This window comes from Phyllobates terribilis, unplaced genomic scaffold, assembly GCF_046119375.1.
Source record: "Phyllobates terribilis strain yellow unplaced genomic scaffold, ASM4611937v1 Scaffold_99__1_contigs__length_5935540, whole genome shotgun sequence".
In the NCBI taxonomy this organism is placed as follows: domain Eukaryota; kingdom Metazoa; phylum Chordata; class Amphibia; order Anura; family Dendrobatidae; genus Phyllobates; species Phyllobates terribilis.
The window spans coordinates 1,374,615-1,446,703 of record NW_027362859.1 but is presented as its reverse complement, the minus strand read 5'-3'; the positions used below and the strand labels follow the sequence as shown (position 1 = coordinate 1,446,703).

Genomic DNA, 72,089 nt, shown 5'->3' with positions numbered 1-72,089 from the left:
CAGGGTTGTCCACAGAAACGGAGACAGGAAGTGGAATCCGGGGATGTTGGCCACCAACTATAAAGAACGGGGATTTGGAAGAGGACTCGCTCTCATGGTTGTTATAAGAGAACTCGGCCCACGGTAGAAGATCCACCCAGTCCGAGTGGTGAGCATCCACGAAGTGCCGGAGGTAGCTGGACAAGATCTGATTGATCCGCTCCACTTGACCATTGGACTGAGGGTGGTAAGCGGAGGAGAAATCCAGGGTAATGTCCAGCAGCTTACAAGTGGCTCTCCAGAAACGAGAGGTGAACTGAACCCCACGATCCGACACGATGTGGAGGGGCAGACCATGGAGACGGAAGATGTGGCGGATAAAGTCTTTAGCCAACTCGGGTGCAGACGGAAGACCAGGCAGGGGAATGAAGTGGGCCATCTTAGAAAAACGGTCAGCGACAACCCAAATGACGGTACAACCGGCAGAAACTGGAAGGTCGGTGATAAAGTCCATAGCGATGTGTTGCCAAGGAGCAGCAGGTACGGGAAGGGGCAGGAGATGGCCGGCAGGTAGATGTCGGGGAACTTTGTTACGAGCACAGGATGAACAGGCCGCGACGAAGTCTACCACGTCCTTACGTAGGGTAGGCCACCAGTAATGCCGGGCAATAAGTTGAAAGTTCTTTTTTTGGCCAGCATGGCCAGCTAGTTTAGAAGAATGTCCCCAGCGAAGAACCCTCTCCCGATCTGGCACAGCTATGAACGTCTTACCGGGTGGAAGACGAGTTAGATCCAAGGGAGCCACATTCATCACCTTGGAGGAGTCGATGATGTGCGTAGGTTTCTCCTCTTGATCGGAGGACAGGAAAGACCGAGACAAGGCATCAGCTTTGACGTTCTTGTCCGCCGGACGGAAATGAAGAGTGAAGTCGAAGCGGGCAAAAAACAACGACCACCGGGCCTGGCGAAGATTGAGCCTCTGGGCATTTTGGAGATATGCCAGGTTTTTGTGATCCGTGTAGATAATTACCGGGTAGAGAGCCCCTTCAAGCAGATAGCGCCACTCTCCTAGTGCCAATTTGATGGCTAGCAATTCCCGGTCTCCAATGGAGTAGTTGCGCTCCGACGAGGAGAAGATTTTGGAGAAGAAGCCGCACGTTACCATTCTCCCGGTAGAAGACTTCTGGGTGAGCACCGCTCCGGCTCCGGAGGAGGAAGCATCAACCTCCAGGTAGAATTGTTTATTACAGTCCGGACGGTGCAGGATGGGAGCAGAGGCGAAGGCTTTCTTTAGGGAAAGGAAGGCCTCCTCGGCTTCAGGCGACCATATCCTGGGGTTAGCCCCCTTACGGGTAAGTGCAGATATGGGAGCAGTCCGAGACGAGAAGTGTGGGATGAAAAGACGATAATAATTAGCGAAGCCCAGGAATCGCTGTATCGCCTTCAAACCTTCAGGACGAGGCCATTTTAGAACGGAAGAGAGCTTCTCGGGATCGCTTTGCAGACCTGTTTGGGAGATGACATAGCCCAAGAACGGAAGGGAGGTCTGATCGAAGAGGCACTTCTCGTATTTGGCGTAAAGGTGGTTCTGCCGAAGCCTAAGCAGGACCTGACGAACATCCCTCCGGTGTGTGGGGAGATCCGGAGAGAAGACCAAGATATCGTCCAGGTATACCACTACGCAGGAGTACAGGAGGTCACGGAAGATGTCATTGACTAGTTCCTGAAAGACCGCGGGAGCATTACAGAGACCGAAGGGCATCACAAGGTACTCGTAGTGACCGTCCCGGGTATTGAATGCCGTCTTCCACTCGTCTCCTTGACGGATACGGACCAGATTATACGCTCCTCGAAGATCCAGCTTGGAGAAGATCCTGGCGCCTTTGAGCCGGTCAAACAATTCGGAGATGAGTGGCAGGGGATATTTGTTTTTTACCGTAATGAGATTGAGTCCTCTGTAGTCAATACAGGGACGTAGCGAGCCGTCTTTCTTTTTGACAAAGAAGAATCCGGCTCCAGCCGGGGAGGTAGATTTTCGGATAAATCCCCTAGCCAGATTCTCTTCAATGTACTCAGACATGGCTCGGGTCTCGGCTGCAGATAACGGGTAGATACGCCCACGGGGAGGAGTGGTGCCAGGTACCAGGTCGATCGGGCAATCGTATGGCCTATGGGGCGGCAACGTCTCAGCTTCCTTCTTACCGAAGACGTCCGCATAGGGCCAGTAGGGAGCCAGGAGACCAGGTAAGTTAGCTGGAGTAGGATGAGGGCGAAGTGGACGGACCGGAACCAGGCAGGTCCTATGGCAGTCAGGACCCCATCGGAATACTTCACCGGACCGCCAGTTCAATACGGGTTCATGTGTCTGGAGCCAAGGTAGACCTAGCAACAAGGAGTGAGAAAGTCCGGACAGCACATGGAATGAGATCTCCTCAGAGTGCAGCATTCCCACCTGTAGGGTTATAGGTTCGGTGACGAGCAGGACGGTCTCCGAGAGAAGTCTTCCATCCACGGAAGCAACTGACAATGGCTCCGCCAGGGACTTGGTGGGAATATGGTATCTCTCTACCAGAGACTGGGCGATGAGGTTTCCAGCAGCTCCAGAATCCAGATGGGCGAGTTCGAAGAGACGGTTTTCTCCCCAAGCAATAGAGACCGGTAAGGTCAGAGACGGAGAGGACTTACTTTTGTCTAGGACGACCTCTCCGAGTGGTCCTAGACACTGGCGTTTCCCGGCTTTTCCGGGCAGGAACGGATGAAGTGCTTCTTACTGCCACAATAGAAACAGCTTCCCTCGGCTCGGCGAGATTCTTGGCGAGAACCGACCATCTTGGTCTGGTCGACCTGCATAGGCTCAGGAGAGACGGAGGGAGTGACGGGTTGCTGAAAAGTAGGAGCTAGGCGTGGAAACCTCCTCTCACGGGTGACCTCTTTGGCACGCTCCTGGAACCGCAGGTCAATCCGGGTGGCAAGAGCTATCAGGTCATCGAGGGTGGTAGGAATGTCCCGACCGGCAAGTTCATCTTTAATACGGCCGGACAGACCCTCCCAGAAGACTGAAACCAGAGCGTCATTATCCCAGGCCAGCTCCGAGGCAAGGGTACGGAACCGTATGGCATATTGGCCCACGGTGAGGCTTCCCTGACGGAGGCGTAGCAGTGACGATGCGGATGAGGTCTTCCGTCCGGGTTCGTCGAAGACTTTCCGGAAGGCCGTGAGAAAGGCAGGCAAGTTGGACACCAGGGGGTCTCCTCTCTCCCATAGAGGATTTAGCCAGGCCAGAGCCTCTCCGGTGAGATGGGACATGATGAAGGCAATTTTGGCCCGGTCGGAGTTAAACTGGTGGGACAGGAGTTCAAAGTGCAGGGTGCACTGATTTATGAAGCCCCGAGCCTGAGCGGAGTCGCCTCCGAAGCGAGGAGGTGCAGAAAGCCGGGGTCCGGGGTAGGATACCATAGTGTTGGTGGACAGCGGAGCTGTCGGATTGCGAATCATGGCGCTGGCGGAGGTTGCTGGCGGAGCAGTCAGAGTGTCCAGGCGAGAATTGACATTCCGCAGGTGACCCAGGATGGACTCCTGTTGGGACCTCTGGCGGGACAGTTCATGACACAGGTCCGAGAGCGAGGGAGCTTGGGTGCCACCGGGTTCCATGGCCCGAGCAAACTGTAACGGGTCTGGGAGGCGGAACCTCTGAGCTACTATACAAGGGGGCGGTCCTTGTAAGGGAGCGGGTGGCAATCAGGGATGACGGGCAGGCAGTCACAGCAGGTGACCGGGACAGTCTCTGAGTGGACGGGCTGGAGGTCACGGCAAGTGACCGGGGCAGTCTCTGGAAGAACGGGCAGGAGGTCACGGCAAGTGACCGGGGCAGTCTCTGGATGAACGGGCAGGGAGGTACGGCAAGTGACCGGGGCAGTCTCTGGATGAACGGGCAGGGAGTTACGGCAAGTGACCGGGGCAGTCTCTGGGTAAAGGGTAGGTACGACCTGTGATGGCAGAGCCTCCGGGTAGGCTAGCAGGCAGATGGTGGATGTGTGCTCCCAGGTGAGCAAACGAGAGTCTCTGGAATGGTAGGTGGTCACAGCACGTGACGGCGAAGCCTCCAGGTAGACTAGCAGGCAGGTAACAGGTGGGCGCTCCCAGGTGAGCGGGCAGGAGTCTCTGGAAAGGCAGATGGTCACAGCACGTGACGGCGGAGCCTCCAGGTAGGCTAGCAGGCAGGTAACAGGTGTGCGCTCCCAGGTGAGCGGGCAAGCTGGTCCATAGACAGACTGACAGGAGTTGGAAGGCAGACCGTCGGACCTCAGGCTAGCAGGCAGGTGACTGGATATCAGGCAGGACAAAGGCAGCAAGCAGGCAGGAATCTGGCAGGTAACTGGCAACGGGACCTGAGGGCTGAAGCACAGGTGAGACACAGGTGCAAACAACATTGCTTGGGCACCTCCATTTTGGAGGAGGTGCCCTTTATATGGGAGGTCCTCCGGCAATTGGCCGGGGACTCCTTAGGACGGCGCGCGCGGTCCCTTTAAGAGAGGGGGAGCGCGCGCGCGCCCTAAGCACACTGCCGGGGAAGGAGCGGGGAGAGCAGCGCTGGAGGACGCCGCGCCAGGAGCGGGGAGGTGAGAGGGACGGCGTCTCTGCCTAGAACGGGGCAGAGACGCCGATGCTACATTGGCCCATTCTTGACATTTTATCTTATGTTTCTTGTTCAAAGGTGGTAGTTTTTTCAGCCTTCCTTACCTTGGCCATGTCCCTGAGTATCGCACACCTTGAGCTTTTTGATACTCCAGTAACATTGCAGCTCTGAAATATGGCAAAACTGGTGGTGAATGGCATCTTGGCAGCTTCACGCTTGATTTTCCTCAATTCATGGGCAGTTATTTGAGCCTTTTTTGGCCAACACGCTTCTTGCGACCCTGTTGGCTATTTGCCATGAAACGCTTGTTTGTTCGGCGATCACGCTTCAAAAGTTTGGAAATTTCAAGACTGCTGCATCCCTCTGCAAGACATCTCACAATTTTGAACTTTTCAGAGCCCGTCAAATCTCTCTTCTGACCCATTTTGCCAAAGGAAAGGAAGTAGCCTAATAATTAAGCACACCTTATATAGGGTGTTGATGTCATTAGTCAACACCCCTCCTCATTACAGAGATGCACATCACCAGATTTACTTAATTGGTAGTTGGCTCTCAAGCCTATGCAGCTTGGAGTAGGACAACATGTATAAAAAGTATCATGTGATCAAAATACTCATTTGCCTAATAATTCTGCACACAGTGTAATGTCACTAGTGATCACTGCATTACCTGTACACTGACACTATATACAGAGCTCCTGTGTATATAGTATACATGCATGCACGGGAGCCGCTTGTCACTGTGCATGCGAGGGAGCCGATCGTCGCGGCGACACGTGGCTTTACAATACACATTGCACAAGCGTGGATGACAGCATACAGTGCGCAAGCGTGGGACCACAACAAGCCAAATCATGTGACGTTGCCGCAAACCGGGGACAATTCAAATTGAGTGGGCGGCGACAAGTCGGACTGAATAAAGAAAGGAACACCCATATGACTAAACGAGCAAGTAAGATATAAGCATATAAAGTGATTTTTTTTTTTACTAAAGATTATAGCACCAATATTAATTCAAAAAGCGTGTTAGTGATGCATATTGCAGTGGGCGGTTTACATGCTCCAACTGACATGACAGGTTCCCTTTAATAGTGCCCCTTTATTTAATAATGTCCCAGATCCTGGGCCCCTACACATAGTAGTGTCCCCATCCTGGGCCCCTCCAACTAGTAGGGTCCCCATCCTGGGTTGCTTTGTTGCCCTCATCTTGAGCCCCTCTGTCAGAACCCACATCCTCTACCCTGTCCAATCAGAGGGTGGGGGGGATAAAAAAAATACTTCTTACCTTCCTACGCTCCCCCGGTGTCCTCTTGCTGCTTCATATTTGCTGCGGTCATTAAACTGGCCGCCGCCTGCAGCTGTGACAGGGTGCTCTGCTTTGACAGCCCGCGTTCTTACATCACATAGGAGGAACACTGAAAGGCCGCCGGCCTATCTGAGACCGCAAGCTGACAAGTGCGGCCTCTGATGGGCCGGCGGCCATGTAATGTCGCTGCTATGTGACGTCGGCGTGCGGCCTGTCAGAGCAGAGCGCCCTCTCACCGCCACATCCCGCGTTCATCTTGATGTGCGTCACCACGGCGGGTCAGGTAAGAACCCTGCGTGCACGCGCCCTGCCTTCGGCTTTAAAGGGCCGGTGTCCTGACAAACTGTTTTTTTTCCATTTTATTTTCTTTCCTCCCACTTCTCTGGGGCCCACCGGGCATTTCACCAATACCCCGCCAGGCCAGTCCAACCCTGTTAGTGATGCTTAACATTATTTGTTCCTTATGCTATATACTGAGACAAAACTGTGCATCATAAAGAATATTTATTACACATAAGTCTACAGTCTATTACATACATATAGAATTATACCCAAGCTGGCGACTATATATAAATATATACTGTATACACTGTGTGCAGAATTATTAGGCAAGTTGTATTTTAGAGGATTATTTTTATTATTGATCAACAACTATGTTCTCAATCAACCCAAAAGACTCATAAATATCCAAGCTTAATATTTTTGGAAGTTGGAGTGGGTTTTTTTAGATTTGGCTATCTTAGGAGGATATCTGTTTGTGCAGGTAACTATTACTGTGCCGAATTATTACCCAACTTAATAAAAACAAAATATAATCCCATCTCACTTGCTTATTTTCACCAGGTAAACCAATATCAGTGCACACAATGTAGAAATAAACATTTCTGACATGCAAAAACAAAAACCCCAAAAATTAGTGATCAATATAGCCACCTTTCTTTATGATGACACTCAGCAGTCTTCCATCCATAGATTCTGTCAGTTGCTTGATCTGTTTTCCATCAACATTGCGTGCAGCAGTCACCACAGCCTCCCAGACACTGTTCCGAGAGGTGTACTGTTTTACATCCCTGTAGATCTGACATTTTATGATGGACCACAGGTTCTCTATGGGGTTCAGATCAGGTGAACAAGGGGGCCATGTCATTATTTTTTCTTCTTTTAGACCTTTACTGGCCAGCCACGCTGTGGAGTAGTTGGGTGCATGCAATGGAGCATTGTCCTGCATGAAAATCATGTTTTTCTTGAACGATACTGACTTCTTCCTGTACCACTGCTTGAAGAAGTTGTCTTCCAGAAACTATCAGTAGGTCTGGGAGTTGAGCTTCACTCCATCCTCAACCCGAAAAGGTCCCACAAGTTCATCTTTGATACCAGCCCATACCAGTACCCCACCTCCAGCTTGCTGGCGTCTGAGTCGGAGTGGAGCTCTCTGCCCTTTACTGATCCAGCCTCTGGCCCATCAAGAGTCACTCTCATTTCATCAGTCCATAAAACCTTTGAAAAATCAGTCTTAAGATATTTCGTGGCCCATTCTTGACGTTTTATCTTATCTTTCTTGTTCAAAGGTGGTGGTTTTTCAGCCTTCCTTACCTTGGCCATGTCCCTGAGTATCGCACACCTTGAGCTTTTTGATACTCCAGTAACGTTGCAGCTCTGATATATGGCAAAACTGGTGGCAAATGGCATCTTGGCAGCTTCACGCTTGATTTTCCTCAATTCATGGGCAGTTATTTGAGCCTTTTTTGGCCAACACGCTTCCTGCGACCCTGTTGGCTATTTGCCATGAAACGCTTGATTGTTCGGTGATCACGTTTCAAAAGTTTGGAAATTTCAAGACTGCTGCATCCCTCTGCAAGACATCTCACAATTTTGGACTTTTCAGAGCCCATCAAATCTCTCTTCTGACCCATTTTGCCAAAGGAAAGGAAGTTGCCTAATAATTAAGCACACCTTATATAGGGTGTTGATGTCATTAGTCAACACCCCTCCTCATTACAGAGATGCACATCACCAGATTTACTTAATTGGTAGTTGGCTCTCATACCTATGCAGCTTGGAGAAGGACAACATGTATAAAAAATATCGAAGTGATCAAAATACTCATTTGCCTAATAATTCGGCACACAGTGTATATCTATACTATAACCAGGATGTGTTCATCTGTCCGAAGCCTCTATAGACTGAGCATGCTCAGTGTGGAGCAATAATGACATTATGTCCAGGATGAGACAGAGACAGTGAGAGAGTGAGTACACCCCCCTGAATTCTCAGCACGTTATATATACAGCGCTCAGCGTGAATACACCCACAGTATTCTCAGCACGTTATACATACAGCGCTCAACGTAAGTGAGTACACCCCCTGTATTCTCAGTACGTTATATATACAGCGCTCAGCGTGAGTACACCCCCCTGCATTCTCAGTATGCTGGATGCGTCCTTCTGTCCAAAGCCGAGATGGGTGATGCCTGCGCAATGAGGCGCCGGAGTCAGCACATGTGCATATCGCACTACGGTGCCATTTTATTGAAGACACTGTATATGCGAATTTGCAATCAGTGTCTTTAAAAAAAATGGCGCAGAATAGCGCGGTGCTGACTCCAGCGCCATTAATAAAATTAATAATCAATAAAAATGCTCGCCACTCAGCCGTAGAACGGGCTCAATAGCTAGTAATTATACACTGCTCAAAAAAAATAAAGGGAACACTCAAATAACACATCCTAGATCTGAATGAATGAAATATTCTCATTGAATACTTTGTTCTGTACAAAGTTGAATTTGCTGAAAGTCACACAAAAATCATCAATGGAAATCAAATTTATTAACCAATGGAGGCCTGGATTTGGAATCACCCCCAAAATTAAAGTGGAAAAACACACTACAGGCTGATCCAACTTTGATGTAATGTCCTTAAAACAAGTCAAAATGAGGCTCAGTATTGTGTGTGGCCTCCACGTGCCTGTATGACCTCCCTACAACGCCTGAGCATACTACTGATGAGATTGCGGATGGTCTCCTGTGGGATCTCCTCCCAGACCTGGACTAAAGCATCCGCCAACTGATGTTGGTGGATGGAGAAAGACATGATGTCCCAGATGTGTTCAAACAAATTCAGGTCTGGGGAAAGGGCGGGCCAGTCCATAGCTTCAATGCCTTCATCTTTGCAGGAACTGCTGACACATTCCAGCCACATGAGGTCTGGCATTGTCCAGCATTAGGAGGAAACCAGGGCCAACCGCACCAGCATATGGTCTCACAAGGGGTCTGAGGATCTCATCTCGGTACCTAATGGCAGTCAGGCTACCTCTGGTGAGCACATGGAGGGCCGTGCGGCCCTCCAAAGAAATGCCACCCCACACCATTACTGACCCACTGCCAAACTGGTCATGCTGAAGGATGTTGCAGGCAGCAGATCGCTCTCCACGGCGTCTCCAGACTATGTCACGTCTGTCACATGTGCTCAGTGTGAACCTCCTTTCATCTGTGAAGAGCACAGGACGCCAGTGGCGACTTTGCCAATCCTGGTGTTCTGTGGCAAACGCTAAGCGTCCCGCACGGTGTTGGGCTGTGAGCACAACCCCCATCTGTGGACGTCAGGCCCTCATACCACCCTCATGGAGTCGGTTTCTAACCATTTGTGCAGACACATGCACATTTGTGGCCTTCTGGAGGTCATTTTGCAGGGCTCTGGCAGTGCTCCTCCTGTTCCTCCTTGCACAAAGGCGGAGGTAGCAGTCCTGCTGCTGGGTTGTTGCCCTCCTACGGCCCCCTCCACGTCTCCTGGTGTACTGGCCAGTCTCCTGGTAGCGCTTCCAGCCTCTGGACACTACACTGACAGACACAGCAAACCTTCTTGCCACAGCTCGCATTGATGTGCCATCCTGGATGAGCTGCACTACCTGAGAAACTTCTGTGGGTTGTAGAGTCTGTCTCATGCTACCACGAGTGTGAAAGCACACCCAACATTCAAAAGTGACCAAAACATCAGCCAGAAAGCACTGGTATTGAGATGTGGTCTGTGGTCCCCAGCTGCAGAACCACTCCTTTATTGAGTGTGTCTTGATAATTGCCAATAATTTCCATCTATTGTCTATTCCATTTGCACAACAGCATGTGAAACTGATTGTCAAACAGTGTTGCTTCATAAGTGGACAGTTTGATTTCACAGAAGTTTGAGTTACTTGTATTCTGTTGTTTAAGTGTTCCCTTTATTTTTTGAGAAGTGTAGAATGGAGTCTGTCTACAATAATGTACTGCGTCTGCACTACTTATCATGCGCAATAGGTCCAATAATATTCATCCCCTAGTGTGCATGGCCGAAAGTGACGTGCTTTGAACTTAAACGCCAGATAAACTAATTAAAGCTGCACCACTCGTACCCGTGACTGTACATGACCGTAGATATGCGTTCCATGTCACAGCGCATCTAGGATCATTGTCTGAGACTGTGCATGTCCGGAAGCATACGTTCCACGCCGGAGCGCATACTGAATCTGGATTACATTCCACCTATATAGAAAAGTCCTGTCTCTGAGATCAGAGTCATGCGAGACTAAAGCAAGTATTGCACATCCTCCCATCATCCAATAGGCTTTTAGATCTACTTTATCACTACACAAAATATGGGATGATGGCCCACAGTATATTCCTAAATGGTCAAATGTGACCCCTATTGCATAGAGATACACAAAGATCACCACAATTGTTAATTATGAAGTAGTAGATGTGGGATATAACTGATAAGAACTAATTCTGATATAGAAGCTCAGATCTCTCGATGAAGTACAACAATATGTGAACCCCATTCACAGGGAACTGAGTAGCAATGGGTAGAGTATAAAATCCAAAAATGTAATCCAGAATGGGGCTGTATTCATACAAAACAGGCATAGGAAATTTGCTCATTGAGTCCCTTAGGGGCTCGTGAATCCAGTCTAAAAATTTACTCACTTTCCTTTTTGAGGATACATCTATTGAGATCACATCTTCTCACATTGGGATTAACCACGTCAATAATACAAAAGGAGATGTCTCCGGTATCACCTCGATGTACACTGTTCATGTGTCTCAATAATGAGGTGTCCCGACCATGGTGTCTATTGCCTCCCACCCTCCTCCTAGACTGCCTCTTGGTCTTGCATACATAATCTAGGAGGCAGGTGCATGTGGCCATATATAAAAGTCCTGAGGTTTTACAGTTGGAATAACCCCTCTGGAAAAAGATTTTCCCAGTAGAGGAACTCGAGAAAGATTTACATGGTCTCATCCAATTACATGTACAGGATTCTCCACATCTAAAGAAACCACAGATTCTTCTATCTAGCCAAGTCCCCTTTGGTGCAGGTTTTATTAGAAACTATGCACTAAAAGGTCCCTAACTGACCAACCCTTTCTGAAACTTATTGTGGGAGTAGATCCCACAGCACCCTCAGGTCCAGGTCGGTCAGGGTTTTCTGAGGATATTAAAGATATGGTCACTCTCATTGTTGTAAGTTTCTATTACTTGTGTTATCCCATCTTTTTCTTGGTCTCTTGGTTTGATATGGAGGAATGTCTTTCTCTCCTGTGTTTCTGCAAACAATCATGCGGAATCCAAAATGTACTGTGGGTACCTTTTTCCTTGAATCTGGTGTTCATGTCTATTGCCTGTATATTAATATCTGTGACATTAGAGCAGTTTCTTCTCAACAGTAAAAATTGGCCCTTGGATATTGCTTTTTTTTTTTATTATTTTAAAGATGGGGTGGTGACTATCCCACTTCAATAGTTTATTAGTGGTTGTAGGTCTATGGTAGTTGAGTGTCCGTAGGGTCCAATCCTATTCTTTCTTGATTAGTACATCCAAGAAAGGCAACTGGTAATAATTAAACTCTGATATAAATCTAAGGCCCACTCTATGGATATTGAGTTCCAAATTCAAGAAATTGTTCACTCGTCCTTGACCAGTTGATAAAAATGTCATTAATATGTTTATACCATACCCCAATATATGGATGCCACCACTTATGATCATCCCAGAATATTGTGGTTTCCTCCCACCAGCACAGGAATAGGTTAGCAGACGAGGGGGCACAGGGGCTCCCCATCGCAGTACCCCTGAGCTCGGGGAAGTACTTCCTGTCAAAAATAAAGAAATTTTGAGTAAGCATGAATTTTAGAATATCCTCCATGAAGTCATTATGTCTGCTACACTATTGATCTCGATTTCAAGAAACGTCTTACTCCTCTGATACCATCCTCATGCGGTATATTACTGTACAAAGCCTCAATATCTAGTAAGGCCTGATCCCCTACATGCATGTATACATGCTCGAGGGTCTACATGTAGGGGAGCAGGGAGAGGGAAAACCATTTCCAGAAGAATTATCCCAACTGCAGGACCTCAGGAGGTACTATGGGAACATTATACTGTGGGGGGCATCATACATCCGGCATAAGGGACATAATGGGAGTATTACACTGTGTGGGGGCATCATACATACTGCATAAAGGGCATAATGGGAACATTATACTGTGTGGAGGCATCATACATCCTGGATAAGGGACACAATGGGGGAATTATACTGTGTGGGGGCATCATACATACTGTATAAGGGGCATAATGGGGGCATCATACATTCTTCATAAGGGGCATAATGGGGGCATTACACTGTGTGGGGGCATCATACATGCTGTATAAGGGGCATAATGGGGGCATTACACTGTGTGTGGGCATCATACATCCTGCATAAGGGGCATAATGGGGGCATTACACTGTGTGGGGGATCATACATACCGCATAAGGGGCATAATGGGGGCATTACACTGTGTGGGGGCATCATACATGCTGTATAAGGGGCATAATGGGGGCATTACACTGTGTGGGGGCATCATACATGCTGTATAAGGGGCATAATGGGGGCATTACACTGTGTGGGGGCATCATACATGCTGTATAAGGGGCATAATGGGGGCATTACACTGTGTGGGGGCATCATACATCCTGTATAAGGGGCATAATGGGGGCATTACACTGTGTGTGGGCATCATACATACTGCATAAGGGGCATAATGGGGGCATCATACATCCTTCATAAGGGGCATAATGGGGGCATTACACTGTGTGGGGGCATCATACATGCTGTATAAGGGGCATAATGGGGGCATTAAACTGTGTGGGGGCATCATACATCCTGCATAAGGGGCATAATGGGAGCATTACACTGTGTGGGGGATCATACATACCGCATAAGGGGCATAATTGGGGTATTACACTGTGTGGGGGCATCATACATCCTGCATAAGGGGCATAATGGGGGCATCATACATCCTGCATAAGGGGCATAATGGGGGCATTACACTGTGTGGGGGCATCATACATACTGCATAAGGCATATAATGGGGCCATTACACTGCGTGGGGGCATCATACATCCTGCATAAGGGGCATAATGGGGGCATTACACTGTGTGGGGGGCATCATACATACTGCATAAGGGGTATAATGGGGGCATTACACTGTGTGGGGGCATCATACATCCTGCATAAGGGGTATAATGGGGGCATTACACTGTGTGGGGGGCATCATACATACTGCATAAGGGGCATAATGGGGGCATTACACTGTGTGGGGGCATCATACATCCTGCATAAGGGGCATAATGGGGGCATTACACTGTGGGGGCATCATACATCCTGCATAAGGAGCATAATGGGGGCATTACACTGTGTGGGGGCATCATACATCCTGCATAAGGGGCATAATGGGGGCATTACACTGTGTGGGGGCATCATACATCCTGTATAAGGGGCATAAAGGGGGCATTACACTGTGTGGGGGCATCATACATCCTGCATAAGGGGCATAATGGGGGCATTACACTGTGTGGGGGCATCATACATACTGCATAAGGGGCATAATGGGGGCATTACACTGTGGGGGGCATCATACATCCTGCATAAGGGGCATAATGGGGGCATTACACTGTGGGGGGCATCATACATCCTGCATAAGGGGAATAATGGGGGCATTACACTGTGGGGCAGTAAAGGGGTCCTGTACTATGAGAACAATAAGTTTCCTCCCTTCCTGTCTCTATAGTTGGGTCGTATGTATCTATTACAGGAAACAGAACAAAAATCTTATGATTCTTATAAAGGGGCAACACAAGACCCCAAAAGAGTCCCCGTGCTGAAGGGGTTAATGCATCCTGCGCCCAGTAATGGGGTCTCCACACACCTTCACCTGCAGGGTAAACGGTAAAATACATGGGCTCATTACAGGTATGACGTCATTTCCGGGGGCGTGTCCCGACGGTGCATTATGGGCATGTTCTAGTTTAGCACAAGACGCTATGGTCTCTGCAGGTGGAGGTATGTGGAGACCCCATTACTGGGCGCAGGGGGCATTAACCCCTTCAGCACGGAGACTCTTTTGGGGTCTTGTGTTGCCCCTTTATAAGAATCATAAGGTTTTTGTTCTGTTTCCTGTAATAGATACATACGACCCAACTATGGAGACAGGAAGGGAAGAAACGTATTGTTCTCATAGTACAGGACCCCTTTACTGGCCCCACAGTGTAATGCCCCCATTATGCCCCTTATGCAGGATGTATGATGCCCCCCACAGTGTAATGCCCCCATTATGCCCCTTATGCAATATGTATGATGCCCCCACAGTGTAATGCCCCCATTATGCCCCTTATGCAGGATGTATGATGCCCCCCACACAGTGTAATGCCCCCATTATGCCCCTTATACAGTATGTATGATGCCCCCCACAGTGTAATGCCCCCATTATTATACCCCTTATGCAGTATGTATGATGCCCCCACACAGTGTAATGCCCCCATTATTATACCCCTTATGCAGTATGTATGATGCCCCCACACAGTGTAATGCCCCCATTATGTCCCTTATGCAGGATGTATGATGTCCCCACACAGTGTAATGCCCCCATTATACCCCTTATGCAGGATGTATGATGCCCCCCACACAGTGTAATGCCCCCATTATGCCCCTTATGCAGGATGTATGATGCCCCCACACAGTGTAATGCTCCCATTATGCCCCTTATGCAGGATGTATGATGCCCCACACAGTGTAATGCCGCCATTATGTCCCTTATACAGGATGTATGATGCCCCCACACAGTGTAATGCCCCCATTATGCCCCTTATGCAGGATGTATGATGCCCCCCACACAGTGTAATGCCCCCATTATGCCCCTTATACAGTATGTATGATGCCCCCCACAGTGTAATGCCCCCATTATTATACCCCTTATACAGTATGTATGATGCCCCCACACAGTGTAATGCCCCCATTATGCCCCTTATGCAGGATGTATGATGCCCCCCACACAGTGTAATGCCCCCATTATGCTCCTTATGCAGGACGTATGATGCCCCACACAGTGTAATGCCCCCATTATGTCCCTTATACAGGATGTGTGATGCCCCCACACAGTGTAATGCCCCCATTATGTCCCTTATACAGGATGTGTGATGCCCCCACACAGTGTAATGCCCCCATTATGCCCCTTATGCAGGATGTATGATGCCCCCCACACAGTGTAATGCCCCCATTATGCCCCTTATACAGTATGTATGATGCCCCCCACAGTGTAATGCCCCCATTATTATACCCCTTATGCAGTATGTATGATGCCCCCACACAGTGTAATGCCCCCATTATTATACCCCTTATGCAGTATGTATGATGCCCCCACACAGTGTAATGCCCCCATTATGCCCCTTATGCAGGATGTATGATGCCCCCACACAGTGTAATGCCCCCATTATACCCCTTATGCAGTATGTATGATCCCCCCCACACAGTGTAATGCCCCCATTATGTCCCTTATGCAGGATGTATGATGCCCCACACAGTGTAATGCCCCCATTATGTCCCTTATACAGGATGTATGATGCCCCCACACAGTGTAATGCCCCCATTATGCCCCTTATGCAGGATGTATGATGCCCCCCACACAGTGTAATGCCCCCATTATGCCCCTTATACAGTATGTATGATGCCCCCCACAGTGTAATGCCCCCATTATTATACCCCTTATGCAGTATGTATGATGCCCCCACACAGTGTAATGCCCCCATTATTATACCCCTTATGCAGTATGTATGATTCCCCCACACAGTGTAATGCCCCCATTATGCCCCTTATGCAGGATGTATGATGCCCCCACACAGTGTAATGCCCCCATTATACCCCTTATGCAGGATGTATGATCCCCCCCACACAGTGTAATGCCCCCATTATGCCCCTTATGCAGTATGTATGATCTCCCCACACAGTGTAATGCCCCCATTATGTCCCTTATGCAGGATGTATGATGCCCCCCACACAGTGTAATGCCCCTTATGCAGTATGTATGATCCCCCCACACAGTGTAATGCCCCCATTATGCCCCTTATGCAGGATGTATGATGCCCCTACACAGTGTAATGCCCCCATTATTCCCCTTATGCAGGATGTATGATGCCCCACACAGTGTATTGCCCCCATTATGCCTCTTATGCAGGATGTATGATACCCCCACACAGTGTAATGCCCCCATTATGCTCCTTATGCAGGATGTATGATGCCCCCACACAGTGTAATGCCCCCATTATGCCCCTTATGCAGGATGTATGATGCCCCCCACACAGTGTAATGCCCCATTATACCCCTTATGCAGGATGTATGATGCCCCCACACAGTGTAATGCCCCCATTATACCCCTTATGCAGGATGTATGATGCCCCCACACAGTGTAATGCCCCCATTATACCCCTTATGCAGGATGTATGATGCCCCCACACAGTGTAATTCCCCATTATGCCCCTTATGCAGTATGTCTGATGCCCCCACACAGTGTAATGCCCCCATTATGCCCCTTATGCAGGATGTATGATGCCCCCACACAGTGTAATGCCCCCATTATACCCCTTATGCACTATGTATGATGCCCCCACACAGTGTAATGCCCCCATTATTCCCCTTATGCAGTATGTGTGATGCCCCCACGCAGTGTAATGCCCCCATTATGCCCCTTATGCAGGATGTATCATGCCCTCACACAGTATAATGCCCCCATTATACCCCTTATGCAGTATGCATGATGCTCCCACACAGTGTAATGCCCCCATTATGCCCCTTACGCAGGATGTGTGATGCCCCCATTATGCCCCTTATACAGTATGTATGATGCCCCCACACAGTGTAATGCCCCCATTATGCCCCTTATGCAGGATGTATGATGCCCCCACAGTGTAATGCCCCCAGTATGCCCCTTATGCTAGATGTATGATGCCCCCACACAGTGTAATGCCCCCATTATGCCCCTTATGCAGGATGTATGATGCCCCCCACAGTGTAATGCCCCCAGTATGCCCCTTATGCAGGATGTATGATGCCCCCACAGTGTAATGCCCCCATTATGCCCCTTATGCAGGATGTATGATGCCCCCACAGTGTAATGCCCCCAGTATGCCCCTTATGCAGGATGTATGATGCCCCCACACAGTGTAATGCCCCCATTATGCCCCTTATGCAGGATGTATGATGCCCCCCACACAGTGTAATGCCCCCATCATGCCCCTTATGCAGGATGTATGATGCCCCCACACAGTATGATGCCCCCATTATGCCCCTTATGCAGGATGTCTGATGCCCCAACACAGTGTAATGCCCCCATTATGCCCCTTATACAGTATGTATGATTCCCCCACACAGTGTAATGCCCCCATTATACCCCTTATGCAGTATGTATGATGCCCCCCACAGTGTAATGCCCCCATTATGCCCCTTATGCAGTATGTATGATGCCCCACACAGTGTAATGCCCCCATTATGCCGCTTATGCAGGATGTATGATGCCCCCACACAGTGTAATGCCCCCATTATGCCCCTTATGCAGGATGTATGATGACCCCCACACAGTGTAATGCCCCCCATTATTCCCCTTATGCAGGATGTATGATGCCCCACACAGTGTAATGCCCCCATTATGCCCCTTATGCAGGATCTATGATGCCCCCACACAGTGTAATGCCCCCATTATACCCCTTATGCAGTATGCATGATGCCCCCCACAGTGTAATGCCCCCATTATGCCCCTTATGCAGTATGTATGATGCCCCACACAGTGTAATGCCCCCATTATGCCCCTTATGCAGGATGTATGATGCCCCCACATAGTGTAATGCCCCCATTATACCCCTTATACAGTATGTATGATGCCCCCACACAGTGTAATGCCCCCATTATGCCCCTTATGCAGGATCTATGATGCCCCCACACAGTGTAATGCCCCCATTATACCCCTTATACAGTATGTATGATGCCCCCACACAGTGCAATGCCCCCATTATACCCCTTATACAGTATGTATGATGCCCCCACACAGTGTAATGCCCCCATTATACCCCTTATACAGTATGTATGATGCCCCCCACACAGTGCAATGCCCCCATTATATCCCTTATGCAGTATGTATGATGCCCCCACACAGTGTAATGCCCCCATTATGCCCCTTATGCAGGATCTATGATGCCCCCACACAGTGTAATGCCCCCATTATACCCCTTATACAGTATGTATGATGCCCCCACACAGTGCAATGCCCCCATTATACCCCTTATACAGTATGTATGATGCCCCCACACAGTGTAATGCCCCCATTATACCCCTTATACAGTATGTATGATGCCCCCACACAGTGTAATGCCCCCATTATGCCCCTTATGCAGGATCTATGATGCCCCCCACAGTGTAATGCCCCCATTATGCCCCTTATGCAGGATGTATGATGCCCCCATTATGCCCCTTATGCAGGATGTATGATGCCCCCATTATGCCCCTTATGCAGCATGTATGATGCCCCCACACAGTGTAATGCCCCCATTATGCCCCTTATGCAGTATGTATGATTCCCCCATTATGCCCCTTATGCAGGATGTATGATGCCCCAATTATGCCCCTTATGAAGGATGTATGATGCCCCCACACAGTGTAATGCCCCCATTATGCCCCTTATGAATGATGTATGATTCCCCCACACAGTGTAATGCCCCCATTATGCCCCTTATACAGGATGTATGATGCCCCCACACAGTGTAATGCCCCCATTATGCCCCTTATACAGCATGTATGATGCCCCCACACAGTGTAATGCCCCCATTATTACCCTTATGCAGTATGTATGATGTCCCCACACAGTGTAATGCCCCCATTATGCCCCTTATGCAGTATGTATGATGTCGCCAAACATTGTAATGCCCCCATTATGCCCCTTATGCAGCATGTATGATGCCCCACACAGTGTAATGCCCCCATTATACCCCTTATGCCGAATGTATGATGCCCCCACACAGTGTAATGCCCCCATTATACCCCTTATGCAGTATGTATGATGCCCCCACAGTGTAATGCCCCCATTATGCCCCTTATGCAGCATGTATGATGCCCCACACAGTGTAATGCCCCCATTATACCCCTTATGCCGAATGTATGATGCCCCCACACAGTGTAATGCCCCCATTATACCCCTTATGCAGCATGTATGATGCCCCACACAGTGTAATGCCCCCATTATACCCCTTATGCCGAATGTATGATGCCCCCACACAGTGTAATGCCACCATTATGCCCCTTATGCAGTATGTATGATGCCCCCACAGTGTAATGCCCCCATTATGCCCCTCATGCAGGATGTGTAATGCCTCCACACAGTGTAATGCCCCCATTATGCCCCTTATGCAGTATGTATGATGCCCCACACAGTGTAATGCCACCATTATGCCCCTTATGCAGTATGTATGATGCCCCCACACAGTGTAATGCCACCATTATGCCCCTTATGCAGTATGTATGATGCCCCCACACAGTGTAATGCCTACATTATGCCCCTTATGCAGTATGTATGATGCCCCCACACTGTGTAATGCCCCCATTATGCAGGATGTATGATGCCCCCACACAGTGTAATGCCCCCATATGCCCCTTATGTAGTATGTATGATTTCCCCACACAGTGTAATGCCCCCATTATGCCCCTTATGCAGTATGTAGGATGCCCCCACACATTGTAATGGCCCCATTATGCCCCTTATGCAGGATGTATGATACCATAACACAGTGTAATGCCCCCATTATGCCCCTTATGCAGGATGTATGATGCCCCCACACAGTGTAATGGCCCCATTATGCCCCTTATGCAGTATATAGGACAGGGCTCGACAAACCCAGGCGCCTGGTCGCCAGTGGCGCCTAGAAAATGTTGTCTGGCGCCTAGAAAATGTTGCCTGGTGCTTGAGGAGTTGAGAAGAAAAAAAAATACTCTCAATCCAATCCCACCTCCTGCACGGAGTCATCCAATCGGAGGAAGCAGGGACAGTATCGCTCAGGCCGCCTTCTCCACTTTGCTCCGCCCCCCTTATGCTCCGGGACTGGACAAGGAAAGTTGGGTTACGGGGGAAGCAGGGCCGGCGTCAGCACCCGGCGTACCCGGGCAAGTGCCGGGGCCCTGAAAAATCAGAGGGGCCCAGCCGCCCACTCACTGTCGGGGCCCGGGCCCACACACCCACCCGCCCACTCACTGTCGGGGCCGGGCCCACACACCCACCCGCCCACTCACTGTCGGGGCCGGGCCCACACACCCACCCGCCCACTCACTGTCGGGGCCGGGCCCACACACCCACCCGCCCACTCACTGTCGGGGCCCTGGCCGCTTCCTCGGCACCTGTTCAGGGACGCAGGCGCTGCTTGATTGCCGGCACTTCCCCCAGACATGGCCGCGCGCTGTCCGGCTGTGTCTGCTAGTAATGACACGGCAGGGTCGACGGCACTGCACCTTTAATTGTGCTTGTGTGTCGCTCCTGCCGCGTCATTACTAGCAGACACAGCCGCACAGCGCGCGGCCATGTCTGGGGGAGTGCCGGCAATCAAACACCGTCGGAGCGGAGGTCCTGCACAGATGGGCGGGAGGGGCCCGGACCCGACCGCAAGTGGGACCCTCTGATGTTCCAGGGCCATGAAGTCTGTGACACGCCGGGGGCCCTGCACTGCCCCATACCCGAGGAGCTGCTGGACAGGACACTGGACCGGGGACAGGTGAGTGAGGCTTCCCCAATCCCCATATTAAAAATATTAGTAATGGGTCTGTGTGAGTGCATGTATGTGAATGTCAGTGTATATGACTGTGTATATATATTTGTCTGTTTTATCTATGTGTATGTCTGTATGTGTACATATGTCTGCGTACCGTGTGTGCGCGCGCATATGTCTGCGTACCGTGTGTGCGCGCACGCATATGTCTGCGTACCGTGTGTGCGCGCACGCATATGTCTGCGTACCGTGTGTGCGCGCACGCATATGTCTGCGTACCGTGTGTGCGCGCACGCATATGTCTGCGTACCGTGTGTGCGCGCACGCATATGTCTGCGTACCGTGTGTGCGCGCGCATATGTCTGCGTACCGTGTGTGTGTGCATATGTCTGCGTACCGTGTGTGTGTGCGCACGCATATGTCTGCGTACCGTGTGTGTGTGCGCACGCATATGTCTGCGTACCGTGTGTGTGTGCGTGTGCATATGTCTGCGTACCGTGTGTGCGTGTGCATATGTCTGCGTACCGTGTGTGCGCGCGCATATGTCTGCGTATGTGAAGGATGAGGGGGCAGGCTGGGCCATGTGTAATAAATAATTAAATATATATATATATATTTATTTCTCCGCTGTATCTGTGCATCATGAATCGTGTATGTGTTAAAAGGGTCCACTGAGACTCTTTCGCCCGGGGCCCAGAAAAACCTGGAGCCGGCCCTGGGGGGAAGGATCGCTGTGTGTCCGGGGGCCCATTCTCATCTCCCGCTACCTGTGTAAGTACATACAAAGGCCGTGCTCCCCGGGGAGACGCCGTGTGTGAGGGGGTCTATATGTACAGTTTGTCAACAAAAAAAATTCTGGCTCCTAGATTCTGAACAACTTTGTCGACCCCTGATGTAGGATGCCCCCACACAGTGTAATGCCCCCATTATACCCCTTATGCACTATGTATGATGCCCCCACACAGTGTAATGCCCCCATTATGGCTCTTATGCAGGATGTATCATGCCCTCACACAGTATAATGCCCCCATTATACCCCTTATGCAGTATGCATGATGCCCCCACACAGTGTAATGCCCCCATTATGCCCCTTATGCAGTATGTATGCTGCGCCCACACAGTGTAATGCCCCCATTATGCTCCTTATGCAGTATGTATGATGCCGCCACACAGTGTAATGCCCCCATTATGCTCCTTATGCAGGATGTATGATGTCCCCAAACAGTGTAATGCCCCCATTATGCCCCTTATGCAGTATGTATGATGTCCCCAAACAGTGTAATGCCCCTTATGCAACATGTATGATGCCCCCACACAGTGTAATGCCCCCATTATACCCCTTATGCAGTATGTGTAATGCCTCCACACAGTGTAATGCCACCATTATGCCCCTTATACAGTATGTATGATGCCCCCACACAGTGTAATGCCCCCATTATGCCCCTTATGCAGGATCTATGATGCCCCCCACAGTGTAATGCCCCCATTATGCCCCTTATGCAGGATGTATGATGCCCCCATTATGCCCCTTATGCAGGATGTATGATGCCCCCATTATGCCCCTTATACAGCATGTATGATGCCCCCACACAGTGTAATGCCCCCATTATGCCCCTTATGCAGTATGTATGATTCCCCCATTATGCCCCTTATGCAGGATGTATGATGCCCCAATTATGCCCCTTATGAAGGATGTATGATGCCCCCACACAGTGTAATGCCCCCATTATGCCCCTTATGAATGATGTATGATTCCCCCACACAGTGTAATGCCCCCATTATGCCCCTTATACAGGATGTATGATGCCCCCACACAGTGTAATGCCCCCATTATGCCCCTTATACAGCATGTATGATGCCCCCACACAGTGTAATGCCCCCATTATGTCCCTTATGAAGGATGTATGATGCCCCCACACAGTGTAATGCCCCCATTATTCCCCTTATGCAGTATGTATGATGTCCCCACACAGTGTAATGCCCCCATTATGCCCCTTATGCAGTATGTATGATGTCGCCAAACATTGTAATGCCCCCATTATGCCCCTTATGCAGCATGTATGATGCCCCACACAGTGCAATGCCCCCATTATGCCCCTTATGCAGTATGTATGATGTCGCCAAACATTGTAATGCCCCCATTATGCCCCTTATACAGTATGTATGATGCCCCCACACAGTGCAATGCCCCCATTATACCCCTTATACAGTATGTATGATGCCCCCACACAGTGTAATGCCCCTTATGCAGGATGTATGATACCATAACACAGTGTAATGCCCCCATTATGCCCCTTATGCAGGATGTATGATGCCCCCACACAGTGTAATGCCCCCATATGCCCCTTATGTAGTATGTATGATTTCCCCACACAGTGTAATGCCCCCATTATGCCCCTTATGCAGTATGTAGGATGCCCCCACACATTGTAATGGCCCCATTATGCCCCTTATGCAGGATGTATGATACCATAACACAGTGTAATGCCCCCATTATGCCCCTTATGCAGGATGTATGATGCCCCCACACAGTGTAATGGCCCCATTATGCCCCTTATGCAGTATATAGGACAGGGCTCGACAAACCCAGGCGCCTGGTCGCCAGTGGCGCCTAGAAAATGTTGTCTGGCGCCTAGAAAATGTTGCCTGGTGCTTGAGGAGTTGAGAAGAAAAAAAAATACTCTCAATCCAATCCCACCTCCTGCACGGAGTCATCCAATCGGAGGAAGCAGGGACAGTATCGCTCAGGCCGCCTTCTCCACTTTGCTCCGCCCCCCTTATGCTCCGGGACTGGACAAGGAGAGTTGGGTTACGGGGGAAGCAGGGCCGGCGTCAGCACCCGGCGTACCCGGGCAAGTGCCGGGGCCCTGAAAAATCAGAGGGGCCCAGCCGCCCACTCACTGTCGGGGCCCGGGCCCACACAGCCACCCGCCCACTCACTGTCGGGGCCGGGCCCACACACCCACCCGCCCACTCACTGTCGGGGCCGGGCCCACACACCCACCCGCCCACTCACTGTCGGGGCCCTGGCCGCTTCCTCGGCACCTGTTCAGGGACGCAGGCGCTGCTTGATTGCCGGCACTTCCCCCAGACATGGCCGCGCGCTGTCCGGCTGTGTCTGCTAGTAATGACACGGCAGGGTCGACGGCACTGCACCTTTAATTGTGCTTGTGTGTCGCTCCTGCCGCGTCATTACTAGCAGACACAGCCGCACAGCGCGCGGCCATGTCTGGGGGAGTGCCGGCAATCAAACACCGTCGGAGCGGAGGTCCTGCACAGATGGGCGGGAGGGGCCCGGACCCGACCGCAAGTGGGACCCTCTGATGTTCCAGGGCCATGAAGTCTGTGACACGCCGGGGGCCCTGCACTGCCCCATACCCGAGGAGCTGCTGGACAGGACACTGGACCGGGGTCAGGTGAGTGAGGCTTCCCCAATCCCCATATTAAAAATATTAGTAATGGGTCTGTGTGAGTGCATGTATGTGAATGTCAGTGTATATGACTGTGTATATATATTTGTCTGTTTTATCTATGTGTATGTCTGTATGTGTACATATGTCTGCGTACCGTGTGTGCGCGCACGCATATGTCTGCGTACCGTGTGTGCGCGCACGCATATGTCTGCGTACCGTGTGTGCGCGCACGCATATGTCTGCGTACCGTGTGTGCGCGCACGCATATGTCTGCGTACCGTGTGTGCGCGCACGCATATGTCTGCGTACCGTGTGTGCGCGCACGCATATGTCTGCGTACCGTGTGTGCGCGCACGCATATGTCTGCGTACCGTGTGTGCGCGCACGCATATGTCTGCGTACCGTGTGTGCGCGCACGCATATGTCTGCGTACCGTGTGTGCGCGCACGCATATGTCTGCGTACCGTGTGTGCGCGCACGCATATGTCTGCGTACCGTGTGTGCGCGCACGCATATGTCTGCGTACCGTGTGTGCGCGCGCATATGTCTGCGTACCGTGTGTGTGTGCATATGTCTGCGTACCGTGTGTGTGCGCGCATATGTCTGCGTACCGTGTGTGTGTGCGCACGCATATGTCTGCGTACCGTGTGTGTGTGCGCACGCATATGTCTGCGTACTGTGTGTGTGCGCACGCATATGTCTGCGTACCGTGTGTGTGTGCGCACGCATATGTCTGCGTACCGTGTGTGTGCGTGTGCATATGTCTGCGTACCGTGTGTGCGTGTGCATATGTCTGCGTATGTGAAGGATGAGGGGGCAGGCTGGGCCATGTGTAATAAATAATTAAATATATATATATATATTTATTTCTCCGCCGTATCTGTGCATCATGAATCGTGTATGTGTTAAAAGGGTCCACTGAGACTCTTTCGCCCGGGGCCCAGAAAAACCTGGAGCCGGCCCTGGGGGGAAGGATCGCTGTGTGTCCGGGGGCCCATTCTCATCTCCCGCTACCTGTGTAAGTACATACAAAGGCCGTGCTCCCCGGGGAGACGCCGTGTGTGAGGGGGTCTATATGTACAGTTTGTCAACAAAAAAAATTCTGGCTCCTAAATTTTTTGGCTGGCTCCTAGATTCTGAACAACTTTGTCGACCCCTGATGTAGGATGCCCCCACACAGTGTAATGCCCCCATTATACCCCTTATGCACTATGTATGATGCCCCCATTATGGCTCTTATGCAGGATGTATCATGCCCTCACACAGTATAATGCCCCCATTATACCCCTTATGCAGTATGCATGATGCCCCCACACAGTGTAATGCCCCCATTATGCCCCTTATGCAGTATGTATGCTGCGCCCACACAGTGTAATGCCCCCATTATGCTCCTTATGCAGTATGTATGATGCCGCCACACAGTGTAATGCCCCCATTATGCTCCTTATGCAGGATGTATGATGTCCCCAAACAGTGTAATGCCCCCATTATGCCCCTTATGCAGTATGTATGATGTCCCCAAACAGTGTAATGCCCCTTATGCAGCATGTATGATGCCCCCACACAGTGTAATGCCCCCATTATACCCCTTATGCAGTATGTGTAATGCCACCATTATGCCCCTTATGCAGTATGTATGATGCCCCCACACAGTGTTATGGCCCCATTATGCCCCTTATGCAGGATGTATGATGCCCCCACACAGTGTAATGCCCCCATTATGCACTATGTATGATGCCCCCACACAGTGTAATGCCCCCATTATGCCTCTTATGGACGATGTATGATGCCCTCACACAGTATAATGCCCCTTATGCAGTATGTATGATGCCCCCACACAGTGTTATGGCCCCATTATGCTCCTTATGCACGATGTATGATGTCCCCAAACAGTGTAATGCCCCCATTATGCCCCTTATGCAGTATGTATGATGTCCCCAAACAGTGTAATGCCCCTTATGCAGCATGTATGATGTCCCCAAACAGTGTAATGCCCCCATTATGCCCCTTATGCAGTATGTATGATGTCCCCAAACAGTGTAATGCCCCTTATGCAGCATGTATGATGCCCCCACACAGTGTTATGGCCCCATTATGCCCCTTATGCAGGATGTATGATGCCCTCACACAGTATAATGCCCCCATTATACCCCTTATGCAGTATGCATGATGCTCCCACACAGTGTAATGCCCCCATTATGCCCCTTACGCAGGATGTGTGATGCCCCCATTATGCCCCTTATACAGTATGTATGATGCCCCCACACAGTGTAATGCCCCCATTATGCCCCTTATGCAGGATGTATGATGCCCCCACAGTGTAATGCCCCCAGTATGCCCCTTATGCTAGATGTATGATGCCCCCACACAGTGTAATGCCCCCATTATGCCCCTTATGCAGGATGTATGATGCCCCCCACAGTGTAATGCCCCCAGTATGCCCCTTATTCAGGATGTATGATGCCCCCACAGTGTAATGCCCCCATTATGCCCCTTATGCAGGATGTATGATGCCCCCACAGTGTAATGCCCCCAGTATGCCCCTTATGCAGGATGTATGATGCCCCCACACAGTGTAATGCCCCCATTATGCCCCTTATGCAGGATGTATGATGCCCCCCACACAGTGTAATGCCCCCATCATGCCCCTTATGCAGGATGTATGATGCCCCCACACAGTATGATGCCCCCATTATGCCCCTTATGCAGGATGTCTGATGCCCCAACACAGTGTAATGCCCCCATTATGCCCCTTATACAGTATGTATGATTCCCCCACACAGTGTAATGCCCCCATTATACCCCTTATGCAGTATGTATGATGCCCCCCACAGTGTAATGCCCCCATTATGCCCCTTATGCAGTATGTATGATGCCCCACACAGTGTAATGCCCCCATTATGCCGCTTATGCAGGATGTATGATGCCCCCACACAGTGTAATGCCCCCATTATGCCCCTTATGCAGGATGTATGATGACCCCCACACAGTGTAATGCCCCCCATTATTCCCCTTATGCAGGATGTATGATGCCCCACACAGTGTAATGCCCCCATTATGCCCCTTATGCAGGATCTATGATGCCCCCACACAGTGTAATGCCCCCATTATACCCCTTATGCAGTATGCATGATGCCCCCCACAGTGTAATGCCCCCATTATGCCCCTTATGCAGTATGTATGATGCCCCACACAGTGTAATGCCCCCATTATGCCCCTTATGCAGGATGTATGATGCCCCCACATAGTGTAATGCCCCCATTATACCCCTTATACAGTATGTATGATGCCCCCACACAGTGTAATGCCCCCATTATGCCCCTTATGCAGGATCTATGATGCCCCCACACAGTGTAATGCCCCCATTATACCCCTTATACAGTATGTATGATGCCCCCACACAGTGCAATGCCCCCATTATACCCCTTATACAGTATGTATGATGCCCCCACACAGTGTAATGCCCCCATTATACCCCTTATACAGTATGTATGATGCCCCCCACACAGTGCAATGCCCCCATTATATCCCTTATGCAGTATGTATGATGCCCCCACACAGTGTAATGCCCCCATTATGCCCCTTATGCAGGATCTATGATGCCCCCACACAGTGTAATGCCCCCATTATACCCCTTATACAGTATGTATGATGCCCCCACACAGTGCAATGCCCCCATTATACCCCTTATACAGTATGTATGATGCCCCCACACAGTGTAATGCCCCCATTATACCCCTTATACAGTATGTATGATGCCCCCACACAGTGTAATGCCCCCATTATGCCCCTTATGCAGGATCTATGATGCCCCCCACAGTGTAATGCCCCCATTATGCCCCTTATGCAGTATGTATGATGCCCCCATTATGCCCCTTATGCAGGATGTATGATGCCCCCATTATGCCCCTTATACAGCATGTATGATGCCCCCACACAGTGTAATGCCCCCATTATGCCCCTTATGCAGTATGTATGATTCCCCCATTATGCCCCTTATGCAGGATGTATGATGCCCCAATTATGCCCCTTATGAAGGATGTATGATGCCCCCACACAGTGTAATGCCCCCATTATGCCCCTTATGAATGATGTATGATTCCCCCACACAGTGTAATGCCCCCATTATGCCCCTTATACAGGATGTATGATGCCCCCACACAGTGTAATGCCCCCATTATGCCCCTTATACAGCATGTATGATGCCCCCACACAGTGTAATGCCCCCATTATGTCCCTTATGAAGGATGTATGATGCCCCCACACAGTGTAATGCCCCCATTATTCCCCTTATGCAGTATGTATGATGTCCCCACACAGTGTAATGCCCCCATTATGCCCCTTATGCAGTATGTATGATGTCGCCAAACATTGTAATGCCCCTTATGCAGCATGTATGATGCCCCACACAGTGTAATGCCCCCATTATACCCCTTATGCCGAATGTATGATGCCCACACACAGTGTAATGCCACCATTATGCCCCTTATGCAGTATGTATGATGCCCCCACAGTGTAATGCCCCCATTATGCCCCTCATGCAGGATGTGTAATGCCTCCACACAGTGTAATGCCACCATTATGCCCCTTATGCAGTATGTATGATGCCCCACACAGTGTAATGCCACCATTATGCCCCTTATGCAGTATGTATGATGCCCCCACACAGTGTAATGCCACCATTATGCCCCTTATGCAGTATGTATGATGCCCCCACACAGTGTAATGCCTACATTATGCCCCTTATGCAGTATGTATGATGCCCCCACACTGTGTAATGCCCCCATTATGCCCCTTATGCAGGATGTATGATGCCCCCACACAGTGTAATGCCCCCATATGCCCCTTATGTAGTATGTATGATTTCCCCACACAGTGTAATGCCCCCATTATGCCCCTTATGCAGTATGTAGGATGCCCCCACACATTGTAATGGCCCCATTATGCCCCTTATGCAGGATGTATGATACCATAACACAGTGTAATGCCCCCATTATGCCCCTTATGCAGGATGTATGATGCCCCCACACAGTGTAATGCCCCCATATGCCCCTTATGTAGTATGTATGATTTCCCCACACAGTGTAATGCCCCCATTATGCCCCTTATGCAGTATGTAGGATGCCCCCACACATTGTAATTGCCCCATTATGCCCCTTATGCAGGATGTATGATACCATAACACAGTGTAATGCCCCCTTTATGCCCCTTATGCAGGATGTATGATGCCCCCACACAGTGTAATGGCCCCATTATGCCCCTTATGCAGTATATAGGACAGGGCTCGACAAACCCAGGCGCCTGGTCGCCAGTGGCGCCTAGAAAATGTTGTCTGGCGCCTAGAAAATGTTGCCTGGTGCTTGAGGAGTTGAGAAGAAAAAAAAATACTCTCAATCCAATCCCACCTCCTGCACGGAGTCATCCAATCGGAGGAAGCAGGGACAGTATCGCTCAGGCCGCCTTCTCCACTTTGCTCCGCCCCCCTTATGCTCCGGGACTGGACAAGGAGAGTTGGGTTACGGGGGAAGCAGGGCCGGCGTCAGCACCCGGCGTACCCGGGCAAGTGCCGGGGCCCTGAAAAATCAGAGGGGCCCAGCCGCCCACTCACTGTCGGGGCCCGGGCCCACACAGCCACCCGCCCACTCACTGTCGGGGCCGGGCCCACACACCCACCCGCCCACTCACTGTCAGGGCCGGGCCCACACACCCACCCGCCCACTCACTGTCGGGGCCCTGGCCGCTTCCTCGGCACCTGTTCAGGGACGCAGGCGCTGCTTGATTGCCGGCACTTCCCCCAGACATGGCCGCGCGCTGTCCGGCTGTGTCTGCTAGTAATGACACGGCAGGGTCGACGGCACTGCACCTTTAATTGTGCTTGTGTGTCGCTCCTGCCGCGTCATTACTAGCAGACACAGCCGCACAGCGCGCGGCCATGTCTGGGGGAGTGCCGGCAATCAAACACCGTCGGAGCGGAGGTCCTGCACAGATGGGCGGGAGGGGCCCGGACCCGACCGCAAGTGGGACCCTCTGATGTTCCAGGGCCATGAAGTCTGTGACACGCCGGGGGCCCTGCACTGCCCCATACCCGAGGAGCTGCTGGACAGGACACTGGACCGGGGACAGGTGAGTGAGGCTTCCCCAATCCCCATATTAAAAATATTAGTAATGGGTCTGTGTGAGTGCATGTATGTGAATGTCAGTGTATATGACTGTGTATATATATTTGTCTGTTTTATCTATGTGTATGTCTGTATGTGTACATATGTCTGCGTACCGTGTGTGCGCGCACGCATATGTCTGCGTACCGTGTGTGCGCGCACGCATATGTCTGCGTACCGTGTGTGCGCGCACGCATATGTCTGCGTACCGTGTGTGCGCGCACGCATATGTCTGCGTACCGTGTGTGCGCGCACGCATATGTCTGCGTACCGTGTGTGCGCGCACGCATATGTCTGCGTACCGTGTGTGCGCGCACGCATATGTCTGCGTACCGTGTGTGCGCGCGCATATGTCTGCGTACCGTGTGTGTGCATATGTCTGCGTACCGTGTGTGTGCGCACGCATATGTCTGCGTACCGTGTGTGTGTGCGCACGCATATGTCTGCGTACCGTGTGTGTGTGCGCACGCATATGTCTGCGTACCGTGTGTGTGTGCGCACGCATATGTCTGCGTACCGTGTGTGTGTGCGCACGCATATGTCTGCGTACCGTGTGTGTGCGTGTGCATATGTCTGCGTACCGTGTGTGCGTGTGCATATGTCTGCGTACCGTGTGTGCGCGCGCATATGTCTGCGTATGTGAAGGATGAGGGGGCAGGCTGGGCCATGTGTAATAAATAATTATATATATATATATATTTATTTCTCCGCCGTATCTGTGCATCATGAATCGTGTATGTGTTAAAAGGGTCCACTGAGACTCTTTCGCCCGGGGCCCAGAAAAACCTGGAGCCGGCCCTGGGGGGAAGGATCGCTGTGTGTCCGGGGGCTCATTCTCATCTCCCGCTACCTGTGTAAGTACATACAAAGGCCGTGCTCCCCGGGGAGACGCCGTGTGTGAGGGGGTCTATATGTACAGTTTGTCAACAAAAAAAATTCTGGCTCCTAAATTTTTTGGCTGGCTCCTAGATTCTGAACAACTTTGTCGACCCCTGATGTAGGATGCCCCCACACAGTGTAATGCCCCCATTATACCCCTTATGCACTATGTATGATGCCCCCACACAGTGTAATGCCCCCATTATGGCTCTTATGCAGGATGTATCATGCCCTCACACAGTATAATGCCCCCATTATACCCCTTATGCAGTATGCATGATGCCCCCACACAGTGTAATGCCCCCATTATGCCCCTTATGCAGTATGTATGCTGCGCCCACACAGTGTAATGCCCCCATTATGCTCCTTATGCAGTATGTATGATGCGGCCACACAGTGTAATGCCCCCATTATGCTCCTTATGCAGGATGTATGATGTCCCCAAACAGTGTAATGCCCCTTATGCAGCATGTATGATGCCCCCACACAGTGTAATGCCCCCATTATACCCCTTATGCAGTATGTGTAATGCCTCCACACAGTATAATGCCACCATTATGCCCCTTATGCAGTATGTATGATGCCCCCACACAGTGTTATGGCCCCATTATGCCCCTTATGCAGGATGTATGATGCCCCCACACAGTGTAATGCCCCCATTATGCCCCTTATGCACTATGTATGATGCCCCCACACAGTGTAATGCCCCCATTATGCCTCTTATGGACGATGTATGATGCCCTCACACAGTATAATGCCCCTTATGCAGTATGTATGATGCCCCCACACAGTGTAATGGCCCCATTATGCCCCTTTTGCAGTATGTAGGATGCCCCCACACAGTGTAATGCCCCCATTATACCCCTTATGCACTATGTATGATGCCCTCACACAGTGTAATGCCCCCATTATGCCTCTTATGCAGGATGTATGATGCCCTCACACAGTATAATGCCCCCATTATACCCCTTATGCACTATGTATGATGCCCTCACACAGTGTAATGCCCCCATTATGCCTCTTATGCAAGATGTATGATGCCCCCACACAGTGTAATGCCCCTTATGCGGTATGTATGATTTCCCCACACAGTGTAATGCCCCCATTATGCCCCTTATGTAGTATGTATGATGCCCCCACACAGTGTAATGCCCCCATTATGCCCCTTATACAGGATGTATGAAGCCCCCACACAGTGTAATGCCCCCATTATGCCCCTTATGCAGGATGTATGATGCCCCCACACAGTGTAATGCCCCCATTATGCTCCTTATGCAGTATGTATGATGCCCCAACAGTGTAAACCCCCCATTATGCCCCTTATGCAGTATGTATGATGCCCCCCACAGTGTAATGCCCCCATTATGCCCCTTATGCAGGATGTATGATTCCCCCACACAGTGTTATGCCCCCATTATGCCCCTTATGCAATATGTATGATGCCCCCACAGTGTAATGCCCCCATTATGCTCCTTATGCAGTATGTATGGTGCCCCCACAGTGTAATCCCCCTTTATGCCCCTCATACAGTATGTATGATGCCCCCCACAGTATAATGCCCCCATTATGCCCCTTATGCAGGATGTATGATGCCCCCACTCAGTGTAATCCCCCATTATGCCCCTTATGCAATATGTATGATGCCCCCACAGTGTAATGCCCCCATTATGCCCCTTATGCAGGATGTATGATGCCCCCACACAGTATAATGCCCCCATTATGCCCCTTATGCAGTATGGATGATGCCCCCACACAGTGTAATGCCCCCATTATGCCCCTTATGCAGGATGTATGATGCCCCACACAGTGTAATGCCCCCATTATGCAGTATGTATAATGTCCCCACACAGTGTAATGCCCCCATTATGCCCCTTATACAGTATGTATAATGCCCCCACACAGTGTAATGCCCCCATTATGCCCCTTATGCAGTATGTATGATGCCCCACACAGTGTAATGCACCCATTATGCCCCTTATGCAGTATGTATGATGCCCCACACAGTGTAATGCCCCCATATGCCCCTTATGCAGGATGTATCCTGCCCCCACACTGTGTAATGCCCCCATTATACCCCTTATGCAGTATGTATGATGCCCCCATTATGCCCCTTATGTAGTATGTATGATGTCCCCTCACAGTGTAGTGCTCCCATTATGCCCCTTATGCAGTATGTATGATGCCCCCACACAGTGTAATGCCCCCATTATGCCCCTTATGCAGGATGTATGATGCCCCCACACAGTGTAATGCCCCCATTATGCCCCTTATGCAGGATGTATGATGCCCCCACACAGTGTAATGCCCCCATTATGCCCCTTATACAGTATGTATGATGCCCCCACACAGTGAAATGCCCCATTATACCCCTTATGAAGTATGTATGATGCCCCCATTATGCCCCTTATGCAGTATGTATGATGCCCCCACACAGTGTAATGCCCCCATTATGCCCCTTATGCAATATGTATAATGCCCCCATTATGCCCCTTGTGCAGGATGTATGATGCCCCCATTATGCCCCTTATGTAGTTTGTATGATGCCCACACACAGTGTAATGCCCCCATTATGCCCCTTATGCAGTATGTATGATGCCCACACACAGTGTAATGCCCTCATTATGCCCCTTATGCAGGATGTATGATGCCCCCACACAGTGTAATGCCCCCATTGTGCCCCTTATACAGGATGTATGATGCCCCCACACAGTGTAATGCCCCCATTATACCCCTTATACAGGATGTATGATGCCCCCACACAGTATAATGCCCCCATTGTGCCCCTTATACAGGATGTATAATGCCCCCACACAGTGTAATGCCCCCATTATGCCCCTTATGCAGGATGTATGATGCCCCCACACAGTGTAGTTCCCCATTATGCCCCTTATGCAGTATGTATGATGCCCCCACACAGTGTAATGCCCCCATTATGCCCCTTATGCAGTATGTATGCTGCGCCCACACAGTGTAATGCCCCCATTATGCTCCTTATGCAGTATGTATGATGCCCCCACAGAGTGTAATGCCCCCTTTATGCCCCTTATGCAGGATGTATGATGTCCCCAAACAGTGTAATGCCCCCATTATGCCCCTTATGCAGTATGTATGATGTCCCCAAACAGTGTAATGCCCCCATTATGCGCCTTATGCAGCATGTATGATGCCCCACACAGTGTAATGCCCCCATTATGCCCCTTATGCAGTATGTATGATGCCCCATACAGTGTAATGCCCCATTATGCCCCTTATGCAGTATGTATGATGCCCCACACAGTGTAATGCCACCATTATGCCCCTTATGCAGTATGTATGATGCCCCCACACAGTGTAATACCCCCAATATGCCCCTTATGTAGGATGTATAATGCCCCCATTATGCCCCTTATGCAGTATGTACGATGCCCCCACACAGAGTAATGGCCCCATTATGCCCCTTATGCAGTATGTATGATCCCCCCACACCGTGTAATGCCCCCATTATGCCCCTTTTGCAGGATGTATGATGCCCCTACACAGTGTAATGCCCCCATTATTCCCCTTATGCAGGATGTATGATGCCCCACACAGTGTATTGCCCCCATTATGCCTCTTATGCAGGATGTATGATACCCCCACACAGTTTAATGCCCCCATTATGCTCCTTATGCAGTATGTATGATGCCCCCACACAGTGTAATGCCCCCATTATGCCCCTTATGCAGGATGTATGATGCCCCCCACACAGTGTAATGCCCCATTATACCCCTTATGCAGGATGTATGATGCCCCCACACAGTGTAATGCCCCATTATACCCCTTATGCAGGATGTATGATGCCCCCACAGAGTGTAATGCCCCCATTATACCCCTTATGCAGGATGTATGATGCCCCCACACAGTGTAATGCCCCCATTATACCCCTTATGCAGGATGTATGATGCCCCCACACAGTGTAATTCCCCATTATGCCCCTTATGCAGTATGTCTGATGCCCCCACACAGTGTAATGCCCCCCTTATGCCCCTTATGCAGGATGTATGATGCCCCCACACAGTGTAATGGCCCCATTATGCCCCTTATGCAGTATGTAGGATGCCCCCACACAGTGTAATGCCCCCATTATGCTCCTTATGCAGGATGTATGATGCCCCCACAGTGTAATGCCCCCATTATGCCCCTTATGCAGGATGTATGATGCCCCCACACAGTGTAATGCCCCCATTATGCCCCTTATGCAGTATGTATGATGCCCCCCACACAGTGTAATGCCCCCATTATGCCCCTTATGCACTATGTATGATGCCCCCACACAGTGTAATGCCCCCATTATACCCCTTATGCACTATGTATGATGCCCCCACACAGTGTAATGCCCCCATTATACCCCTTATGCACTATGTATGATGCCCCCACACAGTGTAATGCCCCCATTATGCCCCTTATGCAGGATGTGTGATGCCCCCATTATGCCCCTTATACAGGATGTATGATGCCCCCACACAGTGTAATGCCCCCATTATGCCCCTTATGCAGGATGTATGATGCCCCCACAGTGTAATGCCCCCAGTATGCCCCTTATGCTAGATGTATGATGCCCCCACACAGTGTAATGCCCCCATTATGCCCCTTATGCAGGATGTATGATGCCCCCCCACAGTGTAATGCCCCCAGTATGCCCCTTATGCAGGATGTATGATGCCCCCACAGTGTAATGCCCCCATTATGCCCCTTATGCAGGATGTATGATGCCCCCACAGTGTAATGCCCCCAGTATGCCCCTTATGCAGGATGTATGATGCCCCCACACAGTGTAATGCCCCCATTATGCCCCTTATGCAGGATGTATGATGCCCCCCACACAGTGTAATGCCCCCATCATGCCCCTTATGCAGGATGTATGATGCCCCCACACAGTGTAATGCCCCCATTATGCCCCTTATGCAGGATGTCTGATGCCCCCACACAGTGTAATGCCCCCATTATGCCCCTTATACAGTATGTATGATTCCCCCACACAGTGTAATGCCCCCATTATACCCCTTATGTAGTATGTATGATGCCCCCCACAGTGTAATGCCCCCATTATGCCCCTTATGCAGTATGTATGATGCCCCACACAGTGTAATGCCCCCATTATGCCGCTTATGCAGGATGTATGATGCCCCCACACAGTTTAATGCCCCCATTTTGCCCCTTATGCAGAATGTATGATGACCCCCACACAGTGTAATGCCCCCCATTATGCCCCTTATGCAGGATCTATGATGCCCCCACACAGTGTAATGCCCCCATTATACCCCTTATGCAGTATGTATGATGCCCCCCACAGTGTAATGCCCCCATTATGCCCCTTATGCAGTATGTATGATGCCCCACACAGTGTAATGCCCCCATTATGCCCCTTATGCAGGATGTATGATGCCCCACACAGTGTAATGCCCCTTATGCAGGATGTATGATGCCCCCACACAGTGTAATGCCCCCATTATACCCCTTATACAGTATGTATGATGCCCCCACACAGTGTAATGCCCCCATTATGCCCCTTATGCAGGATCTATGATGCCGCCACACAGTGTAATGCCCCCATTATACCCCTTATACAGTATGTATGATGCCCCCACACAGTGCAATGCCCCCATTATGTCCCTTATGAAGATTGTGTGATGCCCCCACACAGTGTAATGCCCCCATTATTCCCCTTATGCAGTATGTATGATGTCGCCAAACAGTGTAATGCCCCCATTATGCCCCTTATGCAGCATGTATGATGCCCCCACACAGTGTAATGCCTCCATGATGCCCCCACACTGTGTAATGCCCCCATTATGCCCCTTATGCAGGATGTATGATGCCCCCACACAGTGTAATGCCCCAATATGCCCCTTATGCAGTATGTATGATTTCCCCACACAGTGTAATGCCCCCATTATGCCCCTTATGCAGTATGTAGGATGCCCCCACACATTGTAATGGCCCCATTATGCCCCTTATGCACGATGTATGATACCATAACACAGTGTAATGCCCCCATTATGCCCCTTATGCAGGATGTCTGATGCCCCCACACAGTGTAATGCCCCCATTATGCCCCTTATGCAGGATCTATGATGCCCCCACACAGTGTAATGTCCCCATTATACCCCTTATGCACTATGTATGATGCCCCCACACAGTGTAATGCCCCCATTATGCCCCTTATGCAGGATGTATGATACCATAACACAGTGTAATGCCCCCATTATGCCCCTTATGCAGGATGTATGATGCCCCCACACAGTGTAATGGCCCCATTATGCCCCTTATGCAGTATGTAGGATGCCCTCACACAGTATAATGCCCCCATTATACCCCTTATGCAGTATGCATGATGCCCCCACACAGTGTAATGCCCCCATTATGCCCCTTATGCAGTATGTATGCTGCGCCCACACAGTGTAATGCCCCCATTATGCTCCTTATGCAGTATGTATGATGCCGCCACACAGTGTAATGCCCCCATTATGCTCCTTATGCAGGATGTATGATGTCCCCAAACAGTGTAATGCCCCCATTATGCCCCTTATGCAGTATGTATGATGTCCCCAAACAGTGTAATGCCCCTTATGCAGCATGTATGATGCCCCCACACAGTGTAATGCCCCCATTATGCCCCTTATGCAGTATGTGTAATGCCTCCACACAGTATAATGCCACCATTATGCCCCTTATGCAGTATGTATGATGCCCCCACACAGTGTAATGCCCCCATTATGCCCCTTATGTAGGATGTATGATGCCCCCACACAGTGTAATGCCCCCATTATGCCCCTTATGCAGTATGTACGATGCCCCCACACAGTGTAATGGCCCCATTATGCCCCTTATGCAGGATGTATGATGCCCCCACACAGTGTAATGCCCCCATTATGCCCCTTATGCACTATGTATGATGCCCCCACACAGTGTAATGCCCCTTATGCAGTATGTATGATGCCCCCACACAGTGTAATGGCCCCATTATGCCCCTTATGCAGTATGTAGGATGCCCCCACACAGTGTAATGCCCCCATTATACCCCTTATGCACTATGTATGATGCCCTCACACAGTGTAATGCCCCCATTATGCCTCTTATGCAGGATGTATGATGCCCTCACGCAGTATAATGCCCCCATTATACCCCTTATGCAGTATGCATGATGCCCCCACACAGTGTAATGCCCCCATTATGCCCCTTAAGCAGTATGCATGATTCCCCCACACTGTGTAATGCCCCCATTATGCCCCATATGCAGGATGTATGATGCCCCCACACAGTGTAATGCCCCCATTATGCCCCTTATACAGTATGTATGATGCCCCCACACAGTGAAATGCCCCATTATACCCCTTATGAAGTATGTATGATGCCCCCATTATGCCCCTTATGCAGTATGTATGATGCCCCCACACAGTGAAATGCCCCATTATACCCCTTATGAAGTATGTATGATGCCCCCATTATGCCCCTTATGCAGTATGTATGATGCCCCCACACAGTGTAATGCCCCTTATGCAATATGTATAATGCCCCCATTATGCCCCTTGTGCAGGATGTATGATGCCCCCATTATGCCCCTTATGTAGTATGTATGATGCCCACACACAGTGTAATGCCCCCATTATGCCCCTTATGCAGTATGTATGATGCCCACACACAGTGTAATGCCCTCATTATGCCCCTTATGCAGGATGTATGATGCCCCCACACAGTGTAATGCCCCCATTGTTCCCCTTATACAGGATGTATGATGCCCCCACACAGTGTAATGCCCCCATTATACCCCTTATACAGGATGTATGATGCCCCCACACAGTGTAATGCCCCCATTATGCCCCTTATGCAGGATGTATGATGCCCCCACACAGTGTAATTCCCCATTATGCCCCTTATTCAGTATGTATGATGCCCCCACACAGTGTAATGCCCCAATTATGCCCCTTATGCAGTATGTATGCTGCGCCCACACAGTGTAATGCCCCCATTATGCTCCTTATGCAGTATGTATGATGCCCCCACAGAGTGTAATGCCCCCTTTATGCCCCTTATGCAGGATGTATGATGTCCCCAAACAGTGTAATGCCCCCATTATGCCCCTTATGCAGTATGTATGATGTCCCCAAACAGTGTAATGCCCCCATTATGCCCCTTATGCAGCATGTATGATGCCCCACACAGTGTAATGCCCCCATTATGCCCCTTATGCAGTATGTATGATGCCCCATACAGTGTAATGCCCCCATTATGCCCCTTATGCAGTATGTATGATGCCCCACACAGTGTAATGCCACCATTATGCCCCTTATGCAGTATGTATGATGCCCCCGCACAGTGTAATGCCCCCATTATGCCCCTTATGTAGGATGTATAATGCCCCCATTATGCCCCTTATGCAGTATGTATGATGCCCCACACAGTGTAATGGCCCCATTATGCCCCTTATGCAGGATGTATGATGCCCCCACACAGTGTAATGCCCCCTTTATGCCCCTTATGCACTATGTTTGATGCCCCCACACAGTGTAATGCCCCCATTATGCCTCTTATGCAGGATGTATGATGCCCTCACACAGTATAATGCCCCCATTATGCCCCTTATGCAGTATGTATGATGCCCCCACACAGTATAATGGCCCCATTATGCCCCTTATGCAGGATGTATGATGCCCTCACACAGTATAATGCCCCCATTATACCCCCCACACAGTGTAATGCCCCCATTATGCCCCTTACGCAGTATGTATGATTTCTCCACACAGTGTAATGCCCCCATTATGCCCCTTATGTAGTATGTATGATGCCCCCACACAGTGTAATGCCCCCATTATGCCCCTTATGCAGAATGTATGATGCCCCCACACAGTGTAATGCCCCCATTATGCCCCTTATGCAGGATGTATGATGCCCCCACACAGTGTAATGCCCCCATTATGCTCCTTATCCAGTATGTATGATGCCCCCACAGTGTAAACCCCCCATTATGCCCCTTATGCAGTATGTATGATGCCCCCCACAGTGTAATGCCCCCATTATGCCCCTTATGCAGGATGTATGATGCCCCCACACAGTGTAATGCCCCCATTATGCCCATAATGCAATATGTATGATGCCCCCACAGTGTAATGCCCCCATTATGCTCCTTTTGCAGTATGTATGATGCCCCCACAGTGTAGTCCCCCTTTATGCCCCTCATACAGTATGTATGATGCCCCCCACAGTGTAATGCCCCCATCATGCCCCTTATGCAGGATGTATGATGCCCCCACACAGTGTAATGCCCCCATTATGCCCCTTATGCAATATGTATGATGCCCCCACAGTGTAATCTCTCATTATGCCCCTTATACAGTATGTATGATGCCCCCCACAGTGTAATGCCCCCATTATGCCCCTTATGCAGGATGTATGATGCCCCCCACAGTGTAATGCCCCCATTATGCCCCTTATGCAGGATGTATGATGCCCCCACACAGTATAATGCCCCCATTATGCCCCTTATGCAGTATGTATGATGCCCCCACACAGTGTAATGCCCCCATTATGCCCCTTATGCAGGATGTATGATGCCCCCCACACAGTGTAATGCTCCCATTATGCCCCTTATGCAGTATGTATGATGCCCCCACACAGTGTAATGCCCCCATTATGCCCCTTATGCAGGATGTGTGATGCCCCCACACAGTGTAATGTCCCCATTATGCCCCTTATGCAGTATGTATGATGCCCCCACACAGTGTAATGCCCCCATTATGCCCCTTATGCAGGATGTATGATGCCCCCACACAGTGTAATGTCCCCATTATGCCCCTTATGCAGGATGTATGATGCCCCCACACAGTGTAATTCCCCATTATGCCCCTTATGCAGTATGTATGATGCCCCCCACAGTATAATGCCCCCATTATGCCCCTTATGCAGTATGTATGATGCCCCCCACAGTATAATGCCCCCATTATGCCCCTTATGCAGGATGTATGATGCCCCCACACAGTGCAATGCCCCCATTATGCCCCTTATACAGTATGTATAATGCCCCCACAGTGCAGTGTAATGCCCCCATTATGCCCCTTATGCAGGATGTATGATGCCCCCACACAGTGTAATGCCCCCATTATGCCCCTTATACAGTATGTATAATGCCCCCACAGTGCAGTGTAATGCCCCCATTATGCCCCTTATGCAGTATGTATGATGCCCCACACAGTGTAATGCACCCATTATGCCCCTTATGCAGTATGTATGATGCCCCCATTATGCCCCTTATGTAGTATGTATGATGTCCCCACACAGTGTAGTGCTCCCATTATGCCCCTTATGCAGTATGTATGATGCCCCCACACAGTGTAATGCCCCCATTATGCCCCTTATGCAGGATGTATGATGCCCCCACACAGTGTAATGCCCCCATTATGCCCCTTATGCAGGATGTATGATGCCCCCACACAGTGTAATGCCCCCATTATGCCCCTTATACAGTATGTATGATGCCCCCACACAGTGAAATGCCCCATTATACCCCTTATGAAGTACGTATGATGCCCCCATTATGCCCCTTATGCAGTATGTATGATGCCCCCACACAGTGTAATGCCCCCATTATGCCCCTTGTGCAGGATGTATGATGCCCCCATTATGCCCCTTATGTAGTATGTATGATGCCCACACACAGTGTAATGCCCCCATTATGCCCCTTATGCAGTATGTATGATGCCCACACACAGTGTAATGCCCTCATTATGCCCCTTATGCAGGATGTATGATGCCCCCACACAGTGTAATGCCCCCATTGTGCCCTTTATACAGGATGTATGATATCCCCACACAGTGTAATGCCCCCATGATGCCCCCACACAGTGTAATGCCCCCATTGTGCCCCTTATACAGGATGTATAATGCCCCCACACAGTGTAATGCCCCCATTATGCCCCTTATGCAGGATGTATGATGCCCCCACACAGTGTAATTCCCCATTATGCCCCTTATGCAGTATGTATGATGCCCCCACACAGTGTAATGCCCCCATTATGCCCCTTATGCAGTATGTATGCTGCGCCCACACAGTGTAATGCCCCCATTATGCTCCTTATGCAGTATGTATGATGCCCCCACAGAGTGTAATGCCCCCTTTATGCCCCTTATGCAGGATGTATGATGTCCCCAAACAGTGTAATGCCCCCATTATGCCCCTTATGCAGTATGTATGATGTCCCCAAACAGTGTAATGCCCCCATTATGCCCCTTATGCAGCATGTATGATGCCCCACACAGTGTAATGCCACCATTATGCCCCTTATGCAGTATGTATGATGCCCCACACAGTGTAATGCCACCATTATGCCCCTTATGCAGTATGTATGATGCCCTCACACAGTATAATGCCCCCATTATACCCCTTATGCAGTATGCATGATGCCCCCACACAGTGTAATGCCCCCATTATGCCCCTTACGCAGTATGTATGATTTCCCCACACAGTGTAATGCCCCCATTATGCCCCTTATGTAGTATGTATGATGCCCCCACACAGTGTAATACCCCCATTATGCCCCTTATGCAGGATGTATGATGCCCCCACACAGTGTAATGCCCCCATTATGCCCATAATGCTATATGTATGATGCCCCCCACAGTGTAATGCCCCCATTATGCCCCTTATGCAGGATGTATGATGCCCCCACACAGTGTAATGCGCCCATTATGCCCCTTATGCAGGATGTATGATGCCCCCACACAGTGTAATGCCCCCATTATGCCCCTTATACAGTATGTATGATGCCCCCACACAGTGTAATGCCCTCATTATGCTCCCTATGCAGTATGTATGATGCCCCCACAGTGTAAACCCCCCATTATGCCCCTTATGCAGTATGTATGATGCCCCCCACAGTGTAATGCCCCCATTATGCCCCTTATGCAGGATGTATGATGCCCCCACACAGTGTAATGCCCCCATTATGCCCCTTATGCAGGATGTATGATGCCCCCCCACAATGTAATGCCCCCATTATGCCCTTTATACAGTATGTATGATGCCCCCACACAGTGTAATGCCCCCATTATGCCACTTATGCAGGATGTATGATGCCCCCACACATTGTAATGCTCCCTTTATGCAGTATGATGTCCCCACACAGTGTAATGCCCCCTTTATGCCCCTTATGTAGTATGTATGATGCCCCCACACAGTGTAATGCCCACATTATGCCCCTTATGCAGGATGTATTATGCCCCCACACATTGTAATGCCCCTTATGCAGAATGTATGATCCCCCCACACATTGTAATGCCCCTTATGCAGGATGTATGATGCCCCCACACATTGTAATGCCCCCTTTATGCCCCTTATGCAGGATGTATGATGCCCCCACACAGTGTAATGCCCCTTATGCAGGATGTATGATGCCACCACAGTGTGTAATGCCCCTTATGTAGTATGTATGATGCCCCCACACAGTGTAATGCCCCTATTATGCCCCTAATACAGTATGTATGATGCCCCCACACAGTGTAATGCCTCCATTATGCCCCTTATGCAGTATGTATGATGCCCCCACACAGTGTAATGCCTCCATTATGCAGTATTTATGATGCCACCACACAGTGTAATGCCCCCATTATGCCCCTTATGCAGTATGTATGATGTGCCCACACAGTGTAATGCCGCCATTATGCCTCTTATGCAGGATGTATGATGCCCCCACACAGTGTAATGCCTCCATTATGCAGTATTTATGATGCCACCACACAGTGTAATGCCCCATTATGCCCCTTATGCAGGATGTATGATGCCCCCACACAGTGTAATGCCTCCATTATGCCCCTTATGCAGGATGTATGATGCCCCCCACAGTGTAATGCCTCCTTTATGCCCCTTATGCAGGATGTATGATAACCCCACACAGTGTAATGCCCGCATTATGCCCCTTATACAGTATGTGTAATGCCCCCATTATACCCCTTATGCAGTAGGTATGATGCCCCCACACAGTATAATGCCTCCATTATGCCCCTTATGCAGTATGTATGATGCCCCCACACAGTGTAATGCCTCCATTTTGCCCCTTATGCAGGATGTATGATGCCCCCACACAGTGTAATGCCCCCATTATGCCCCTTATGCAGGATGTATGATACCCCCACACAGTTTAATGCCTCCATTATGCCCCTTATGCAGTATGTATGATGCCCCCACACAGTGTAATGCCCCCATTATGCCCCTTATGCAGTATGTATGATGCCCCCACACAGTTTAATGCCTCCATTATGCCCCTTATGGAGGATGTATAATGCCCCCCACAGTGTAATGCCCCCATTATTCCCCTAATGCAGGATGTATGATGCCCCCACAGTGTAATGCCCCCATTATTCCCCTAATGCAGGATGTATGATGCCCCCACAGTGTAATGCCCCCATTATGCCCCTTATGCAGGATGTATGATGCCCCACACAGTGTAATGCCCCCATTATGCCCCTTATGCAGGATGTACGATACCCCCACACAGTGTAATGCCCCCATTATGCCCCTTATGCAGGATGTATGATGCCCCCATTATGCCCCTTATGCAGTATGTATGATGCTCCCACACAGTGTAATGCACCTTATGCAGAATGTATGATGCCCCCATTATGCCCCTTATGCAGGATGTATGATGCCCCCCACACAATGTAATGCCCCCATTATCCCCCTTATGCAGGATGTATGATGCCCCCACACAGTGTAATGCCCCCATTATGCCCCTTATGCCAGATGTATGATGCGCCCACACAATGTAATGCCCCCATTATCCCCCTTATGCAGGATGTATGATGCCCCCACACAGTGTAATGCCCCCATTATGCCCCTTATGCCAGATGTATGATGCCCCCACACATTGTAATGCCCCCATTATGCCCCTTATGCAGTATGAAAGATGCCCCAGCTCCCCACACAGTGTAATGCCCCTTATTATTATTATTATTATTTATTATTATAGCACCATTTATTCCATGGCGCTTTTACATGTGATAGGGATATACAGTACAGACCAAAACTTTGGACACACCTTCTGATTTAAAGATTTTTCTGTATTTTCATGACTATGATAATTGTACATTCACATTGAAGGCATCAAAACTATGAATTAACACATGTGGAATTATATACTTAACAAAAAAGTGTGAAACAACTGAAAATATGTCTTATATTCTAGGTTCTTCAAAGTAGCCACCTTTTGCTTTGATGACTGCTTTGCACACTCTTGGTTTGCACGTTAATGAGAAGGCCAATTTTTACAATTCTGACCACTGTCACTTTATGAGGTAATTACTCTGGAACGCTTCAACGGATCCCCCTGATTCTGAGATTGTTTTTTTTGTGACATATTGTACTTCATGATTGTGGTAAAATGTCTTCGATGACACTTGCGTTTATTTGTGAAAAAAACGGAAATTTGGCGAAAATTTAGCAATTTTCAAAATTTTTATTTTTATGCCCTTAAATCAGAGCGATATGTCACACGAAATAGTTAATAAATAACATTTCCCACATGTCTACTTTACATCAGCACAGTTTTGGAACCCAATTTTTTTTTTATTAGGGAGCTATAAGGGTTAAATGATGACCAGTGATTTCTCATTTTTCCAACAAAATTTATAAAACCATTTTTTTAGGGACCACATCACATTTGAAGTCACTTTGAGGCGTCTTTATGACAGAAAATACCCAAAAGTGACACCATTCTAAAAACTACACCCCTCAATGTGCTCAAAACCACATTCAAGAACTTTATTAACCCTTCAGGTTCTTCACAGGAATTTTTGGAATGTGGAAGAAAAAAATGAACATTTAACTTTATTTCACAAAAATGTTACTTTAGACCCAACAGGTAACAGGAAAAAATGGACCCCAAAATTTGTTGTGCAATTTGCCCTGAGCATGCAGATACCCCATATGTGGGGAAAAAACACTGTTTGGGCCCACGGCAGGGTTCGGAAGGGAAGGAGCGCCATTTGACTTTTTGAATGTAAAATTTGCTTGAATAATTAGCGGGCGCCATGTTGCGTTTGGAGAGCTCCTGATGTGCCTAAACAGTGGAAACCCGCCACAAGTGACACCATTTTGGAAACTAGACCTCTCAGGGAACTTATGTAGATGTGTGGTGAGCACCTTGAACCCCCAGGTGCTTCACAGAAGTTTAGAACATTGAGCCGTAAAAATAAAATTTTCACATTTTTCCCACAAAAATGTTTTTCAGCCTCCAATTTTGCATTTCCATGAGGGTAACAGGAGAAATTGCACCATGCAATTTGTTGTACAATTCCTCCTGAGCATGCAGATACCCCATATGTGGGGGAAAACCACTGTTTGGGCGCACGGCAGGGTTTGGAAGGGAAGGAGCGCCATCTGACTTTTTGAATGTAAAATTTGCTTGAATACTTAGTGGATGTGCCTAAACAGTGGAAAAATCCCACAAGTGACACCATTTTGGAAACTAGACCCCTCAGGGAACTTATCTAGATGTGTGGCGAGCACCCTGAACCCCCAAGTGCTTTGGAGAGGTTTATAACATGGAGCTGTGAAAATAAAAAAAATCTAACTTTTTCCACAAAAATAATGTTTTAGCCCCGATTTTTTTATTTTCACAAGGGTAAGAGTAGAAAATGTATCCCAAAAACTGTTGTGCAATTTCTCCTGAGTACGTCAATACCCCATATGTGGCGAAAATACAGTGTTTGGGCGCACGCCAGAGTTCAGAAGGGAAGGAGCATTGTGTGACTTTTTGAACGCAAAATTGGCTGGAATTGAGAGCGGACGCCATGTCGCGTTTGGAGAGCCCCTGATGTGCCTAAACAGTGGAAACCCCCCACAAGTGACCCCATTTTGGAAACTACACACTTCAAGGATTTTATAAAGGGGTATAGTGAACATTTTGAACCCAGAGGTACGACACAGAATTTGATAACAGTAGGTCATCATATTGAATAAGTTGTAATCAGTCTTGAGTGCAAGTGCTCGCCACTTGAGTCTACATCAGGTACACGCTTATGCACCATGTATCGTGCGTGCTCGAGTGACATGCTCGAGTCCCCGCTCGCATGTTTCATGGTTATTAGACACCACAAAAAAAACATGCAGGGATCGCTCGTGCATGGCAGGCAATCCCCGCAAGGTTTTTTGGCCACGAAGCTTATGGGGCAGATACTTGAGCATGTCACTTGAGCACCCGCGATACTCAGTGCATACCCGAGCACCCGATGCAAACTCAAGTAGTGAGCACTTGCACTCAACACTAGTCGCCATATCGTCATCTTTTTTTTTAACTTTTGAAAAAAATCCCAACACAATCCTAACCCTAACATAACCCTAACCCTAGAGTTTATTTTTTACGCCGTTCCTCATGCGGTATAAGTAATTAGACGACTTTATTCTTCTGGTCGGTGCGATTACAGCGATACCAGAATCATATTGGGTTTTTATGATTGACAGCTGTCACACACTAAAAGACGCATTTTTTTGCAAAATCTAGTTTTTGCATCTCCATATTTTGAGAGCTATAATTTTTCCATATTTTGGCCGACAGTCATATGACGTTTTTTTTTTTGCGGGATGAGTTGACGTTTTTATTGGTAACATTTTCAGGCACGTGACATTTTTTGATCGCTTTCTATTCCGATTTTTGGGAGGCAGAATAAACAAAAAACAGCAATTCCAGAATTTTTTTATGGTTTTTTTTTTTATTCTACTCCGCGTGTGGTAAAATTGATAAGGTAGCTTTATTCTTCGGGTCAGTACGTTTACAGCGGTATCGCATTTATATCGTTTTTCTATGTTTTGGCGCTTTTACACAATAAAAGCTATTTTATAGATAAAAAAATTTTTTGCATTGCTTTATTCTGAGAGCTATAACTTTTTTATTTTTTGGCTGATGGAGCTGTGTGGCGGCTTGTTTTTTGCGGGACAAGATGACGTTTTCAGCGGTACCATTTTTATTTATATTCGTCTTTTTGATCGCGTGTTATTTCATTTTTTGTTTGGCGGTATGATGATAAAGCATAGTTTTTTGCGTCGTTTTTTTTTTTTTTTACCTTGTTCACTAAAGGGGTTAAGTAGTGGGACAGTTTTATACATCAGGTCGTTCCGGACGCGGCGATACCAAATATGTGTACTTTAATTGCTTTTTGTTTTTTTTTCATAATAATATTTATTGATGGGTACATTATATTTTTATTTTTGGTGGATTATTTTTTTTATAATATTTTTACAATTTTTTTTTTTTTTTTAACACTTTGTGTACTTTTATTCTGTGTCCCACTCTGGGACTTTCACTTTTTTTATTCTGATCGCCTGTATAGCACAGGAATGCAGCACCATTCCTGTGCTATACAGGCTGTCAGTGCTGCACAGGGAGAAGATTCTTTTGTCATGCACTGCGCATGACCAAAGAATCTTCTTGCTGTCTGGTGACCCGGATGTTGTCATGATGACATCGGAAGCCGCGGCAGACAGCGCTGGAGGCCGGAAGAGGAGGTGAGTATCCCGATCACCTCCCCTTGCCACCGCAATGCTGCGATCGACTTCGATTGCAGCATTGAGGGGGTTACATATAGTTACATAGTTTATAAGGCCGAAAAAAGACAAGCGTCCATCCAGTTCAGCCTATTTCTTGTGCACTGCAGCTATTCCGCAGCGTTGATCCAGGGGAAGGCAGAAAAAAACCATGCGGTATAGGCCAATTTACATCATTGAGGAAAAATTCACTTCTCGACACCAATCTGGCAGTCAGATTAAATCCCTGGATTAATTAACTATCACTAAGTATAAAATGTAATTTTATTGTTCTCAAGAAAGGCGTCCAGGCCTCTCTTGAACTCATTAAGTGAGTTGGACATCACCACTTCCTCTCCCAGAGAGTTACAGAGTCTCACGGCTCTGACCGTAAAGAATCCCCTTCTATGCTGGTGCAGGAACCTCCTTTCCTCCAGACGCATAGTGTGCCCCCTCGTCTTTGTCACCGTTAATGTGCCGGGAGCGGTGCGGGACCACTCCCTGCACATAGTACCGGGTGTCAGCTGTGACAATCAGCTGACACCTGGCGGCGATCGCCCCGCACCGCTTATGTGCGGGCGCGATTGCCGTATGACCTAATAGTACGTCATTGGTCTAATAGGCCCAGGTCACCAAGACATACTATTAGGTCATACGTCAGAAAGGGGTTAAATATTACCAGTTGCCTTTCCTGGTTGTACTAATCAAGAATGAAGGGGATGGGACCCTAGGGACACTCATCTACCATAAACCTACAAGCACTAATAAACTATTGAAGTGGGATAGTCACCACCCCATCCTCCTTAAAAAAAGCAATATCCAAGGGCCAATTTTTACGGTTGAGAAGAAACTGCTCTAATGTCACAGATTTTAATATACAGGCAATAGACATGACTCAATGAGCAAATTTCCTATGCCTGTTTTGTGTGAATACAGCCCCATTCTGGATTACATTTTTGGATTTTATACTCTACCCATTTCTACTCAGTTCCCTGTGAATCTTGTTCACATATTGTTTTACTTCATCAAGATATCTGAGCTTCTATATCAGAATTAGCTCTTATTAGTTATATCATACACATATACTGTTTAGTAATTAACAAGTGTGGTGATCATTGTATATCTCCAATTATGTAATAAAGGTCAAATTTGGCCATTTAGGAATATTCTGTGGGCTCTGATCCCATATTTTATGTAGTGATAAAGTGGATCTACATGCCTATTGCCTGATGGGAGGATGTGTAATACTTGTTTTTAGTCTCCCATGACGCTGATCTCAGAGACAGGACTTTTCTATATGGGAGGAATGCAATCCAGATTCAGTATGCGCTCCGGCATGGAACACACGTCTGGACATGCATAATCGCAGACAATGACCCTAGATGCTCTCCGGCGTGGAATGCATAACTACGATCATGCGCAGTGAAGGGTATGAGTAGCGTGGCAGCAATCAGTTTATCTGCCGTTAAACTTTATAGCACGTCACTTCCGGACATGCACACTAGGGAATGGACATTATCGGACCTCTCGCGCATGAGAAGAAGCTCAAGCGCAGTACATTATTGTAGACAGGCTCCATTCTATATATCCTATGACCACTCACCTCTAGGAATGGGAATGGGTCTCCTAGTCTAGGAGGGGTTTTTGGATGAAGTGGGATATTTAAACATGGACACCTGGCTATTAGGCACACTATGCTGAACATCATGAATTAACATCCCTGAATCAAGTCTCCTGATGAACCTGTTGGGGAAACGCGTTGAGGTGGACTATTGAAACATTCTCTGAAAAGTACCATACCCTTTCCTTTACATATACCTTAAGACATACGTGGTCCTATTTAATGTATCAGTGTATTTTTTGATATATATATCAGGGTTATCTAGGGCTTCTGAGGGACAGCCACCGTTGAGTGGGGATGCCATTGTTGTCTCTTAGGGTGCCAAACTCCACACTTAGGCTGTAACAGCTTTGTTTAGGTACAGGATAGGGTAAGCCATTCAGCTTGTAGTTTTAAGTATATATATGTTGCTAGTCCAGTTTTTAGGGCATATATTTTAATTTGGGGGGCGGAGGGTTTCCCACAATACTACCCATTAGACCCACAATTTTGTACTACCCATCTCACCGACTACCCCACAGCAATTAATAAAAACTCAGCACCATTCTTGGTGCAGATACAAATGAACCCAGAACCTATGAGATATTTACCACACAATAGTTGGATAGGCAGGGGCATATCATCCATAGTGGCATCCCATGTGGCCACTATAATGCCTGTGAATTGAGAGGGCTCTGTGCGGGTCAGCAACGGGCACCTTCTCCTTCCCAATCATCAAAATTTCAGCTATATCCACATTCCTGTGACAGTAATACCATTGAATAGGATAATGAATCAGGAAGTCGAAAGCTCACTGATCCATCATTCAGCCTTCGCCTGTGAATCTGAGTCTCTGTGCACTGCAGACACAATGATGTCACTACATTACACCTGTAGTATGGAGCCTCAGTACTCACACTGCACAGACCGGAGCAGTGCACCCGGGAACGAGGTTGGTTGAGTAGTGTGTGTGTGTTTTTTTTTCTTAAGGAATTATGGTGGCATCATATTAAGTGAAGGGCTGTTGGGGCTCTCATACAGAGTGGGCGGCTGGTGGGGGCCATTAAACTGTGTTGGGTGCTTTGATGGACTTTAATGGCCTCCATATTGAGTGCATGTCCTCATTTTGTTTAGCAGGCTATTGTGGCCATAATACTCTATGAGGGGCTGTGGGGGCCATCATACTGTGTGGGGGCCATTATACTGTGTAGGAGCCTCATTCTGAGCTACATGGGCATACAGGAGAACAATTTCCTGGTGATGAGTCAGATAGGGAAAATTAAGTGAGAAATACAAATTTTTGGTCTACCTGGTGACTTGAATTGATATGGTGTTGTGCGCCCAAAGGTAGACATCAGATGGTACGTTCTGAAGGAAAACAAAGATATAGTAGCCGTGGGAATCCGGATTCCAAGGCGAGAGCATAGCAGAGACAAAGAGCATAGAGTGGAGTAGAGAAGGAGATCTTGTGAGGATCGAAGGTTGTGTGTAGGTAAGTACCGGGAGACTAGGTCAAAGATGTATGGAGGAGACAGGTTGTGGATGGCTTTGTATGTCATGGGTCGGGCTTTGTACTGGAGTCTCTGGGTAATGGGGAACCAGTAAAGGGATTGACAGAGGGGAGAGGCTGGCGAATAGCGAGGGAACAGGTGGATTAGTCAGGCAGCAGAGTTTAGTATAAATTGGAGAGGTGCGAGAGTGTTAGAACAGAGGCCACACAGAGCAGGAGGTTTCAGTAGTCGAGGCGGGAGATGATGAGGGCATGGACTATGGTTTTTGCAGATTATTAAGTAAGGAATGTACTGATCCGGGAAATATTTTTGAGTTGGAGTCGGCAGGAAGTGGAAAGGGCTTGGATATGTGGTTTGAAGGAGAGATCAGAGTCCAAGGTTACCCCGGGGCAGCAAGCTTGCGGGACTAGGGAGAATGAGCAGTCATTGTGGTGAGATGTGATCTTGAGAGTAGAGCGGAAAGTTGATCTTCCGTGATGGCGGAGAAGCTGGTTTTGGAGGAGGAGGGCTGAGTAGATATGAGCAGGGGCTGTGGGGGTTGTCGGCTAAAGCTTTCTCTGATGTTATCAATCTTCTGCTTGAAGAATGAGGCAAAGTCTTTAGCTCAGATGATTCGAGAGGGAGGATGTGCTTGGGGGATGGAGGAGAGAATTGAAAGTGTTGAATAGCTGTTTAGGGTTATGAGACAGGGAAGCTATGAGAGATGAGAAGTATGTTTGCTTTGCTGCAGTGAGTGTGGACTTGAATGTAGTGCAATGAAGTGCTCTTTGAAGTGGGATCTTTTCCATCTCCGCTCAGCAACTCTGGAAGCCCGCCTCCGTTCTTTAGTCAGGCTGGTGTGCCAGGGTTGCCTGTTAATTTTGTGAGCTTTGGTATGTCTGAGAGTTGGTATGTCTGAGAGGGGAAGCCGATTTGGGAGATGCAGATATAGTGGTGTTATATAAAGCGGCAGCATCTGCATTGTGTAAGGAACTTATGTTTGCAAGAGGGAGAAGAGACTCGGAAAGTGAATGTAGATCAAGGTGTTTAAGATTTCTGCGAGGGTGTGCAGGTTTGTGAAGTGGGGATTGAGCACCTTGAGAGGAGAGAGAAGAGAATGTAAGTAGGTTGTGGTCAGAAAGAAGGAGAGGTGAGTTAAAGAGGTTAGATAGGGAACAGAGGAGGGTGAAGATGAGGTCCAGAGTGTGGACATCTTTGTGCGTGTCTGTGGAGGACCATTGAGCGAGACCGAAAGAGAAAGTGAGAGATAGAAGCTTAGAGGCAGATGAGAGGGAAGTGTCAATGGGGATGTTGAAGTCACCCATGATGATAGTGGGGATGTCAGCAGAAGGGAAATAAGGACGATTCCTTATCTTAGACTAACAGGATTTAAGCAAACAATTGTCTAGAGAGCAAGCTACAGTGTTGCCAAACTGGGACATGAGTTCTCCTACGAAGAACTGAAGATGAAATGCCACAGCAATATTCATTCTCTTTAATAGCGAGCACACATGACTGCCGAGCCGCAGCAGTAGCCGTGCTGCGGCAACATTGTGAGAGCTATTAAGGAGAATGAATATTCACTGCTCCCCACATCCATGGGCGTGGGAAGCAGCGAATATTAATTTTCTTTAGCAGCGAGCACAGTGTAGTCTACAGTAGGTGGCTACTGCCTCCTGTGCCCCGCTATGCTGCGGATCCCCCCACCAGCCACAGTGTATGTGTGTGTGTGTGTATATATATATATATTGCATCTTATAAACTGCTCTCGCAAATCCACTGGGAGCTGAGGTTACCCGTATGGTCCTCACAGGGGATGTTTAGCTTACTTATAATGATTTGCTGGACTGTTGTAGCTTGTAACAAAAGTTAAGTACCGACACATGTAACCGGAAAGTTCTTGACTCTGCATAATACAAAAGAAGCATCCATGAAGTGTTGTGCCTGCTATCTGATGTATATCAAGTTCTTGTAAAGTAAAGTTCATTTTTGGACTTTGGTCTCCCCCATTCATCTCCATATCATCTGGTCTGGGTTATGTACAGTACAGACCAACAGTTTGGACACCTTCTGATTTAAAGATTTTTCTGTATTTTCATGACTATGAAAATTGTACATTCACACTGAAGGCATCAAAACTATGAATTAACACATGTGGAATTATATACTTAACAAAAAAGTGTGAAACAACTGAAAATATGTCTTCTAGGTTCTTCAAAGTAGCCACCTTTTGCTTTGATGACTGCTTTGCACACTCTTGGCATTCTCTTGATGAGCTTCGAGAGGTAGTCACCGAAAATCGTTTTCACTTCACAGGTGTGCCCTGTCAGGTTTAATAAGTGGGATTTCTTGCCTTATAAATGGGGTTGGGACCATCAGTTGTATTGTGCAGAAGTCAGGTGGATACAGAGCTGATAGTCCTACTAAATAAACTGTTAGAATTTGTATTATGGCAAGAAAAAAGCAGCTAAGTAAAGAAAAATGAGTGGCCATCATTACTTTAAGAAATGAAGGTCAGTCAGTGCGAAAAATTGGGAAAACTTTGAAAGTGTCCCCAAGTGCATTTGCAAAAACCATCAAGCGCTACAAAGAAACTGGCTCACATGAGGATCGCCCCAGGAAAGGAAGACCAAGAGTCACCTCTGCTTCTGAGGATAAGTTTATCCGAGTCACCAGCCTCAGAAATCGTAGGTTAACAGCAGCTCAGATTAGAGACCAGGTTAATGCCACACAGAGTTCTAGCAGCAGACACATCTTTACAACAACTGTTAAGAGGAGACTTTGTGTAGCAGGCCTTCATGGTAAAATAGCTACTAGGAAACCACTGCTAAGGACAGGCAACAAGCAGAAGAGACTTGTTTGGGCTAAAGAACACAAGGAATGAACATTAGACCAGTGGAAATCTGTGCTTTGCTCTAATGAGTCCAAATTTGAGATCTTTGGTTCCAACCACCGTGTCTTTGTGTGACGCAGAAAAGGTGAACGGATGGACTCTACATGCCTGGTTCCCACCGTGAATCATGGAGGAGGAGGTGTGATGGTGTGGGGTGCTTTGCTGGTGACACTGTTGGGGATTTATTCAAAACTGAAGGCATACTGAACCAACATGGCTACCACAGCATCTTGCTGCGGCATGCTATTCCATCCAGTTTGCGTTTAGTTGGACCATCATTTATTTTTCAACAGGACAATGACCCCAAACACACCTCCAGGCTGTGTAAGGGCTATTTGACCAAGTAGGAGAGTGATGGGGTGCTACGCCAGATGACCTGGCCTCCACAGTCACCAGACCTGAACCCAATCGAGATGGTTTGGGGTGAGCTGGACTGCAGAGTGAAGGCAAAAGGGCCAACAAGTGCTAAGCATCTCTGGGAACTCCTTCAAGATTGTTGGAAGACCATTTCCAGTGACTACCTCTTGAAGCTCATCAAGAGAATGCCAAGAGTGTGCAAAGCAGTCATCAAAGCAAAAGGTGGCTACTTTGAAGAACCTAGAATATAAGACATATTTTCAGTTGTTTCACACTTTTTTGTTAAGTATATAATTCCACATGTGTTAGCTCATAGTTTTGCTGCCTTCAGTGTGAATGTACAATTTTCATAGTCATGAAAATACAGGAAAATCTTAAAATGAGAAGGTGTGTTCAAACTTTTGGTCTGTACTGTATATATGGTTATATTTATGTTTTATATTGGGATCTGTGATTTCAGTCTACTCCTCTGTGTATAGGATGTCTATAGGATAATAGAGTATAGTAAAGTTGTTATGGACGTGACTTAACCAATATTGTGCAGTGAGTCTGTATAGTGACGGATGTTTCTTGTTGCTAAAACTGATCTATTTTTTTTCATGTTAAACTTTTTTTTAAATCTTTTTTTAAACAACTCTCATCAGTGCGATCATACAACATACAAGCCTCTGATTGCTCCGGTGATGACTGTACTACTGTAGTGCCGTGTATTATCACTGCCTGTCAGTGTAATACTAACGGCCCCATACACATGAGATAAGTGTTGGCTGAACAGTCATTTGGCAGACGGTTATCTCTCCTGACTCCCCCATACACACAAATATTCCAGATTTTCTGTGGTCTGTATGAGAGAGTCACCTCCAGACTCCTCTAGTGGAGGATTATCTACAGGAAGAACAAACGGATTAGCCTCTGGAATTCAGGATGCCAGATCCTTCTCTGCCCTGACATCATCTGACAGAAGGTCCCCAAATACATTATATAGTCGACCAAACGCCCCGAAATCAGTGCTTTCATCAACTTTAGTCTGATGTGTATGGGGGCCTTAAAAGTTTATTGGACGCTGCCTCTGGCCCGGCCTAATAGACTTTTGTACATTGCAGGCCCAGACACCATTATTAGTCATTTGTGTATCGTTGTAACTAGACAGCCCCATATTATCAAGACCTTGGGGGAGGAGGGACATTCAGCAAAACTCTACCAAACTTTCTTAGATGCCATGTTTGTTTTTGTCAGCAGCAAGTGGTTAAACTGCCAGGGTTTTTGTTGCAGCCGCACCTATGATATCCCTGCGGTGTACATCTATGTTATGATGCCCAAAAGAGGTTTTTTGTTTTTCTTAAATGTTTAACGTAATAAAAAATAAGAAAATGTCTTTTTGCATGTTTTTTTCTTTTTACAAGAATTGTTGGTACCAATTTTCTTTTGAAACATTTTAATATCTGCTTTTTTTCTGGTGTTTTTCTTGTAATATAGGAAAGTCTAAGGCTAGAAACAAACCCCATAAAACACTGTGCATGTAGACTTTGGTATCTAATAATTTCTGTCTGAGGTGTTTGAGAAAATAAAAAAGGTTTTCTAAATGCCTCTAACTTCTATGTGTGAATGAGACATAAGATCTAACGTGATAGAAGATTACAGACCAGAAAGATGGTAAATATTCATATAGACGGCCGGTGGAGATGTAGTCCGTGAAGAACTCTGGCCAAATACGTTTCTAGAGCCGTAGTAGAAGATGAATATGTCGTCCTCATCATGAAGTAGTTATTTCTCATGTCACATATAATATCTCCTGCAGTTTTGCTAATACCGATTCCAGTGTTGGCAAATGAGATGAGAATTAGCAATAAGGAAGATGAGTCTATGAGAAAGGAATTCACTTGCAGACTCGAAGGAAGGAACTGCTTGTTGTCTGTGGTCTAAAATATATAGATTTTATTACTAGATGTAAAGAAGAAAACTAAATACTGTAAAATAATAAATCTCATATGTTTCCCTTTATTATCTCCAGTAATTGTATTATTACACAGGATTTTTATGATGTTCCATCGGCTCATTTTCTTCTTGTTCAGGTCAATATCAGATCCTCTCAGCGAAGATCTTTTATAGAAGAGAATTTTCCTGATTTTACCCATCAAAGATGGATATAGACAGAGACAAGATGGCGGAGAGGATATTCCACCTCACCCTAGAGATCCTCTTCCGGCTTACTGGAGAGGTGAGAGATTCTGATGACGTCACATTACATCATTCTTATCTATGGGAATAAGAGATGGACAGAACTGGAGAGGTGAGGACTCTGGAAATGTCTGTAGTGAGATTTATTAATGTGTCTCTCCATAACCAGGATTACACAGTAGTGAAGAAGACCTCTAGTGGGCGCTGTCAGGACCCTGTGTCTGAGGGATGGGGAAGATCCCTGAGCCCAATCACATGGCCTCCACCTCACCCTCTGATACATGAGGACATCAATGACCAGAAGATCCTAGAACTCGCCTACAAGATGATTGAGCTGCTGACTGGAGAGGTGACACTGCTGGGAATGCTGGGACATTATACAGTAATGCTATGAAGGGATCGGGGGATGACGGTATCATTGTATGTGTCAGGTTCCTATTAGGTGTCAGGATGTCGCCATCTATTTCTCCATGGAGGAGTGGGCATATTTAGAAGGACACAAAGATCTGTACAAGGACCTAATGAGGGATGTTCCCCAGCCCCTCACATCACCAGGTAATAGACTGGATTAAATACATACAGCCTATAATTATCTGTATGTAAAGAATGAATTCAGTCCCTGTATGTGTTTCCTCCAGATCTATCCAGTAAGAGGACAACACCAGAGAGATGTCCCCGTCCTCTTCTTCCACAGGACTGTAAACAAGAAGATCCCAATGTTCCTCAGGATCATCAGGTAGATGGAGAGAAGGTGTCATGAGATCTCCCCTATGATGTGTAGACGGCTGTGAAGGTCTTGTGTTCTGTCTTGTTTTATCCACCAGTATTATATGTTTTATACTTGTGTATTGAGAACGGTGGAGATGGCAGGATTAGAGCTGATCATAGATGGGACTTCTCATCTGTTTGTGACTTTTACAATATTTGTTTCAGGGTGAAGATCTGACCCATATTAATACTACAGAGACATATGTGAGGGGTGATGAGCAGTGTAAAGAGGAGATTCCTACATATGACTACCCAGGTGAGTAGTAACCACTAAATGCAGAGAAGTCAAAGATTCTTCTCAGTCACCGGCTGTGGATGCTTTATCGTTGGTGTAGTCCGGTGTGATCAGCATTTTGCCGCTGGAGCATAACATTCTCCTCCATATGAAAAATGTTCAAATGACTTTGTGAATTGGGAAAACCCTTTTCTATAGAACTTACAACCTGGAGGATCCACCTACCCCCTGGGATTAGTAGACGCTGACCGTTACCTGCCCAGATCTGTAAACTACAAAGCCAAATGGACAGCATAGCCAGAACAATAGACAGAACTTTTAGAAAATAGCAAAAAAGGCAATGGTACTCACCAGCCAAGGTTTCAAGAAAAAATGCACACCAGGACACGGCCGGCCCCCTTTTGTTAGAAGGAGGTAACACAGGTGCAGAATGCTAATGAACAATCGCCCTCACTCACTCTCACTGGAGGGGCGACTACCCAGCATTAAAACTGCACACAGATGAAACTTGCAGTAGGGTGCAATTCACACACTCGCGGCACTGTGCCTAGCCAGCATCCTATTACACGCCCCTACTATTCGACCAGGCGGGATGCCCGGCACCCTATCCGTGCATCGCAGAGTTGTGAAGCCCCCACTCACAAGGTCACCATTACTGGGCCTGGCCGTGCCCTGGCAGATAAAAAAAAGTGCAAAAAATATCATATGAGGTATTAGTTGATATTTTGGCCAAAATACGTAAGCTCGCAACCCATCGTCAAGGGTCCTCACGGTTTTGCGAGTCCCTACTCTAATATTAAAAACAGACAGCATAGCCAGAACAATAGACAGAATTTTTAGAAAATAGCAAAAAAGGCAATGGTACTCACCAGCCAAGGTTTCAAGAAAAAATGCACACCAGGACACGGCCGGCCCCCTTTTGTTAGAAGGAGGTAACACAGGTGCAGAATGCTAATGAACAATCGCCCTCACTCACTCTCACTCTCTAAAAATTCTGTCTATTGTTCTGGCTATGCTGTCTGTTTTTAATATTAGAGTAGGGACTCGCAAAACCGTGAGGACCCTTGACGATGGGTTGCGAGCTTACGTATTTTGGCCAAAATATCAACTAATACCTCATATGATATTTTTTGCACTTTTTTTATCTGCCAGGGCACGGCCAGGCCCAGTAATGGTGACCTTGTGAGTGGGGGCTTCACAACTCTGCGATGCACGGATAGGGTGCCGGGCATCCCGCCTGGTCGAATAGTAGGGGCGTGTAATAGGATGCTGGCTAAAGGACCTGTGGCAAAAGCCACTGGAAAACCCGGGTTGGAGGGAGGAGGCCGCCCCACTGCCTCCTGTGACCTCCAAAAAATGAAGGCTCTGCCGGGTTTTACTTAATCTGCCTTAGCCAGGTAGTCTGACCAGGTGATTGCTCACCTTCATTCCTGCATTGCAGCCGCAGCTGTGTCTGTGACTGCAATGCAATCCAATGGATTTAATAGGTCTCTGTACACATTCTGGGGGATATATAACGTCCCTCGTATACAATCCCGGTCACTGCCTCACATATCCCCCCTCTGTTCAAACTTGTGGAGTTGAACATTTGCCACCATACAGGGTGCCCGGGACAGGGCATCTGCATTTGCTTGCAACTTCCCAGGGCGATGTTCTACAGAGAAACTGAAATTTTGCAGTGACAGGAACCACCTGGTGACTCGCGCTTCCTCATCCATACCAAGGGGGAGTGGTCCGTCACCAAGCGGAACTGACGCCCGAGTAAATAATAACTTAGTGATTACAAGACCCACTTAATAGCCAAACACTCCTTCTCTACCACGCTATAGTTTCTCTCTGCCGGGACAAGTTTTCTACTCAAGTAGGTGACCGGGTGCTCTTCACCATTCACTTTTTGTGACATTACCGCCCCTAGGCCTACCTCCGAGGCATCTGTCTGTACAATGAAGGTTTCCTTGAAGTTGAGGCTGATGAGGACCGGCTGTCCACAAAGATCCAACTTCATGGACTGAAAAGCTTCTTCTGCCTGAGGGTTCTACCGAACCACTACCGATTGTTTTCCTTTCAAGAGATCGGTCAGGGCCGTCGTTCGCCCAGCAAAATTAGGTTTAAACCGGCGGTAATACCCAAGGATGCCAAGGAACGCCCTCACCTGTTTTGTACTTGATGGTTTAGGCCAGTTTTTTATGGCCTCAACTTAATTGATTTGGGGCTTGATAGCTCCTTGGCCTATCACATACCCCAAATATCGGGCTTCCTCTAGCCCTATTGCACATTTTATTGGGTTTGCCATTAACCCCGCGGCTCTGAGAGAATCCAGCACCGCTTGTACCTGTGATAGGTGCGTATGCCAGTCGGTGCTAAAGATGATAATATCATCTAAATACACAGACGCGTACTCCTGGTGAGGCTTGAGCACTATGTCCATCAACCTCTGGAATGTAGCCGGGGCCCCATGTAACCCAAAGGGTAAGACCACATAGTGGTATAGACCCTCCAGAGTTACTAAGGCGGTCTTTTCCTTCACCTAATCTGTGAGAGGTACCTGCCAGTAACCCTTGGTGAGATCAAGCGTGGTAAAGTACTGGGCCGGCCCCAGGCTCTCAATCAGCTCGTCCACCCTGGGCATTGGATAGAGGTCAAACTTTGACACTTCATTCAATTTCCGGAAATCATTACAGAAGCGTAACGATCCGTCTGGTTTTGGAATCAGCACGGTGGGGCTAGCCCACTCACTCTGTGATTCCTCTATGATGCCTAACTGAAGCATTTGTTTTACCTCAGCCGTCATGGCTTGCCTCCGGGCTTCGGGTACCCGGTATTGTCTTATTCGCCCCCTTACCCCAATGTCGTGTTGGATAACCGTAGTCCTACCCGGTAGCTCTGAGAACACGTCGGTATTGTGCTGCACCAACGAGCCTCCCGTCGCTGCTGTTTAGTGAGGGCATCACTTATCCTGACCTCCCCCTCGGACGCTTCCCTGGCTGAAGGTAGAGAACCCTCTGGCGATATGCCCGGGGTGACGTCTGTAACTAAACACTCTCGATCTTTCCAAGGCTTTAGCAGGTTTACATGGTAAAGCTGCTCAGGTTTTCTCCTTCCGGGCTGATACACCCGGTAATTTACCTCCCCCACTTTTTCTCAAACCTCATATGGCCCTTGCCACTTGGCCATGAGCTTACTCTCGGCTGTGGGTACCAGTACTAACACCCGATCTCCCTTGTTAAAAGACCCGACTCTGGCTCTTTTATTATATGTTCGCCTCTGGGCTGCCTGGGCATCGAACAGATGTTCTTTCACGATGGGCATGACCTCCGCGATCCGGTCCTGCATACTAGCCACGTGTTCAATTATACTCCTATGTGGCGTCGGCTCTTGTTCCCATGTCTCTTTGGCTACGTCCAAAAGACCCCTAGGGTGTCTGCCGTACAATAACTCAAAGGGAGAGAACCCTGTCGAAGCCTGGGGTACCTCACGGACGGCGAACATCAAATAGGGTAGCAACATGTCCCAATCCCTTCCGTCCTTAGAAACCACCTTTTTTAACATGGACTTGAGGGTTTTATTGAACCGTTCTACTAGCCCGTCGGTTTGAGGGTGGTACACCGAGGTGCGCAATTGTTTAATTTTTAGCAATTTGTACAGTTCCCTTGTCACTTTGGACATAAAAGGGGTTCCCTGATCCGTCAGGATCTCCTTAGGTAGTCCTTAGGGACAGAACATGGCAAACAGCTCCCGTGCTATCAGTTTTGCTGAGGTGTGGCGTAATGGTATAGCCTCCGTGTACCAGGTGGCATAGTCGACGACCACCAGTATACACTGTGTGCAGAATTATTAGGCAAATGAGTATTTTGATCACATGATACTTTTTATACATGTTGTCCTAAGCCAAGCTGCATGGACTTGAGAGCCAACTACCAATTAAGTAAATCTGGTGATGTGCATCTCTGTAATGAGGAGGGGTGTTGACTAATGACATCAACTCCATATATAAGGTGTGCTTAATTATTAGGCAACTTCCTTTCCTTTGGCAAAATGGGTAAGAAGAGAGATTTGACGGGCTCTGAAAAGTCCAAAATTGTGAGATGTCTTGCAGAGGGATGCAGCAGTCTTGAAATTTCCAAACGTTTGAAGTGTGATCACCGAACAATCAAGCGTTTCATGGCAAATAGCCAACAGGGTCACAAGAAGCGTGTTGGCCAAAATAGGCGCAAAATAACTGCCCATGAATTGAGGAAAATCAAGCGTGAAGCTGCCAAGATGCCATTCGCCACCAGTTTTGCCATGTTTCAGAGCTGCAACGTTACTGGAGTATCAAAAAGCATAAGGTGTGCGATACTCAGGGACATGGCCAAGGTAAGGAAGGCTGAAAAACGACCACCTTTGAACAAGAAACATAAGATAAAACGTCAAGAATGGGCCAAGAAATATCTTAAGACTGATTTTTCAAAAGTTTTATGGACTGATGAAATGAGAGTGACTCTTGATGGGCCAGATGGATGGCCCAGAGACTGGATCTCTAAAGGGCAGAGAGCTCCACTCCGACTCAGACGCCAGCAAGGTGGAGGTGGGGTACTGGTATGGGCTGGTATCATCAAAGATGAACTTGTGGGACCTTTTCGGGTTGAGTATGGAGTGAAGCTCAACTAGCAGACCTACTGCCAGTTTCTGGAAAACAACTTCTTCAAGCAGTGTTACAGGAAGAAGTCGGTATCGTTCAAAAAAAACATGATTTTCATGCAGGACAATGCTCCATCACATGCATCCAACTACTCCACAGCGTGGCTGGCCAGTAAAGGTCTAAAAGAAGAAAAATAATGACATGGCCCCCTTGTTCATCTGATCTGAACCCCATAGAGAATCTGTGGTCCATCATAAAATGTGAGATCTACAGGGAGGGAAAACAGTACACCTCTCAGAACAGTGTCTGGGAGGCTGTGGTGGCTGCTGCACGCAATGTTGATCGAAAACAGATCAAGCAACTGACAGAATCTATGGATGGAAGGCTGTTGAGTGTCATCATAAAGAAAGGTGGCTATATTGATCACTAATTTTTTTGGTTTTTGTTTTTGCATGTCAGAAATGTTTTTTTCTAAATTTTGTGCACTGATATTGGTTTACCTGGTGAAAATAAACAAGTGAGATGGGATTATATTTGGTTTTTATTAAATTGCCTAATAATTCTGCACAGTAATAATTACCTGCACAAACAGATATCCTCCTAAGATAGCCAAATCTAAAAAATCCACTCCAACTTCCAAAAATATTAAGCTTGGATATTTATGAGTCTTTTGGGTTGATTGAGAACATAATTGTTGATCAATAATAAAAATAATCCTCTAAAATACAGCTTGCCTAGTAATTCCGCACACAGTGTATGTTGGTGGCCACAGGCGGATTTTACAATGGGTCCTACCAAGTCCATTGCAATACGTTCAAAAGGTACCTCTATCACTGGCAGGGGTACCAATGGGCTACGGAAACTTGCGGTGGGTGTGGTCAACTGACATTCGGGGCAGGATTCGCAGTACCTTTTGACCTCCGCGTAAACCCCAGGCCAAAAGAATCGCTGCAAGATACGTTCTTGCGTCTTTTTTACCCCTAAGTGTCCACCCAGCAAGTGTGTGTGTGCCAAATCTAGAACCACCCGACGGTACGACTGAGGTACCACCAACTGTTCCACGACCTCGTCCCTGATCTTATCTATCCTATAGAGCAACTCACTGTTGACTACCATGCGGGGAAATTCAGTATCTGCATCGGGCTGTTGGGCTACACCGTTTACCTCTACTGAGCTGAGCCGTCCCAAACGTGTCCCGGGAAACTTCTAGCTCGGGAATCGATGGGGTCTCCTCGACCTCTCCTGCCATCACCTCTAAGGGAAACCTATCAGGGTCACACTCTGTCCCTAGGTTGGACACCCCTACGGCAGGTTCGTCTGGTACAGCGCCTGTAATACATTCTACTGGGGGAGAGTGGATTTTGTTTTTCCACAGAGTCCAGAACAGTGGCAAGTCTCTTCCCAACACAGTCCCATAGGGAAGAGTTTTTACCACCCCCACCACATGTTTTATATCTCCACATGGCGTGGAAAAAACTACCTCCGCAGTTGGGTACTCTCGGAGGTCCCCATGGATACACACAACTCCGACTGGCCGTCGACTGGGGTTGTCTCCTGCCACCAGCGACCCATGTACCAGAGTTACGAGGCTCCCTGAGTCCAGGAGGGCCTCCGTGGGGTACCCATTAACCAGTACCTGGCATAGTTGGAGTTCACTGTCCCGGGGGTCGGACCTCGCCGTGCAGACGGTCTGGGCATACATTGAGACCCGGCGGCTATATCCGCAGTCCATGGGTTCCGTAGTCAGGGGACAATTAGCAACCACATGTCCCGGCCCCTGACATGTTGCGCCCACACTTTTTAGCCTTTTGCACTCCGGGCCGGGCTAGACTTCTTCTGACTAATGGGTAAGGTCATGCACTTATGAGCATCTCAGCATTATTTGGGGCGCATTTTTCATAACTAGATAAAAGATAAATTACTAATATCTATTACACAAATTTTTACTTGTGTCATTTTGCTCCCTACCTTAGTTTTGCTGGTTATCTGATGACCAAACTTCTGGTCATTTAAGCTTGTACCCGGAATGTCTATTGTATCACCATTCTGTCCATCATGTTTATTTCTATTTGGTTTTTAAATCAACTTTTTAAATAAAAACGTGTATTTTTTAAAAAAAAATAAAAAAAAGAGATGCTCCTTTATTTCTCCTGTTTGATATACAATTATCTGTTGGGAGTACATAACTACAGTTATATGAAAAAGTTTGGGCACCCCTATTAATCTTAAGCTTAATGTTTTCTTAAAATTGGTGTTTTTGCAACAGCTATTTCAGTTTGATATATGTAATAACTGTTGGACACAGTAATGTTTCTGCCTTGAAATGAGGTTTATTGTACTAACAGAAAATGTGCAATCTGCATTCAAACAAAATTTGACAGGTGCATAAGTATGGGCACCCTTATCATTTTCTTGTTTTAAATACTCCTACCTACTTTTTACTGACTTACTAAAGCACTATTTTTGATTTTGTAACCTCATTGAGCTTTGAACTTCGTAGCCAGGTGTATGCAATCATGAGAAAAGCTACTTAAAGTGGCCACTTGCAAGTTGTTCTCCTGTTTGAATCTCCTCTGAAGAGTGGCATAATGGGCTCCTCAAAGCAACTGTCAAATGATCGGAAAACAAAGATTATTCAACATAGTTGTTCAGGGGAAGGATACAAAAAGCTGTCTCAGAGATTTAACCTGTCAGTTTCCACTGTGAGGAACATAGTAAGGAAATGGAAGAACACAGGGACAGTTCTTGTTAAGGCCAGAAGTGGCAGGCCAAGAAAAACATCAGAAAGGCAGAGAAGAAGAATGGTGAGATCAGTCAAGGACAATCCTCAGACCACCTCCAGAGATCTGCAGCATCAACTTGCTGCAGATGGTGTCACTGTCCATCGGTCAACTATACAATGCACTTTGCACAAGGAGAAGCTGTATGGGAGAGTGATGCGAAAGAAGCCGTTTCTGCAAGCACGCCACAAACGGAGTCGGCTGAGGTATGCAAAAGCACATTTGGAGAAGCCAATTTCTTTTTGGAAGAAGGTCCTGTGGACTGATGAAACCAAGATTGAGTTGTTTGGTCATACAAAAAGGCGTTATGCAAGGCGTCAAAAAAATACAGCATTCCAAGAAAAACACTTGCTACCCACAGTAAAATTTGGTGGAGGTTCCATCATGCTTTGGGGCTGTGTGGCCAATGCCGGCACCGGGAATCTTGTTAAAGTTGAGGGACGCATGGATTCCACTCAGTATCAGCAGATTCTTGACAATAATGTTCAAGAATCAGTGATAAAGTTGAAGTTACGCAGGGGATGGATCTTTCAGCAAGACAATGATCCAAAACACCGCTCCAAATCTACTCAGGCATTCATGCAGAGGAACAATTACAATGTTCTGGAATGGCCATCCCAGTCCCCAGACCTGAATATCATTGAACATCTGTGGGATCATTTGAAGAGGGCTGTCCATGCTCGGCGACCATCAAACTTAACATAACTGGAATTGTTTTGTAAAGAGGAATGGTCAAAAATACCTTCATCCAGGATCCAGGAACTCATTAAAAGCTACAGGAAGCGACTAGAGGCTGTTATTTTTGCAAAAGGCGGATCTACTAAATATTAATGTCACTTTTCTGGTGAGATGCCCATACGTATGCACCTGTCAAATTTTGTTTGAATGCAGATTGCACATTTTCTGTTAGTACAATAAACCTCATTTCAAGGCAGAAACATTACTGTGTCCAACAGTTATTACATATATCAAACTGAAATAGCTGTTGAAAAAACACCAATTTTAAGAAAACATTAAGCTTAAGATTAATAGGGGTGCCCAAACTTTTTCATATAACTGTATATACCTTATGCACTAATGATCTACAAGGATCCTACTTAGACTAATTAATTATGCCCATAAGATTTTCTCTAATTATATTTATTCACGTCTGCAGGAGATGTATTGGCATGGCTCGAGCCCTGGTTTCATGGATTCACTCCACGTCATAAATTCCATTATGTTTTTGATCCTAAGGAATTCAGATTACTGCACAATCTCTCCTGAAATGGGGGCACTAATACTTTCTCTAAATTCTAGGTTAGTGTTGGAGGTCTCCCCCCAAACATACGTTGTTGTTGGGGACCTAACAGAGAATAAAAAATGTCTTTTTTTTTTACAGGTTGTGGTGGGTTCGGCCGGCCTCACTTATGTGAGACTCTAACACCCTGATAGTCTTTGAAAAAAGATCTCCATTGCTTTTTCAAAATGTCCGAGATCTAAATTTAAGATACCTCAGCTCTGCACTATTATAAAAAGTTCTCTTTGAACGTCTAATATTTCTTCTTGAAACTCATCTGATAGAAAATATTGTCCCTTATGATAGTTTAGATTGCCAAGAGCCACCGAGCCCCATACTCCAATTACCCCAGAGAGGTTTCTCCATTACTTACTCGTTTTTTACTGAAGAAGATAGCGGAGTTTGATCATTTCAGTAGATGTGTTATTGTCTATAGTCATAGTTTTTAACCCCTTCCCGCAGTCAGTTTTGTGTTGTTAATCAGGTCCCATTTTTCTAATCTAACGTGTCACTTTACATGGTGATAACTTTGAGAATCTTCACAAATGATAATAGGAAACAAAGGGACCTTAAAAATTATTTTCCAACTTCTCTTGAATCCGACAATACCCTATATACGGTTGTACACTACTGTCTGGGCACATGGCAGGCTAAGAAGAGAAGGAGCGCCATTTAGCTATCTGAATGCAGATCTTGCTGAAATAGTTGGCAGACACAATGTATTGGGGTCACTGTTCATGGTCACCTGGCAGCTCTAAAGATGGCTACCACGAACAGGCTTGGCGCTATCTACTCCATTTTCTAGATCCCAGGGATTGTCTTGCTCATCACTTATTTAACCCCTCTACATGGATCTGGACTTACACAGAGACCCCTATCTTGGGCCACGGTGTTACCTGCTGTTCTGCGGTGTGAGATGGCAGGAAGAATAGTCAGGTAGCCGGGTCAGAACCAGGAGGGCAGAGAAAATACAAAATCAGAAGACACCAGAGTAGTCAGTAAATGGGCTGGGGTCACAACAGGAAACAAATACTCAAGCCGGGAGCTGAGCACAGAGGGCTGAACCAGAGGAGAACAAGACAAGGCTGTATTTGGCAGCTTCTGGCAATATGCTTCCAGCTTTAGTAGGGTGCGGTGCTTTCCAATTGGCTGAAGTAGGGAGCAGATTACTCCAGCTGGACAGCACATACACCCATACTGCCAGACAGGATGGTACAACAGGTCACAGGCACCCGAATCCTAATGGCTGGACAGAGCCTGTGCCGCGCAGAGCTTCTGGTTCCGACGTCTCCTCCATCACCAGCGCCGCCTACAGAATGAGTAAGCAGATCCCAGAGGAGATGGGACCCACCATTTGCAGAAGCCCTAATATCACAAAATGTCAGAAAACCCGGGCAGTAGAAATCCCCATAAAGTGACTCCATTTTGGAAATTATAACCCTCAGTGAATTAATCTATAGGAATTTTGATTATTTTGACTTCACAGGCACTTTCTGAAAATTATCACACAATGGATGTTGGAGAGTAAAAATTGCACATTGGCCTTTTTTTTTTTTACCAAACACAGTGCCCAGATTGTGCTCCAGGAGACCCACACCGTAAATTAAGTGAGTTCTTCTCACTATAGTAATGCCAAATACATGGATGCTAAATGTGGTTTGGGTGCAGAAGCAAGGGGGGGATTTGACTTCGTAAGAGCGGATTTTGCTGGATTGGTTTATGGAAGCCATGTTGTTTTTCAAGAGCCTTTGAGCCACTAATAATGTGGAAACCTCTGTTTTTCCACTGTCAGATGATGGACCTGAGTGAGGACTTGTTTTTTGTGAGAGGAGTAGAAGTTTTCATTGGTATCATTTTCGCCTACATAACATTGTTTGGTGGCTTTTTATTCCATATTTGGGAGGCAGAATGAACAAACAGTTGGACACCACGCTCTACTGGTTCATCCTATGAGGTTTTCTATTAGACTGTGAACTGTCATTCTGTCAATAACTTGCCATTTCTACAGACATTTTAAGTACAATTAACACAAGAATCCCATAGAAAAATAAATAAAGATTGCATACCACTTCTAAATCAATCTAAACAAACACATCCCTGGGCTACATGCTAATCCAGGGAAATGAAGAAATATATGCTCAAGTTTAAAAATCAATTTTATTAGACACAAATCTAAAAAATAGAGGAATATTTAAAATCCTCTATTGTTTAGATTTGTGTCTAATAAAATTGATTTTTAAACTTGAGCTTATATCTCTTCATTTCCCTGGATTAGCATGTAGCCCAGGGATGTGTTTGTTTTGACATTTTAAGTAGAAATGTTAAAAAATATAAATTTCAAGGATATTTTATTCAAAATTAATAATTGTTTTTTTTCTTGGCAGATGACTGTACCAGGAGATCAGAGGGACAGGAGATCTTTAAATCAGACGATCTTGAGATCCCACAGGATACAATTGAAGTGAATACCATTACTCCAGATATACCATCATTCCTTCAACGCAAAGATCTATCATCTAATTCTATGAAACAGCTGCTGTCTTCTGATTCATTACCGACTACTAAGGAAAATCAAAATAAAATAAGCATTACAAAACAAACTGCTCCTAAAGCAAAGAAGTCATTTTCACATTCAGAAAATGGAAACAGTTTTACCATCAAAAAGCATATTCTTAAACATCAAAAAATACACACAATGGAGAATAGATTTTTTTATTCCAAATGTGGAAAATGTTTTAACCAGAAATCAGTTTTTGTTAATCACCAGAGAATCCACACAGTGGAGAATTCATTTTCATGTTCAGAATGTGGGAAATGTTGTAACCAGAAATCAGATCTTGTTCGTCACCAGAGAACTCACACAGGGGAGAAGCCTTTTTCATGTTCAGAATGTGGGAAATGTTTTAACCAGAAAGTACATCTTAATAAACACCAGAGAACTCACACAGGAGAGAAGCCCTATTCATGTTCAGAATGTGGGAAATGTTTTAACCAGAAATCGGATCTTGTTAGTCACCAAAGAACTCACACAGGGGAGAAGCCTTTTTCATGTTCAGAATGTGGGAAATGTTTTAATCGTAAAATGATTCTTGATTGCCACAAGAGAACCCACACAGGGGAGAAGCCTTTTTCGTGTTCAGAATGTGGGAAATGTTTTAACCAAAAATCAGTTTTGATTAGGCATCAGAGAACTCACACAGGGGAGAAGCCTTTTTCATGTCTAGAATGTGGGAAATGTTTTAACCTTAAATCAGCTTTGGTTAAACACCAGAGAAGTCACACAGGGGAGAAGCCTTTTTTATGTTCAGAATGTGGGAAATGTTTTAACGATAAATCAGCTTTGGTTAAGCACCAGAGAACTCACACAGGGGAGAAGCCTTTTTCCTGTTCAGAATGTGGGAAATGTTTTAACCAGAAATCAGATCTTGTTAATCACCAAAGAACTCACACAGGGGAGAAGCCTTTTTCATGTTTAGAATGTGGGAAATGTTTTAATCGTAAAATGATTCTTGATAGTCACAAGAGAACCCACACAGGGGAGAAGCCCTTTTCGTGATCTTTTTTTTTTAATCCACTTTTGAGATTTTTTTCACTAGTTTTTTTATGGACAAAACAAGAAACCAGTTCATGCAATAATAAAATAACATACCATAGGGATGACATACATGCATCTCTCCTATATATCCTTTCAGCTTGCCCATTACCGTCTGATAACTTGCAGTTACTATATCTTACAATTAACATTCCACATTCTTGAAATCTCTTATATAACCATAATCTTGTAATAAACATTATAATCCTATACACATATAGGTGTGCTATATTACCCATACCACATGTGTATTGGAATTCCAGTACACATTACAATGAAACATTAGACCTCGCCAATACCCCCCTCCCCCATAAGTCATTGTCTCTCCAACAATATCCCCCTTGATGGCATTCTAGGTGTATCCAACCATAAGCCCCATATTTTCTCTAATGTATTCATTGAGTTTCGTTGTTTATATACACCTTTTTCTAATCTGATAATATTATTTATCCTATTTTTGAGTTCACTCATTTCTGGAGGTGAGGGGTTAATCCATTTGGATGCAATATGTTTCCTAGCTTGAAATAAAATATGTGAAATCCCTATTGAAATTGGGTCAAATTCCATATCATCCTCTAATATACCTAATAGGCATTTTTTGGGGTCTGGTTGATTATCTATTTTATATACCCTCTTTATAATAGACAGAACTCCTTTCCAGCATTTACCTAACTCCCGGCATTCCCATAGCGGATGTAATAGGCCGCAGCATCCATGTTACATCCACCGAACCCAAAAGCCCTACAGATACTGGCTGGTGATGAGCTCATGCAGCCTTTATCTATCCCTCATCCCCTCAAGATGGCTGGACCATCCTTGTAAATATGCCACTGTACTTTGTGTCACCCCCACCTCATTGTAGATTGTAAGCTCTTACGAGCAGGGTTGTCATTTTTGCTGTAATTATTGCATTATCTTTAGCTATGTTACTTATGACTGTTGTATATGAAACTGTCAATTGTAAAGCGCTGCGGAATATGTTGGCGCTATATAAATAAAGACTATTTTTATTATTATCTTGGACATTCAGCAGCAGTCCGGTATCCTATGTTACATAGGAATCTAGGTGTCTTATATTTCCTATGTATTAATATGATCTGGGGAAATCTCTGAGCCTCATGTAAAGATAATTGGGGAACCAGTTCTAATACCTCTCTCCATTGATCCTCAGAAATTGGACCTATATCTCCATCCATTTTTGTCTGACTGGAAAAGGAAATATTTTTAAATAATTATCAAGAAGGATTCAGTAAATATCAGAAATACGACCCTTAGTATTTCCCTTCTCTAATACCAACTTAACAAAAGTATT

At 47.3% G+C, this 72,089-nt stretch overlaps 1 protein-coding gene across 2 annotated transcripts; it reads left to right on the top strand.

The window, feature by feature from the left end:
- The first annotated feature begins 14,197 nt into the window (after window positions 1–14,197).
- On the top strand, window positions 14,198–71,661 carry LOC141198697 (uncharacterized). Of its 2 annotated transcripts, XM_073663105.1 has the most exons (8): window positions 14,199–14,276; window positions 45,650–45,758; window positions 57,397–57,542; window positions 57,672–57,851; window positions 57,934–58,057; window positions 58,141–58,238; window positions 58,436–58,526; window positions 69,570–71,661. In XM_073663105.1, exons 3-8 carry the CDS (start codon window positions 57,465–57,467, stop codon window positions 70,739–70,741), a joined length of 1,743 nt encoding a protein of 580 aa, XP_073519206.1. In that variant the 5' UTR covers window positions 14,199–14,276; window positions 45,650–45,758; window positions 57,397–57,464; the 3' UTR covers window positions 70,742–71,661. The 2 variants fall into 2 exon arrangements, with proteins under 2 accessions (XP_073519205.1, XP_073519206.1); XM_073663104.1 differs by lacking the exon at window positions 45,650–45,758 and having other exon boundaries at window positions 14,198–14,276.
- The last annotated feature ends 428 nt before the right edge of the window (window positions 71,662–72,089 follow it).

Coding starts and splice junctions, on each gene's coding strand:
- LOC141198697 (XM_073663104.1), top strand. CDS start 57,465: ATGGATATAGACAGAGACAAGATGGCGGAGAGGATATTCCACCTCACC. Junction 57,852..57,933: donor TTGAGCTGCTGACTGGAGAG/GTGACACTGCTG, acceptor TGTATGTGTCAG/GTTCCTATTAGGTGTCAGGA. Junction 58,527..69,569: donor TCCTACATATGACTACCCAG/GTGAGTAGTAAC, acceptor TTTTCTTGGCAG/ATGACTGTACCAGGAGATCA.